Raw genomic sequence first — 72,089 nt, forward strand, 5'->3', positions numbered from 1 at the left:
ACAGTGGAGCACTTTAAAAAACTGATAAAAAACACCTTATTGTAACATGGCTTTCTCATAGCTACATTTTAATGTAATCCTGATATTCTGTATATGCATTGAATTATCATTTTTTCATGGATCCACACTCCATAATAACCCCTACTTTCTCTGCTGTTCTTTTTCCATTTTTTCTGTGCTGCTGATCTGCGCCACCACCACCTGATCAGAGCACCGTGATGTCCCTACCCTGATAGATTGAAGGCCAGGGGTCCACATGACCATCAGCATCTAATTTTTCCACATGAAGCCTGAAAACCCTGAGGACAGATTGAGATCACTGATGTTAGTTAGAATGCCTAGTGGGGGCTGGGTGGTCTCGTGGCCTTGGAACCCCTGCAGATTTTTTTTTCTCTAGCCCTCTGGAGTTTTTTTTTTTTTGTTCTGTCCTCCTGGCCATTGGATCTTACTTTATTCTTTGTTATTTAGTATTGCCTAATTTATTTTTGTTTTTATAAACTTTTCATCTATTAAAGCACTTTGAAATACATCATTTGTATTTTGGTCCCCGGCCGGGACGCCCAGGAGGACGAGAGGAGGGCTTGTGCCTCCTCCAGACCGCGAGGGGGCGTCCGTCCTGGTTATGTTGGGGGCCTCGGGTACAGGGCTTAGAAGCCCAACCCTGTAGGGACCGAGGTCACGCCAGGCGCCGATGCCGGTTTATCCCGTGTGGTCCCTGGCCGGGGATGGAGCCCGGCCGGGAAGCCCAGGAAGACCAAAGGAGGGCTTGTGCCTCCTCCAGACCGCAAGGGGGCGATCGCCCTGGTTGTATTGGGGGCCATGGGTAGAGGGCTTGGAAGCCCAATCCTGTAGGGGCCCGTGGCCACCGCCAGGCGGCGCCCTGGAGCCTAAGGAACCCTGGAGCCCAGCACTTCCGCCACACCAGGAAGTGCTGGGGGGAAGACTTATTGTGGCGCCCGGAGAGCTGCCGGGAGGACAGCCGGCACTTCCGCCACGCTGGGGCGTGGCCAAGGAGGGAATGCCAGAAACACCTGGTGCTCATCCGGGAGCAGTATATAAGGGGCCGCCTCCCTTCAGTCTAGAGCGGAAGTCGGGTGGAAGAGGACGGAGCTAGCGGGAGGACTGGAGGCGGCCAGAAGAGAGAGAGGCATTGTAAGGCCTGAGGAGAAAGAGAGGCATTGTAAGGCCTGGACTTGGGGAATCGGTGCAAGAGGCACTGGGGAGTTGAGCGCGGGACTGCTTGTAAATGGTGTAAATAAACAAGTGTGTGGTGAATTTAAGATGTCTGTCTGCTTGTGTCCGGGTTCAAGTTCACAGTATGAAAACATGCTCTAGGAATAAATGTTGTTGTTGTTGTAGCCTTTTTTGGATTACAGTTGCAGGATGCTCAAATTAACACTGCCGTTAAACTGTGATTTTGTGCATAAAATACAATACAATACAATTTAATTTTTGCATAGCCCAAAATCACACAAGAGGTGCCGCAATGGGCTTTAACAGGCCCTGCATTTTGACAGCCCCCCAGCCTTGACTCACTAAGAAGACAAGAAAAAACTCAAAAAAAAACTCTTGTAGGGAAAAAAATGGAAGAAACCTCAGGAAAGGCAGTTCAAAGAGAGACCCCATTTCCAGGTAGGTTGGGCACGCAGTGAGTGTCAAAGAGAATGCGGTAAATACAATACAATACACAGAACAGAACACAAGTAATCTTCAATACAATATAACAGTGCAATAGAAATATTACAAGTAAAGAGCAGAATTTAACAGTAGATGATATCACAGAATATGATTTGGATTTGTTCAGAGTCCTGGAGACCTCAGCCATCAAGCTGCCTCCCACTATTGGCCAATCCACAGCTGAGTCTGTGCTGGGGCAGCCAATCCAATAAAAGGACCCCTCTACCCCACAATTTCTGTGATCCTCCTTCAGAGATTACTTTTTCTTAGGCAGGTAAAACAACTTGGGAGGTGGGCAGTGGCACCAAGTGCCATATTTGAGTACCGAGAAGAGAAACAGAATAGGTTAGGGTTAGTGACAAATTATAACTATCATATTAATTATGTTTTAGTGCTAATGACTAACAACAGAGATGCAGCCTGTACAGTTAATCAGCAGCTCTAGTCAGGGTGTGCTAAACTGCAGTCGTGAGTCTTCAGCTGGGATTTGAAAGCTGAGACCGAAGGGGCATCTCTTATAGAAGCAGGCAGACCACTCCACAGTTTAGGGGCCCTTTAACTAAAACCTCGACCTCCCACTGTTATTTTATTAATCCTTAAAATCATAAGCAGATCAGCATCTTGAGATCTTAATGTACGTTCTGGTTTGTAAGTCATCATAAGTTCAGACGAGTAAGCCGGACCTCGGCCATTTAAGGTTTTATATGTTAAAAGGAGGATTTTGAAATCTGCCCTAAACTTAACCGGGAGCCAGTGTAAGGATTTAAGAACTGGAGTAATGTGGTCATATTTTCTTGTTCTTGTAATAATTCTTGCAGCAACATTTTGGATTAACTGGATTCTGTATAAAGAACAATTTGAACATGCTATGGACACCACATTGCAGGAGTCAATCCTACTAGAAATAAATCCATGAATTAAGTTCTCAGAATCCTGTTTATTTAGAAAGCGCCTTAATTTGCCAACATTTTTAAGATGGACACATTTACACACATAAAACATAAAACTACAATTCAGAAAGCACTAATAATTAGAATAGTAAACAAGTAATGGAGGTAATAAAACAACTAACAAACAAAGCACATGCAAAAGTCGCCCTTATGGAGATAATTATTTAACTAACACAAACACTAACGAAATTCAACAAAATGCTGAGCACAAAACAATTGATTAAAAAACACACAACAAAAGTCCACACACAGTCCAGTATTACAAATGCAGATGATTTGAGGATGAATCCTCTCAGTGAGTAGGCTGCTGAATGAAACATAATGTTTTGTTCTATTGGGATGCTGATGTAAGCAAAGATTTGTAGTGATTCAGAGTGCTACCCAGATGAAGGCGTTTTCCAATTCAGATGAAACCCCACATACAAACAGGCACAGGACAAGAGCTTACATCCAGATAAACTGCAGTCCTATGGGGTATAGTATTTATAATCTAGTTAAGGGTGAAGCTTTGTAACAACAAAGACATTGGACGATTGAGCTCCTACTGGCTTCTTCTGGCTCACTTTTAAAGTTGGTGCCATAACTCGTTTCTTCCAGCAGTTTCTGCAGTAACATCCAAAGCTGCCCAATGGTGAAAAACTCCCTGGGCTACTGGGATTTGTAGTCCATTTACTGTCAGTAACACTGCTAAGTGCTTTTGGATTTCCCTGCTGCTTTTTGGTACTTGCCTTTTCATTGTTATTTCTTAAATGTATTTATTATTCATTAGTGATTTTGTTATTTTTTTGTTTTTCTTATTGAATTCCTTTCTCTTTCTGACTTTTTATATTAAGCCATTTTCTTTGCTTAGTTCTTTTTTAATATCATTCCTCATTTTTCAGCTTAATTATCTTATTGTTTAATTAGTGCTTTTACTTTAGTGTGTTAGTTTCATTCATCAAATTATAATTAAATATATTAATCAAAAGTTTTTGGTGTCCTTTGGAGTTTTGGAAGTTTTTTTGATTTTGACCTACCAGTTTAAAGGAAATCAAAAACACATGTTTTAATGGGGGCGGCACGGTGGCACAGTGGTAGTGCTGCTGCCTCGCAGTTAGGAGACCCGGGTTCGCTTCCCGGGTCCTCCCTGCGATGGAGTTTGCATGTTCTCCCCATGTCTGCGTGGGTTTCCTCCAGGCGCTCCGGTTTCTTCCCACAATCCAAAGACATGCAGGTTAGGTGGATTGGTGATTCTAAATTGGCCCGTGGGTGTGTTTGTGTGTGTCCTGCGGTGGGTTGGCACCCTGCCCTGGATTGGTTCCTGCCTTGTGCCCTGTGTTGGCTGGGATTGGCTCCAGCAGACCTCCGTGACCCTGTATTCAGATTCAGCGGGTTAGAAAATGGATGGATGGATGTTTTAATGGCTAATCTCAGTTCAAGTGAAGAGAAGAAAGAGAAAGGGACAGGAAACATTGAATGTCCAGAGTGGTCAAAATTATCACCAAGAGTTTGAATACCCATATGGAACCATGGCCCACATGGCCTATAAATCTGGAGGGTCTGCCACAGTTCCTGGTGGTTCATTGTGAACGCACTTTTGCCTGCCACTGCAGGAAACAGATTTTTTTGAGTTTAATGAGGAGATGCGTACAAAATGCAAAACAAAACAAAAGAAAAACAAAGTGATCGAAACTCAGACAATAGTGAGAATCACAGTCAAAATTTAGGCACAAAGTTAAAAACCTGCCCATCTACCACAAAGAGAATTACTATCAGGGTTTTAAAGGATTCATCTGTGGATCGGTAAAAGCTTAGTGCAACTGCTGACCTTTTATTCAATTTGCTGATGAACTCGAGGTCACAACCGTGGAGAACACACCCATAGAAATGTCGGACGCATCCCTAACAACGGTTACACAAAATGGCTTTCATTATAGAAAAATACTATAAGATCCTAAAAATCAACCCTGATCATGACAGCGAGGGAGTCTGTGACTTTACTTTAATGTTCTTCTGTGATTTATTGCATTTTCAACTATCTGCTCTGTTTTTGATTTGCACCCTCCCCCAACATAGCCTATCGTCTATGAGGGAGGAGTGAAAGCTTTAGATTCGTCAAAACTTTTGACCTCCGGTTTTTGATGAATCTCGATGTTTTAGGGTCCCTTAATACAGAAAACATCGATATCTCAATGATGGGTGTGTATCTGTCTTACTCTGTGTGTGTATCACAGTTTCTTGTGGATGGTCGAGAGCTGAAACGACTGGATGGAAAAATGCAAAATATGAAACTTAAACCTGTTATGAGATGACGATTTGCTGAGTAGTTTTTGAGCCAAATTATGCAAGAGAAAGAGGAACCCTCAAATACCATAACTCTGCTATTAATTATGAATTTGTCTTGTCAATTGCTATCGTAATGACCTATTTTATGATCAGAAAGATCAGCATCAGAGTGATAAATAATTACTGAAATGTTATTGAATAGTTTGGGTAACTTGGTTCCTGCGGCACAAAGCCTACTGACACCCATGTCCAAATTTTTTAACCTTAGTTTTGGGACTGTTGGGACTTGTTTCATTTGGATTGCCTTCTTGTTACAGGCAATTTCACTTTGCCTTTGTGCTACATGGAGAATATATTGTAATTGGAAAACAGTTTTTGTGAAGAATACATCTTTTATTTTAATAAGGTTCCATGGACTACTTTTGTGTCTAGTCTGGGTTTTAGAGGGGATTTCCCCCTCTGGTGGACATTTTTAGGAGTGTTTTGGGTACTCTGTGAATCCTAGTTCACAACACAGAGAAAGGTTCTGAAGGAAGAACATCAAGGCATGGCAATTTACCTTCAACTATAAAGTCCAAAGCATTTTTAAGTTTAGTTATTGCAATGTGGGGTTTCTCCTCATTCAGCATCTTCAGGCCCAACTCTGAAAAGAGTTCAATTTAGTGAGAACAGAGTTAAAATGATCTACAAATAGTTCTGAATGAAATAAAATGAATTTGTTAATCTTAGCTGCATTGTTTTCAATTAGCAATGATTTAGTTTTATCTTCCAAAAAAGGTGCAAAAAAGCCACATCTTGAAAGACTTAGAGCCAACAATTTACAGTGTTTAGTCCACGACACAGCATATCGCAACAACTAATGTACAAAAGAAATTCAGCTCTTTGAAAAAACAGGTAGTATAATTCAGTTTGGTCCGAGTAATTAATCATTCATGATTCACAAATCATAACAAAACAGCAGAGTAATAAACAAGGGTAGGCACAGCAAACAGGAGGCCATAAACGTTTTCTGGCACCTGACTCTTGGAACTGAACTTGTTAGTACAGCAGTGTGTGCCCACCTACAGCACTGCAAGGAAAAAAATTACTAAAACCTTCCAAAATGTAGGGGCTTATTTATTTATTTTTTTTAACAGAGCAACGAGGCAGAGCAAAATGTTAATCCTGATTACAAGTAATGATAAACAAAAACAGTGAATACAGACAGTCAAGTCCACAATATGGGAGCATTGCAAAAATCGAGACTGGGACTGTGGTGAGTGTAACTTTGGCACTCAAAGGCAACATTTAGTTTAGTTTTAGACATTTGATGCCAATTTTTGGGCTTGTTCCTTTCACTGTTATGATGGTGGCATCACCATGATGCCATGATGAATTGTAATTTCACGTGGAGGATGTCATGTATCACACATTCTTCAGGTATTCTGGTAGGGATTACCTAGGCAACACGAATGATACAAAATGCAGGTGCACGTGAACAACGCAAAATGGTGTCATGGGATGGCAAAATAAAAATAATCGATACATTTTTCAGGAAGATAGACAGAGAAAACCCAGTGTCAAAATGAGTTTAAAAAATCCCAGTTCAGCTGTAAGGGTGTCCAAGAAACTTCCAAGAAAAGCCACAAAAAGAATGGAATACACCAATCATTATATAAATACAACAACAATAACAATATTTATTTATTTAGCACATTGTCATACAAATGATATAGCTCAAAGAGCTCTATAGGATGAATCAAGATAAAAAAGACAAAAAATAAAAATTAAAGTAAGCAATAGTAATTAACATAGAATAAAAGTAAGGTCTGATGGCCAGGGAGGACAGAAAATACAAGGGGTTCCAGGCCACGAGACCACCCAGCCCCCACTAGGCATTCTACCTAACATAAATGACCTCAATCAGTCCTCATGGTTTTCAAGCTTCACGTGGAAGAACTCGATGATGAAGGTCATCTGGACTTCTGGCCTTCAATCCATCAATGTAGAGACTGCATGGTGCCCTGATCAGGTGGTTGTGGTGGCACAGATCAGCACCACAGAAAAAAACAGAAAAAGAACAGCAGAGAAAGTAGGGGTTAGTACGGATTTTGGAGCCACCATGAATGATAATTCAATGCACATATCAATCAATCAATCAATCAACATTTATTTATATAGCACATATTCATACAAAAAAATGTAGCTCAAAGTGCTTTACAAAATGAATAGAGAAATAGAAGACACAATAAAAGATAAACATAAGTCAACATTAATTAACATAGAATAAGAGTAAGGTCCGATGGCCAGGGTGGACAGAAAAAACAAAAAAAACTCCAAAGGCTGGAGAAAAAAATAAAATCTGTAGGGGTTCCAGACCAAGAGACCGCCCAGTCCCCTCTGGGCAATCTACCTAACATAAGTCAAACAGTCCTCATTGTATTTAGCGTTTTCATCGAAGGACCTGATGATGATGGTCACGTAGACTTCTGGCTTTCAGTCCATCAATGTTGGTGCATCATGATGCTTTGAGTAGGTGGTGGTGGCGCAGGCCGCCACCACAAAAAACCGGAAAAAGAAACAGAAGAGAGAGTTGGGGTCAGTACGGATTTTAGAGCCACCATGAATAGTTATTATGAAGAACTGAACATACAGAGTATCAGGATTATGTTAAAGTGAAGTTATAAAAAGGCCATGTTAAAGTAATGTGTTTTCAGCAGTGTTTTAAAGTGCTCTACTTGTATTTGCCTGGCGAATTCCTATTGGCAGGCTATTCCAGATTTTAGGTGCACAACAGCAGAAGGCCTCACCACTTCTTTTAAGTTTAGCTTTTGGAATTATAAGGAGACACTCATTTGAAGATCTAAGGTTACGATTTGGAATATAACGTGTCAGGCATTCTGATATATAAGATGGAGCAAGATTATTTAAGGCTTTATAAACCATAAGCAGTATTTTAAAGTCAATCCTGAATGACACAGACAACCAGTGTAGTGACATCAAAACTGGAGACATGTGTTCGGATTTTCTTTTCCCAGTTAGGATTCTAGCAGCTGCATTCTGTACTCGTTGCAAATGATTTATGTCTTTTTTGGGTAGTCCTGAGAGGAGTGCGTTACAGTAATCTAGTCTACTGAAAACAAAAGCGTGAAAATAATTTCTCCGCATCTTTCAATGATATAAGAGGTCTAACTTTAGCTATGTTTCTTAAGTGAAAAAATGCTGTCCTAGTGGTCTGATGAATATGCGATTTAAAATTCAGATTACAGTCAACGGTTACCCCTAAATATTTTACTTCCGTCTTAACTTTGAATCCTAGTGCATTAAGTTTATTTCTGATAACCTCGCTGAATCCATTATTGCCAATTACCAAAATTTCAGTTTTCTCTTTATTTAGTTTGAGAAAATTACTATTCATCCATTCAGAAATACCAGTAAGACATTGTGTTAGTGTATCGAAAGAGTCGGAGTCATCAGGTGCTATAGATAAGTACAGCTGTGTGTCATCAGCATAGCTGTGGTAGCTCACGTTGTAACCTGAGATAATCTGACCTAACGGAAGCATGTAGATTGAGAAGAGCAGCGGACCCAGGATAGAGCCTTGTGGAACACCATATCGGATATCATGTGTCTTTGAGATTTGATTACCACAACTCACAAAGAATTTTCTCCCTGCCAGGTAGGATTCAAACCAATTTAAGACACTGCCAGAGAGGCCCACCCATTGACTAAGGCGATTTCTAAGAATATTATGAGCATGAAACATATAGAGTATCAGGATTAAACTAGAATGAAGCTATGAGAAAGCCATGTTAAAATGATGAGTTTTTAGCAGTTTATTAAAGTGCTCCACCATATTAACCGGCCGAACTTCTGTTGGTCAGCTATTCCAGATCTGAGGTGTATACAGCTCTGCTGAAGATGTTTTGGCTCATCTTTACCCTCATTCACACCATGATCAAGTGTGCCAAGATCTTTTAAAAGCTAAACTCTGTGGAGTTTCTAATAATAATTGTACTGCCCAAGGAACAGAGCAGAGGAGAGAGGTGGATCAGGAAATGAATAATGCAATCAAAAAAACGAAGGAAGAGTCAAAACCGTAAAGTCAAGATGAAGTCAAGATGTCATGTGGTGTGACTTCTAGGACACGCCCCCTAGTAACTGGTCATCATAATGTCGTAATTATAAAATGCCGGTGCCCACAAAACAAACAAAATGACATTGTGGGTTTTCCAAAACATAATGCAAAAATAAAACATGCTATTCATAGAAAATGAAAGTACAATTGGATTCCCCACGTATCAAAACCAAAATGAGAATTACATCAGATTAAAGAAAAATATATTCAGCCCACCCTCCTAAAAATGTTAAAGAAACCAAATATTACCTACCATCAACCAGTTGCTTAAAAAAAAACAAAAAACTTCTGTTTAGAAAATACAGCCATGATAGACTTTCTCACATCACCTTGAAGATCCCCTGGACTGGGCGGCTCATGATAGAAATGACTTGGCCATGTTGTTTGTTTTTTTTCACTAGAAGTCTTTATTGAAACACTGAATGGCAGGCCGATACATGATGAATTACCGTATATGCTCGTGGATAAGTCAGAGCTTGATTTGACTGTATAATTTCTGGTGTTTTATAATGTCACTCGTATATGTAGAATGCAGAAAACTCACGCTATTGGTCCAAGAGATTACGATATGCTAACACCCACCTGAGAGAGGAACCACGGAGCACACGGCCTTTTTGTTTTCTATGTATTGTGCCTACGTGACCACACGGTAATACCCAAACTATTCTGAAGCAACGTTTGCACTGATTTGTGTTTTTTGTATCTCACACCCTCATACACCTTTATCGTAAGAGCATCCCTTATCCATGATGGAGTGTTCGATTAGAAGAAAATATGAAGCTGGTCTTAAATTAAAAGTCATTGAAGTGGTGAAAGAAATTGGTAACTGTGCTGCTGCAACAAAATTTGATGCGTCCGAGAAACTGATGCAAGATTGGAGGAGGCAAAAAGTGTCACATTTTTGAGTTGGCGTATAAGTTGGGGTCTGATTTTATGATCGATTTTTCAGGTTTCAAGACCCGACTTATATGCGAGTATATACGGTAATTCATATAATCGCTTCCAGACAGAAAATAAATGGTTAGCTTCTTGTGTCAATGAGTTTGAATGGAATGGAAACATAATTTGTATTGGGAATCAAAACAATGAGTTTCGCTGTATATTCAAATTTGGCCAAATCATTTTGATACAAATTGAATTTTGCAGGAATCGCTTCACTGAGAAGTCAGCGTGTCAGAAATTTTTTAGCTGCGATTACAATTTTGCACAAATCACTTTGCTGATGATTTGGTTTCACTCACATTGTTTTGCTGCAAATGAAATTTTGTGTGAATCGTTTCATTACAAATTCAGCTTCAAGCAAATCGAATAGCTCCGAATTCAAATCCATACAACTTGCTTTGCATCATATTCAATTTTTACTCAAATCACTTCATTGCAAATTTAATTTTGCACAAATCTCCTGGCTGTGAATTCAGTTTCACACAAGTGGTTTTGCACAAATTGCTTAGCTGCAATTTCAGTTTTGCACAAATCACTTCGATGAGAATTTGATTTCACACAAATTGTTTTTCTGCAAACAAAATTTTGTGTGAATCGCTTCAATGCAAATTCAGTTTAATGCAAATTAATTAGCTGTGAATTCAATTTTGCACAAATCACTTTGCTGTAAAAATTTACTTTTACACAAATTTCTTTGCTGAGAATTCAGTTTCCCACAAATGGTGAATTCAATTTTACAAATTGCTTTGCTTAGAATTTGGTTTTGCATATATGGCTTTGTTACAAGTTCAGTTTTGGACTAATTGTTTAGCTGCAAATTAAATTTTTCATAAATCTCTTCGATAAGCATTTGGTTTTGCACTAAATATTTGCTACAAATTCAGCTTTGCACAAAATGTATATACACAGTTTCAATTTTGTGTGAATCATTTCATTGAGAAGTTGGTTTTGCACAAATTGTTTCGCTGCAAATTAAATTTTGTGTGAGTCATTTCACTGCAAATTCAGTTTCAAGCAAATTGATTAGCTGCAAATTCAATTTTGCGCAAATCACTTTGCTGTGAATTCAATTTTACACAAATGTCTTTGTTGAGAGTTCAGTTTTGCACAAATTGCTTTTCTGTGAATTCCATTTTACACAAATCGGTTCGCTTAGGATTCGGTTTCACACAAATTGTTTTGCTGCAAATGAATTTTGTCTGAATTGTTTCACTGCAAATTCAGTTTCAAGCAAATTGATTAGCTGCAAGTTCAATTTTGCAGAAATCGCTTTGTTGAGAATTCGATTTTGCGAAAATTCAATGTTGCGTAAATTGCTTTGTTGAGAATTTGGTTTTACGCAAATCGCAAATTCAGTTTTGATCAAATTGTTTCGTGGAGAATTAACTTTCACACAAATTTTTTGGCTGCAAATTCAGTTTTGTGTGAATCCTTTCACTGCTAATTCAGTTTTAAGCAAATTCGACGAGCTACATGTTGAAGTTTGTGTAAATTGCTTTGTTGAGAATTTGGTTTTGTACGAATCATTTTGTTTATATAATTATAAATTATTTTTTTTGTGAATCCTTTCACTGCTATTTCAGTTTTAAGCAAATTGATGAGGTACAAATTCATGTTTGCGTAAATCGATTCTTTTTTCTCTTATAAATACCTAACCTGCATGTCTTTGGGAAGTGGGAGAAACACACAGAGAGAATGCGCACACACCACACGACACAATGTCTGGATGCAGCATCTGAACTCGGGATGCTGGGAACTGGCATGTGACCAAAGTTTAGATGGCAAAATAAATTAACAGAAGTACAATGAATGATCAACTTAAGCAAATAATAAAAACAACAGAGATGAACCTAATAGGACCAATTTTAAATTTTAAGGGAAATAAAGTAGAAACCCTATAGAAAGTAAAACCTTGGCATTAACAGGTCCACTCCTTTGACTCCATTGAATGTGACACAATGTGGGTGACACCAGCACTTACATTGCATAGATTTTAACTTTAACTCCATTTATTTTTCTTTCCTAATGAGTTTTCTGAGTGTTCTAGTTCCAAAGGTTGCAAGGTAATATTTAAAATAACAGCATGCCCTCTTCCTGAGTTACAAAGATAATACTTCATAAAAAAAGGGGCAATCAGAGTAATTGTTTCCAAAGAAACAATTGTGCACAGGTTAGCACCTACAGCAAACAAAAAAGGGAAAATTAGATGAAATCCTTCAAACATTCAGATGCCTAATTATTTATGAAAAGCCGCACAGTAAATTACATGTTTAAAAGCTCTTATGCTCCGAGTACGGGGTTGCAAAAATAATTGCAACATGCATTACCTGTCAGGTGATTAAAGAAACGTTACAAAGCAGACTCTTTCAGTAAAGAACGCAATCCATAATTAAAACGCAGTGTCAATTAGCTCTGTGATTAATGGAGTCAGACGTAGCCGGTCTGATATACTAAGAAGAGCTACGATGACTCGAGAAAAGTCTTCAGACCCCTTCACTTTCTGTACAGTTTGTTACATTGTAGATTGGATTTGAAATGGAAATATTTGCCCCAATTCCCCATCAATTCATATTCAATAACACATAATGATAAAGAGAAAATGTGTTCAAAATTTATTAAAAATCAAAAACTGAAATTATTCATCCCTGGAAGTATTCGGGCCCTTATTTCAGTTCTTTTGTGAAGCCCCTTGGTCGGTTCCATCTTTGAGTCTTCTGGAAAAGTTTCCACAAGCTTTGTACATCTGGATTCAGGCAGTTGATAGCATTCTTCCTAGCAGATCTCCTCAGGCTCTGTTAGATTGGGTCAGAAACTTCTGTAAACTGGCATCTTCGGGTCTATGCATAGATCTTCTGGGCCTTGGTTGGGCCCCTCAAAGAGGGTTGACCTAAAGCCACTCCAGTGTTGTCTTGGTTGCATGCTTTGTGTCATTGTCATGCTAAAAACGTGAGCTGTCCCCGCCGCCCCCAGTCTGAGGTGGATATCATCATATCTTATCAAGCCACTGCCATATTCAGGTAAGAGTGGCATCATTAGCATCCTTAAGAATGTGGTCCATTGTTGGGTGGGCTCACCAACACTTGTTGTGAAGCCCCATCTTAAATAGGTTGTCCCTTGTTTTGTCCATCTTTGACCTAGCTCGGTTAAGCGCGACTCAGTCTGTCCTAGAGAGGGATGTTCCATTGGGTAGATGCTCTTGAGGTGTAGGTAGAGCTTTATTGGGAGGGCTACAGTCAGTCTCTCACCACCTCTCGAGCCTGTGTGTTGTGGACTGGTTTGGATTGAGGAGTTCCACTGTGGTGAAGCTCCGACAAGAAGGTAATTGGCGACTTACTTCCTGGTGGTGGTGGAGTGGGTGTCTGGAGTCCATCAGTTGCTTGAACCTTTCTACTCTTGAACTGGTTTCTCATCGTATATGGGGAGGTGTGATCCCGGCCAGCCTGTATAAAGCAGGAAGGCACGTTGTTTGCAATGATGATTCGGCATGCACTATTTAGCTCATGAGCAACCTTGTTGGCACGGGTTGACCTAGCCCACACTGGTGCGCAATATTCTGCAGCTGAATAACAGAATGCCATGGCTGTTGATTGCAGGGTCTTAGGGTCTGCTCCCCAGGATGTGTTTGCTAGTTTGCTAAGGAGATTATTCTTGCTGGATATCTTCTTTTTGGGTTTAAGAATATGTTCTTTAAAAGAGAGTGTCCTGTCCAGATTGATGCCTAAGTAAACAGGGTGTTTGGTGCTCTTCCATACTTTGTTGTTCCATCTGATCTCTAGAGTTGTGTTTGTTTGTCTGTTGTTAAGATGGAAGGTACAGACCTACGTCTTCCCAGGGCTGGCATTAAGGAGCCATTTAGTGTAATACTCCGAGAGGATGCTGAGGGTATTGGTAAGTCTCTTTTGGAATTATCTTGGAAGGAAACAGACTGGGAGGATAAGCAGAGATCATCTGCATAAAATGAACCTCCTAATGTTGGTGAATGCGGGCTGGTCATTGGTATTGATATTGAACAGACTGGGAGCCAGCACTGAACCTTGAGGAAGTCAGTTTTTCTGATTCCTCCAACGACTCTTTTTTACCTTCCATTTCTACATTGAACCTTCTGTTGACAAGTAGTGACTCGATTGTATGAACAAATGGAATGTTTTGTATGACTCTAGCACATTTCAGAAGTGTTCTCTGGTTCACTGCATCATGGACAGTGGAAAGGTCTACAAACACTGCCTCTGTGTATTATCGTGGTATTTCTCTCTACTTACCCTTTACCTAGAGGGTAAGTGTACTCATCAAATTTGTTACCGGGTTGGTCTAATGTTGCACCTTATGATTATCACACACACACTCATCGATATACACCAGCATTTCTCAACCTTTAAGTATTTGCTACCCGAGTTTTCATTGCGCCCCCCTAACATTTTTTTGAAATATAGATGCATATTTTAGATAGATAGATAGATACTTTATTTTATTATACCTACTTAACTTTTATCAGCATTTATCTAACTCTATATGTATTGTTCTAGTATCAGAATGTAGTTTAAGTTCATTTGTTTTGGTTTCAACAGATTTTTTTTTCATATTTTTGATTCTTGTTTTCTTTTTTTCCCATGAATGACAAACACTCCAGCACTTTAAAACACACAGGTGCTATTGGAAAAACACAACCTGTTACTCTCTCAGCACTTCAAGAGACTTACTTATTATCGGCACAAACAACATACAGTGTTTTAAAGATATCTAAGACCTTAACATTACTATTACTGATCTCCAACAACACATTTAAACATACAGAGGCTCAGCATCCTTGACTATAGGCCATTTATCAGCCAAGAATACTTTGCTTTATGTCCTGTTCCCTACTATAGGGTGGAGCTCACACCCTCAGCCTTAATAAACCTTGCAGCACAGAGCGTATGGCAAACCTCCTGCTGCAACAGGTGCTCAAAGAAATCTACCTTATTACTTCTATCACTCTAGACATGAAGACAAAGCATAGGAAGTTAAAAGCAGCATGGCATTTATTGCAGGAATAATAATACCAGTAGAGAAAAGCATTAAAGAAAATGTGGATAGCAAAGTCTGAATATATATAGTCTTTAGAAAAAGCTTACGAAAAATTAAAGGATGAATGTCGTAGGCTGCTTGTGATCTTGCACTCGGAGTTGTTCATAATATGCTTTTCTGACAATCAGATGGAAACGGCCAACCCCCTCTTCTGACGTCACTTTGTTTTCTTCTCCTGACGTCTTCGTCCCTTGTTCTTCCTCCCTCCTATGTTGCTCTTCAGATGAGGCATATCTATACTAATAAAAGGCAAAGCCCTCACTCACTCACTCACTGACTCACTCACTCATCACTAATTCTCCAACTTCCCGTGTAGGTAGAAGGCTGAAATTTGGCAGGCTCATTCCTTACAGCTTACTTACAAAAGTTGGGCAGGTTTCATTTCGAAATTCTACGCCTAATGGTCATAACTGGAAGGTATTTTTCTCCATTAACTGTAATGGAGTTGAGCTGGAAGGGCGGAGTTTCGTGTGACATCATCACGCCTCCCACGTAATCACGTGAACTGATTGTCAACGCAGTGCGTAGAAAACCAGGAAGACCTGCAAAAAGCGCTTAAGAAAATATGCATTATATAATTGAGAAGGCAGCGAAAAACAATAAGAAGCGAGCGAGTGACATATACTACCATATTCATGAGTGTTGCTGCCTCGGAAAGAAAGCACAGTGTAAACCTAAACTTTAAATTAAGTTCATAGACAGGCTACCGCTGGCGTTTCACATGCCCACAGGTAATGCGGGATACAAGTTTAATGAGAGGACGCAGGATATAAACGAGAGTTTTGATCACTTTATAACTAAGTTAAAATTGTAGGTGAAGGGCTGTGCTTATGCAAATTCCGAGAGACTGTGTTTGTGGGGATTGACAGTTAAGGCGGGTGGGGGAGTCACGTCATCATCTCCCCTCCCATTCATCTAATTTCGGTCTGAGCTGAGCTCAGCTAACGCCGTCTTCCGAAGCAACTTTGTCAGACTGCCACCAAATACTCACAGAAAAATCCACAAGTTAATACACACGCTGTCTCTATAGAGTTTCTCCACACTGAATCCTCCAGGCACTACTTACAAAAGGTCACATTGACAATCGTGTTACGTTATTTTTAAAATCTTTCCTTTTCTTAGCACAAGCACAGCTGAGAAGCTTCGATGCATGTGCTCCATAACGCGTTAAAAAATAATGCATTTAATCACACTTTGCATTACAAGCAAAGGGAGCTTTTGTCAATGCATGATTTCCTGGTACTGTACACGATTACATTGATCAGCATCCCGATTCATTTTACCCTCGCACCACCTTAGTTTGAGAAGAAGTCTGAAAAATATGAGGTTAACACAGAAAAACATCACCAATTCAAGCTTTATGAATAATCGATTCGCCATCAATAATTGTTTTGGTAAAGCCATCCTCCTTCCATTTTATAATTTTTCCGCCACTAGCCATGATTAAATGAACGGTAAATAAAGTAAGAGCAAAGCGAGGGTGACTTATTTAGGCAGGCATATATATGACAGCAACACTCATGACAATGTCAATCATGTTACGTTATTATTAAAATGTTTCCTTTTCTTTTCATTACTTCTTTAACACACTACTTCCGCTGTGAGCGGGATTTTGCTATATATATAATATATGAATGACCTCCAAAGAGCGCTGAGACTTTTGATATCATGAACGTGTCTGCAAAACTGTGGTCTCCTGCCCAGCAAAAGTCGAGCAGCCAGCGCGTGCATAGCTGTGCCGCCTTTGAGACGCTGACTGCGCTTCTGCCTTAAGTCAAAGTGAGCACTTTTAATTTTTTTCATCCTCCCCCTGCGCTATAGCCCAGACAAGTGCAAACACGGGACCCCTTTTCTACACCACGGCAAAATAATATTAAGGCGATTCACACTTTCTTTTGCACGATACGATTATGAGGTCCTCACCTCGGATTATGAAACACGCACACGAGTGGAGGACTGACAGTGCCATCACAGCCGATTAATGGCGGGACGTCTCACCAGTCTACACAAGGCGATCATAACGCCAGCGAACACATCTCTCTATACTATATAAAAGAAAAAGGCAACTTTCCTTTCTTTACACCTTTTTTCCTTTTATCCCAAACCAAAGCCTTTTCTCTTAACACTGCAGAGGACACAAAACTAATTTTCTTTAAATGCCGGTAAGGCACATTACCACAGGCACAAATTTGAATGTTCACATAGAAAATGTAATTTCTATACCACAGCCGTCGTGTAGCACCTTTCAAAAGGGATCTACTACCGAGAGATGATCCATATACATTTTAGCTGCTGTTAGTTACTTACCTGTTGTGTTACACAGTCTTTAAAATGTAGTTTACCTGAAACCACTCCAGTAGTGCTCAATGTACCTGTACTTCTTAAAACGTTAATGTTTTACTGTTTAATAACTTATAGACTATATTTTATTATTTTTCCCTTGCACTCAGTGACCAAAGCTATACACACACATATAGACACATACAAACATACACACAAGTATATGTATGTGTATATATATGTATGTATGTATATATATATATATATATATATAACACACACACACCCCTATCTACATATATATATATATATATATATATATATATATATATATATACACACACACACACACACACACACACACACACACACATACATACACACATATATATAATTTGTGTGTGTGTATGTATGTATGTATGTGTATATATGATGTAGATAGGTATGTATATATATATATACTGTATATGTGTATATGTAGATATGTATATAGATATGAAGATATGTATGTGTATATATATGTATGTATGTGTGTGTGTGTGTGTGTTTGTGTGTGTGTGTGTATATATATATGACAGCAGCAATCCAAGCTGTGAGAAAACACTAAAAAGGAGGCGTGTCAGACGTTGTGGTACATTTTCTGATGCAGCTAGACGAAAAAAACTTTGTGACGCTGCCGCCAAATACACAAAACAATTACTTTGACAATCATGTTACATTATTTTTAAAATGTTTCCTTTTCTTTTCATAACTTCTTTAACACATGACATCACAAGCTGGTATTTTGCTATATATATATATATATCACAGCGACACTCATAACAGTGACAAAACAATTACATTGACAATCATGTTACGTTATTTTCAAAATGTTTCCTTTTCTTTCTCTTTCCTTCTTTAACACACTACTTCTCCGCTGCCAAGCGCGGGTATATATATATATATATATATATATATATAGATAGATAGAGATATATATATATAGATAGATATGAAAACAACATATATATATATATATATAGATATATAGATAGATAGATAGATAGATATGAGAACAACACTCATATCAATGACAAAACAATTACATTAACAATCAAGTTACGTTGTTTTTCAAATTTTTCCTTTTCTTTTTCGTACCTTCTTTAACACACTACTTCTCCGCTGCGAAGCGCGGGTATTCTGCTAGTTTATTATAAAATTCTTTTGCAAGATGTGATTGTTAGGTATTCTGATTGGCTGGCTGTCAATATGATGAATGAATTCACTTGTCCGTTTTCCCAAACAATAAAACGTTTTTTTGATGTTGCTTAGTATCTACTGGCATGTCTTCCTGTCCCAGGCTGTAAACCCATTTAGCAACTTATTGTCCCAGATGTCCATCCTTTTTCAGGTTATAAAGTAATTGATAGCCTGTGGCACTGCCATATCTTCCTTTCTTTGTTGGAACAACTGCTTTAACACTAGAATTACCAAAACCTATGAAAAAACTTGTAATCCTGGCCCACCTTAAATCCATTACTCCTGGTGCAGCTGCGTTGTTCTTAAAAAAAAAAAAACATGTAATATTAAATTTAAAGGTCAGTAGATGAAGGGGCAATAGGCACCCATTGTTGGGACTGAGGTGATAAGTTGAAAGGCAAATTTCCTTGCTAATCCTGTTACTGATTATTGTAATGGCTGTCTACAGGATAAAGGTACTTCCAAAAGAGTCACCGCTTTGAAGTTTTAACTACTTAAATATACAAACAATTATAATGAAATAAATTCACTCCAGGAAGCATCACAAAGAGTTGGGGAATTGCCCCATACAATGTCCTGTGGACTAGGCGAAAAAACGGTTGAAAAATTATGAAAAAACCAAATCATTTGACATTGTACAGTGGTTACATGAGGATTTATATACAAAATAGTGGCAGGAAGTGATTTAATACAGGAAATTACGTCAATGCAGACAGACGGAAGTGATATGATCCGGGTGGAAGTGGATTGAGATCATCCATGGTAGCTGGAAGTCACATCATCGGGGTGGAAAATGGATTGAGATCCTCCATGGTAGCAGGAAGTGATGTCATTATTAGGCACCGGAAGTGACATCAGCATAGAGGAGCCGGAAAATGATGTCATTGTTAGGAGCCTGAAGTGACATCAGCACGGACGAGCCAAAAAAAGTGACGTCATTATTAGGAGCTGGAAGTGACATCATTAGAGCAGAAACAGATTGAGATCATCCATAGTAGCCGGAAGTGACGGCATTATTTGGCGCCGGAAGTGACATCAACATGGACGAGCCAAAAAAAAGTGACGTTGAAACGCGAGGTTGATGTTGATTTGCTACTCGGTGTTCATAAAAAAGCAAATAAAGGTATAAAAATAATGAACAAATAAACGTATTAAATGTGTATCACTTTCAACTAAAGAAAAATGGCATTAGGGTTGACCAAGTTTTATTTTTTGTCTTATACAATTGACTAAGGTAAAAGGCTATCGTTACGTCACAAATCAGACAATTTGCTTAGCTTTTGCTTATCCCAAAATTGTGAGACTTACAGCTCAGAGTTTGTAAAGCGTTCACGTAGAACATCTGACTCAGAATTTTGTACGAGGGACGTTCAAAAAATTTCCGCACTTTTTTTAATTCTACTTATTAAGATTTTCAAAAACAAATGACATCCCTTTTCTACATAGTCACCTTCGTTTGCGATGCAATTTTCCCAGCGTCGTACCAGCTTTTTAATGCCCAATTGCTACTCCTCCCGCCTTCACCACTTCCAACGAAAATATAAAATTGTGGAAACATTTTAAACGTCCCTTGTATTTACTGTCTGTGCAAAAGGACGTGAATGCATCATAAGGCTGACCCATGGCAAATTTCCCGGAACATTTTGGCAAACAAAGTCAGAGATGAACCCCACGTGTTCCCTGCATTAAACACTTTGGCTAATTTTGCTGATCAACACGTAATCCAAAAAGCAAACAAGTCCTGAAAGAAAATCCTTAATTGAAATACTTAAATGAGTTGGCAAAACCAATTAATCCAAACTAAACACAGCAATAGTCACAGAGAAGACCCACCATTCCACCAAAGCTCATTCAATGAACCGCAGGGACCCCTCTCTCCCAGCCTCCCTGTAAAGTCTGAGGGTGGTTCCTTGCTATATACAGTAATGTCAGTGGCATAGCTAAGGGTGGGCAGAGGTGGCGGTCCACCCCGGGAGGCATTATTAGACATAAGGCTCAGTACAGTTTGTGAGTAAGCAGCAGGATTCGGAAAAAAATATCCCTCATGAATGAAAAAAGTAAAATTCTCTAATTTTTATCCACAAATGCTTCAAAAATAATTTTCAGACTGTCCTTTTGTGACGGCATCAGACACAGCAGTTGAAATTTCTAAAGCAATCACAAAAATAAACATAAACATTACACCGATAATAATATCTAGCAAGATAAACAACGTTATTTACAATTTATAATTTCGTTTCGTTATCATTCCGAATTCGTTCTTGGTCTGCGCAGAAAACATCCCCACCTATCACTTGTACACTACGCTGGTTCTGGTTTTCGCAGCGTAATTATATTAAGCTAATAATCAGAATACGGCTTATCAGTGCACCTATGCCATATTCTTGTCTGGCTGATACTTATAAATAATTATATGTGAAAAATTATTGCTGTTTTTCTATATATGAATAAATCTATGCAAAATCTATCTTAATTTTTCTCTAAACGTCATTTTAATTTTCTATTTAAATAGATTAACATATTCAGATATGTTGGAGGGCAGCAAATTGAAGCCCCGAGCAGCACGAACTCGAGCTACACTACTGTGTAAAGTACTGATGGTCACACAAAATGTATTGAACATTGGAGTCCAAGATTACACAATCATAGAAATGAAATAAATAAATACGTATATGCAGTGGTTAGGTGTCTCTGGCTCTTCTTTGGACTGGTTCTCCTCTTATTTGTCAAATAGGAGTTTCTGTGTTGGGGTGGCTGGCTTTTCATCCGACTCTGCTCCTGTGACATGTGGAGTGCCACAAGGCTCTGTTCTTGGACCTGTACTTGTCTCTTTATATATTCTTCACTCTTTTAAAGATATCTTGTATCATCTCTATGCAGATGATTTACAGCTTTATTTTTCAGATTGTCTGTCTCAGGTTAACGGCTGGCTCAGTAGTAATTACCTGCAGTTGAATTCAGGAAAGACTGAGGTACAAATTGTTGCTCGCCTGTTCTTTATTCTGAGATTAGATTAAAATGATCTTCTGTCACTCCTGTTATTAAGTCGAGTTTGCGTAACCAACCAACCATCCGTTATGCAACCTGCCTACAGGGTCACGGGGGTCTGCTGGAGCCAATCCCTGCCAACACAGGGCACAAGGCAGGAAACAAATGCCCGGGCAGGGCGCCAGCCCACCACAGGGAGAGTTTGCGTAACCTTGATGTTATTTTTGACCAATGCCTGATGCTTGATTCGTATGTAAGATCAGTAATGGCACACTGCACGATAACGTGCAATGAATACACTTGACTTGAGCATTCATAGTTCCACTAACAGCTGTGTTTGGTGGGCACAGAGAGGGGCTTCAAGTGGAGAAAGACAAACAAACTGCAATTGCCTCTATTTAATTATTGGCATGTAGACTTATCTTGCACAACTTGAAGAAACCTAGCCCACCTCTGTTAAGTCAGCGGGTAACTGATCTTCTTATACAATACGCTGTCCGTTTGTCTGTCCAGGATTTTAAATCACTTGTAGCTTGCAAACCGTTGGAACTGTTGACTTGAAATTTGGTACACAGATACTTTGTGACGTCTGCTGTCCGCTTTTGGGGGTGATGATTGACCTCCAAGGTTATTCCTCTTTTTATTTTATTTTATTGTAGCATCAACTCTCAGCAGCGGGCAGCAGGCCGGCCGTGTGGCACATGCATATGGGCACCACTCTCATTCCCTACCACCTTCACCATCACTTCCCCTACCTCTTCATATCTTAAATCATTCTTGAGGCAGATTGAAGACTTAAGTGCCAGTTTAAGTGAAAAATTGAGGAAAACATACTAAGTAATTTCAACACAAACACTGACTTAATTAGTTTTAATGTAAAAAGATGCCAACGAAAGAAGAGAAGAAGCGGGCTGCTAGGGTGGAGAAAAGAGGAGCTGCTCAGGAGGCAGCAAGCGCATCAACCTCTGAGCAAACGAATGATAAACTACAGAGAAAGACGATGAAAACTAGGAGTGCTCAAGTCAAGTGTATTTGTGCAGTGCACTGTTACTGGTGTTATATACTGCTTGAAATTGGAAAAAAATGAAATACTCACTTAGAAGATCTGTGCAAAACATTTTCAAAACCTGGCAGGATCTAATTAATAACATTTTAGAATAAGCATTTAAATTCTCATCCCCTTTTCATTCTACTGATTTACGTCTCATTTCAGTATGGCTGTCATTTAATGAAGAAAAGAATCAATTCAGAGGACTGAATCCTTAAAAACATCCATCCATCCATTATCCAACCTGCTATATCCTAACTACAGGGTCACAGGGGTCTGCTGGAGCCAATCCCAGCCAACACAGGGCGCAAGGCAGGAAACAAAACCTGGGCGCCAGCCCATCGCGGGGCACACACACACACCAAGCACTCACCAGGGACAATTTAGGATCGTCAATGCACCTAACCTGCGTGTCTTTAGGCTATGGAAGGAAACCCACGCAGACACGGGGAGAACATGAAAATTCCACGCAGGGAGGACCCGGGTCTCCTAACTGTGAGGCAGCAGCGCTACCCACTGTGCCACCGTGCCGCCTCCTTAAAAACAGGGCAAGTAAAATGAAGGGAAAAGGAGTTAATTAGCAGTGAAAACTGGTCACTGATTAGGAAAAGAGTTGGAATGAAAGCCTGCAGCCACTGCGGCCCACCAGGCCCAGAGTTTGACACTCTTGATCTAGGCAGTACCAATAGGTGGCGCTACTGCAATTCAAGCTGTCTAACTCTGTGCCAATTATCCACTAAACCGCAATTTCAAGTTTAATATTTTTGCTTTCAGAAGACAAGCACAAGCCAGCCTGCTGCACACTACTGCCCCCTAGGACCTTGTAATGGTACTGCAGTTGTCAGTAGTGCTTGATCATTCTCCTTCTAGGAGTCACTCACCTCTCCTTAAAATAGTACGTTTTTTTACCAAGACAAATACATTACCTTAGCAAACGCTGGGACCCCCCAACCCAACCTCGGCACCCCAGTCCTCTTTAAAAGTGTCAGTACGTTTCTCTGCAAACACCTTCTGCAGTCGCTCACTAGTTGGGCTGTCAAAATTCCTTCCCGACGGCAAGCACATCTGGCAGTGACCCCCGCCAACTTGGCCACTGTGAAAAGTGTCCACCGCCTGAGAAAACTTGAGCTTCGCCTTTGCTGTGCCACCCTGCCGAGTGAAGCGGAACAGGAGCTGAGAAGCAGCATGCGTGGAAAAAGAGCAGGTGAACTTGGGGGGGTTAGTTGTGGGGGGAGAGGGGGGTTTGAGAAGCACTTTCCAAATAAAACACATGAACTGCTGCAGATGGAGTCACTAAAAAGAAAGAAAAGGAATAAAACTTTGTCTTGCGAGCAATTTTAACTGGCAAGGATTCAAGGGAGAATAGAAACCGTGAGATCACATTGGTCTGCTTGCCTGCAGTAAAGCTGGGGTGGGCATATGAGGGGCAGCAATGCCATGCCTTGGCAGCACATCCCTCTGGGGCAACTAAGCTCTCATTTATTTGACTTGGGCTCCATGTGCATCTCACAATCCAGAATCTGATAAAGTGGCCCAGCCAGTCTCTACCATTAAGCTCTCCAGTAAGTTCAAAGTCAGAGCTTTACTGGTAAACTAAAAAGTTTACAAATTGCATAATTCACTCATATACATATACAGATTTGGGAAGACATTCAAGAAACAAAAATCTAACAATTTATGCTCATTAATAATATTGTGGAGCTAAGGCCAGGTGACAATGGACGAGAGGAAAATGCAAAATCCACTCAGCTGGACCCCTGGACTGAATAAACCTCTGGGGGTTTTGGGAGTGGCTTGTTTGGGGACCTCGGCCAAGTGGTTGCCCACCTTGTCTACAGTATAAGTTATAATCTGTCTGGCTCTCAACACTCAATGTGAGGCTATGCCTCCCAAATCAAGCCTGAGGCTTCAAATTAGGCCTTATAGTCAAAAATCTGCCTTATCTTAAACCAGCGTTTCTCAACCTTTACGTATTTGCGACCCGAGTTTTCATAAGAGTTTTAATCACGCCCCCCTAACTTTTTTTGAAAGGAGCCCACTAATACCAATTTGTTCTTTTATCAACATTTATCTAACTCTATATTTATTTTTCTAGTATCAGAATGTAGTTTAAGTTAATTTTGTTTTGGTTTCAATAGATGTATTTTTCATATTTTCGATTCTTGCTTTCTTTTTTTCATATCTTCGTGCCCCCCTTTTTGTTACTTCGCACTCCCCAGTTTGAGAACCACAGTCCTAAACTCAAGAAGCAGGCTTTTAGGGCCTATAATGTTATGGTTTCACCATTAAATTATTATCTATTTTGCTGTTTCAGTGTGTTTGTATATAGGGGTGGGACAAAGAGCCTGACTTCAGGGCATACTGACTTCAACAGGAGGTCATAATATTGTTGCTGATTCTTCTGTGGGTTAAGTGTATGTCATAAATCATCCATCATCTAATGAACTTCACCTTATTCCAATGGTCTGTGAGGCCTCCAGATCCGAAAGTAATACCAAGGGCAGAAGAAGTTACAGGGAGGTTCGTTGCCAAAGAAATCTTCAGAAATTGTGTGATCCCATCAAATCAGTATGGACTAAAATGTTTCCAGCACTTTGTTCAATCCATGAAGAAGAAGAAGAAAAAGAAGGATTCAGGCTGTTCTGGAGATATTAGGAGGTCCTACCTGGACCTCATTAGGTTTTCCCTACATAGTTTTCAGGTCTGTCACACATGTGGATCGGAGGATCTCCTCCCAGGCTTGAACGAGGTATATGAGAGGGGACGCTGTCACTAATATTCTCTTTTCTTTCACTCCCCACGGGACTGATAAACCGCCTAGTGAGGGAACTTAACTCAGCCCCTTTGGACTCGCGTGATATAAGAGGTCCGAGTGCCTGGAAGGAGGCATCTTTTGCACTCAAAACTCCAGTAATTGATCTTCTATTTGGCGATCAGCAACCGAATACTTTGTGGTTTTTCCCAAGACGCTGTCCATAGTCATGCCAAGAGGTGAGACGTTTTGTTGGACTGCTTTAATTAAGTGGAACGACTTTTCATACTATCTGTGACCTGCCATTCCTGCACCTGGCCACAAGTCATTTTCTGAATGCGCTGAATAAAGTCAAGCTGTTTTCTCAAAACTATATAGTCAAGTGAGAAATATATGGAGTCTCAACTGTATCCATTGTGACAGATAGGGGGCGCTATCGCTCCCTTGAACCCTTGTCCAAGACACCAGACAGCAGATAAAAGTCCAAAAGATGACTTTATTCTCATGCAACAGTGCACAAAGCACCCACCTCTCCACTATACTCATTAATAAACACAATACTCTATAATAAACAATCCTCCACACTCCCAGACGCGTTGCCACCCTTCCAACCAGCTCAGCTTGCCGTCTGGGAGCTCCCACAATCTTTTTATAGTCCCTGACCCGGAAGTGTTCCAAACCTTCAGTCCATGATTCCTTATCACTTCCGGGTCAGATAAAAAGTCCTTCTTCACCCCGGAAGTACGTCACTCCTACTGTCGCTTTGCCTATGACGCACTTCCGGGTTATAGGGCACCTTTGACTCTCTGGTCCTTCCTGCAGCGTTCTCTGTTGGCCCCTGGGGTATCTAGCAGGTTTGTAGGGGAAAACTCCATAGTCCATGATTCCCTGATGGTATCCGGGGCACCTCCATGCTGCAGGGAGAGCACCATCTGCTGGTATTGGCCGTGATGACAAGCCGGCCATAGACCACACCATCCAAAAATTAATTGCACATAATCATTCCAATTCTAGGTAACAGGGCAGCATTGGGTTACACGCATGCCATCCATAGGCAGACGCATGCACAGAGCCACACAGAGAAGACATCTTGTTTTAAAATAACATAATCCACGTGTCTTTGGTAGGATAACACAAATGGCCCAAGCGAGAACATTCAAACTTGACACAGACTGTGGCCAGCTTGGAATTTGAATCCATTGTTCTGCAACGGTGAGGCGGCATCGCTAACCACTGCAACACCAGCGTATGAAATTAGGAGCAAATATTTCCACGGAATGTCATGTAAATATCATTTAAAAAGCAATATTTCTAATGAGTCAAACTGCTGCTTTAATTCATCTCCAAAGTTGCCTTCCCCAGCAACATTGCACTTAAGCAACTGGGAATAACGACGCATATGTTTAATTATACCGAGACGTTCTGTATGGTCCTGATTATGCAGCTTCATTATAATCTGCTCGATTCTGCTTATTATCCATCTGCTAATGAAGACCCACCACCCATAGCCCCCATATCATTAGGCAGGGCCACATTTTCTTTTTTTTTTTGTAATAACAAGAAGAAGAAATGAATATTGTTTCACTTCAGGAGAATCTTTTAGTGTTCTAATATTCATTTTAAGAAATAACAAGAGAGAGATAAGGTGGAGCTGGGGTGCCGTAAAGGCGAACCCTGAATATGTTTGATGACAACACAAAAAAGTAGCGATCAGCAACAAGCGTCTTTTTAGATGAGCGTCAACAGCTAGAACTGACTCAGGATACCAAAGTAACCCCTTAATAGGGACTCAGGTGGGATGAGGGGAGCTCAGGGGTTTGTGACCTGCAAGTAATGTCACTGGTGCTGCCAGTCATCAGATCTGTCAAGACGAGAGGAGGAGACGCATTAGGCAACATTGCCAACCCTTGACTCAGGTGGAATTACTACAGTATTTGATGAGCCCACAAGCTGTCTACCAAGTGAACACGTGTGACATAATAATACACCGTATGGCCAAAAATATGTTGACACCTCACCAAAAGATTGAGTTTGTGCTGTTTCAGTGTTAACAGGTGCATCAAATCAATCACAGAGCAATGCAATCTCCAATGGCAGTAGAATGGCTCATACCAAAGAGATAAGTGACTTAAACATGGCACTGTCTTTTGATGACACCTTTGTCACATGTCAGTGTGTGACATTTCTGCTTTGCTTTAAGGTAAGGTGGAAGCATTGTGGAGCAACAACAGCTCAGCCATGAAGTGGTAGACCATCTCAGGAGTGTTGAAATGGGTAAAAATGGCCTCTCCTTTGTGGCATCACTCACAACAATGCCACTAGAAGCCACATCAGCACAAGACCTGTGTTGTCAGGAGCTTCATGAAATGGATTTCCATGGATGAGCAGCTGCACACAAGCCTAAGGTCACTATGTGTAATGTCAAGCAACACCACTGGACCCAGAAGCAGTGGAAACATATTCTCTGGAGTGATGAATCACGCAGCACTGTCTTGAAGTCTGATGGACCAGTCTGGGTTTAGAGGATGGAAGGAGAATGCGGGACTGCATAGTACCTAGAGTGATAATAGCAGGGTTTGGGCTATAATACGTGGTGCCAGTGAATGGTCCTGCTAATGTCACAGCAGACAAAGACATTTTAATTTTATTGTGCGCTTCCAACTTTGAGGAAACCATTTTTGTTTCAGCATGACAGTGTCCCCAAAGTCAGGCCCATAAAGACACAGGTGAACACTGAGGTCTGAAGTCAACCCTGCTGAATATCTTAGGGACGAATGGGAACAGTGCTTGTCAGTAGCAAGGATCTCATTGGAGTGACAATTTTGAGTAATTTGCAAAAACCCATGTTCACATTCACTTGATGAAACTGGAGTACAACTAAGGGCATGTAATAGAGGCTGCAGTTTTTCGAACTGTTTAACGATGAGGTTCCGAATTGCGTCTCTTTTGGATAACTGTAGACTAGTTGTGGCAGCTGAGGTTCCAGTATGCTGGACTGGTACATACAGTCACAAAAATAAAAGCCCTGGACGAAAGTAACATACAGTATGATAAAAATAAGTTTGGGTGGCGCATTCATTTAATAAATAAATTTAATAATTCACTGTAATTTACTTAAACCATAAAGGAAAAGCTCTCAGCAACACTATCCGAAATACTACAGTAATCCCTCAAATATCGAGGGAGATAAAGGCCGGCCGCAATAACTGAATTTCCGCGAAGTAGGGACACCATATTTATTTAATTATTTAACGTGTATTTGGATGTTTTTAAACCCGCTAGGGGGAGCTGCATGGAGTCAGCAGTCCGGCTGGACAAATCTTCAGCCCCACCCGGAAGTGCAAATAGGACTAGGTGGTCAAGCACCTGGAACGCTTCTGGGTGGGCTATAAAAAGGGCCAGCCACAACCACTCAGGGGCCAGAGTCGCCAGGAGGAGAAGGACTACGCTTGATGAGGAGTGGGGGTAAAAGGGAGAAAACTGTTGGTGTGTTGGAATTGTGCTTTATGGACTGTGTATTGCCTGTGGGTCACGGGGAAGACGTGCTCATGGGCGAAGAGAATAAAAGTCTTCTGTTGTTTCATACGGGCCTCTGTGTCTATCTGTGTCGGGTCAGGCGCCTATATAGTGCCTTTGTTACACTATCTATCTATCTATCTATCTATCTATCTATCTATCTATCAATCATATAGTGCCTTTCATTATCTATCTATCTATCTATCTATCTATCTATCTATCTATCTATCTATCTATCTATCTATCTATCTATCAATCATATAGTGCCTTTCATTATCTATCTATCTATCTAACTATCTATCTATCTATCTATCTATCTATCTATCTATCATATAGTGCCTTTCATTATCTATCTATCTATCTATCTATCTATCTATCTATCTATCTATCTATCTATCTATCTATCTATCTATCTATCATATAATGCCTTTCATTATCTATCTATCTATCTATCTATCTATCAATCATATAGTGCCTTTCATTATCTATCTATCTATCTATCTATCTATCTATCTATCTATCTATCTATCTATCTATCTATCTATCTATCTATCTATCATATAGTGCCTTTCATTATCTATCTATCTAACTATCTATCTATCAATCATATAGTGCCTTTCATTATCTATCTATCTATCTATCTATCTATCTATCTATCTATCTATCTATCTATCTATCTTTTCTTTAGTCTTTGTGGATCTAGTAGATTCTGGTTTGGCAGTTCAGTGTTCTGTTAGCTTTCCCTGAGCTCAAATTCCATTAGGTACCTGTCAAAATCCTTATATCTACTTGGAAGGGAAGCTGACCCCCCTTTTTATTAGCTCTAACATAACAAGGGGCAACACGACCTTGGCATCCAGGCACATTGACACTCCTCTGACCTCTCGAAAGCTATGAGATTGCACTTGAACTGTCGTCTCCATTTAACCAGCGCCTTTTACGGCTCACTTTAGCATTTTGATAACTGGGCTTGTAAGAGTCCACTGCAATGTTCTGTGCATACACCATACTGCTATTGTTTGCACAATATATAACTTGTGTTCTCAAGATATTACTTCTGCTCATAAAATCTCATTGGCGTAAGATTAAAAAATACACGGCTTTTGGGGACTTTTGGGGCTTCACAGAAGTTAAGAAGGGGAAAAAGTCTTACCTCCTCATGCTTGTTTAAATTAGAAGGTGAATTATTGAAAGCAGAGATGTATTTAGGGGCTGTTGTCAAATACAACCATAGGCAAAGCGCACATTCAGTTTCTATATTTTAACAGTGAGCTGGAAGCATGGGAACGGCCTACCAGATGACCAGTGGGAGATGCTCTATTGCATTTTTATTTTTGAATGATGTACAACACTCAAGTGTCTGGGCAACTCTGAACAATCACCTAAGTTGACGAGTACCTGATAGATGTATTTTATTTATGATGAATTTATAATAGTTTGGTCTGTGTAATGACTAATGAGGACTTCCTGCAAAATGTAATGAAGTAAAAACTCTTAAATGCTGTTTGACCGAAAAATGTAGAGGGGTAAAAGTAAAAGTATTTCTAGAAGAAATTTTACCAAGTAGAATACAAATAGTTGAAAAATGCACTTAAGTAAAAAGTAGTTGTGCTTTGTTACTTTACACCTCTGTTTTTTGTCAACAAATGAAGAAGTCAGTTCACCATGAGATGGCCAGATAGTAAGCATGCAGCAACAGTGTCTACTTTTTTCCCCTGTAAAGTGGGTCTGGAAATAGAGACGTAGAGACTATATTATGGAAGAGGTATAGTGGTCTGCATTCATGTGGAAATCAGGTGGAATCCATGGGACCAGATCAATTCATTGTGGCACAGGACTAAAATTTTTCCTCTCAGAAAATTCTTGAAAAATGAAAAAAAACTATGAAATATGTAATCCTTGGTCCAAAAATGTCAGTGCATTGATAAACAAATGTAAACAAAAATACAAATTCTAACCTAAAAACTGAATCATTCAAAACAACAGGTCAGGTCAGGTTGAGGAGCATGCATTGGTACAGCTCATTGCCGCACCCACCATACTATGAAATAGCTTGGGATCCTGTTTGGCAACCCCCCAGGAAGACATGCGGTCCAGTCCCACCCTCCAGAAATGACCCTCTATCTGCCGGAACCAGGTGTTACATGGGCGACCCCTTGGCCTGATCCGGCTATTTAGGTCCTCAGCAATGAGCATTCTGTGAGCTGGATCACCGTCGGGGAATCGTGCCACATGGCCGTAGTGACGTAACTGACAATCCCTCACAATGCAGGCCATGTGCCTCATTCGGGACTCCATGAGCAACACAAAGTTAAGCCAACAGTACCCAAGGACTCTCTGAAGAAAGATAGTACTGAAGGAGTCCAGTTTTTGTCTCAAGTCACTGGATAGCATCCATGTCTTGCAACCATATAGCAAGATAGGAAGCACCAGGACTCTAAAGACTTGGATATTTGTCCTTTAGCAGAGATATCGGGAACGCCACACACCCCTTTCCAGCAACCTCATGGTTGGTACCTGCTATACCCCAATGATGGCAGGATGGGAAGAAACTCGATATAAGGTCAAACAGGTTACACAGCTTTAGTAGATCTCTTAAGAGTATCCTAGTGAACAGACAGATATGACATGAATGAATCAGGATGTTGCAGTGGTGTGTAGCATGACTATGCTGGCATCCCATTCAAACTAAAATGATTGGTCCCCACCTTGCCCCAAAAGGATGTGATTCACTCTCTCTAAGGCCAAAAGGCTTAAGTTATTTTAGAAGAGTCGAAGTAGAAGAATGGTGTCACAAACATGCATTATTCTAGCATCCCATCCTGGGCTGTTAACGACTTTAACCCAATGGTGTCAGGATAGGAACAAACTCTATGTGAAATCAAGCAGGTTAAGCAGCTTCAGAAGATGTCATAAAAGAGCCAGAGTAAAAGGACAGATATGATAAAAATTAATCAGGATACTGCAGTGGTAAGTAATATGACTATGCTGGCATCCCACCTGAACAAAAGTGGTCAGTTCCCCATTTTTCCCCGATGGGATGCAATTATCTTTAATGACTAATAGATTAAGCAGCTTCAGAAGCTGACTTTAGGAGAATCAAAGTGCATGAGTGGAGTCACACAAACTGTATGGAGAGTTCCACAAGATTTCTTGAAGGGAACTCAACTGGAAAAATAAAGGCATTTCACAGCCACTAACTTGTTTTCTGTCTCCATGTTTAGAAGGCAGGAGAATTCCAATCACTACCCATGCAAGACCAGGGGCATAAAAAAATGTCTTACAGTGGGTATACAAGAATTTTTTTTTGTCTCATAGTAATGTTCATCCTGTTTGGGTTTGGGGTTCCCCCTTGATAATACATCTCTTGTGGTCAGGGTTGGCCTTGAACACAATAATTATCATAAATAAAGCTGTTAACATATACAAAAGAACCAAAATTGAGCAAAAAGGAACATAGCAAAGGAATTTAAACCCCTGGGTGAAGCATAACACACTAAAGGTCATTTTTTAGTAGATCCATGAATCTCTCTTCACCAACAGATGCCCCGCAGCCGCTGGACCCCAAGGCCCTGCCCAACACCCAGTCCATGCAAGCATTGCAGAGAGTAATAGCAGAACAGACCCCTGACGAACCCCACAAGTAAAACAGAAAACAAAAGTAGACCAAAAAAATGTTGAAACTATTACACTACATTAAAAAATAAGGAGTTAATTATGAATACAAAAGCAATGGGTCAAATAAAATTGAAAAATTCAATAATTAATCCAAAACACAAAGGAGCAAAAAAAGGGAGCTTAACAACAAAAGTGGATACCGTGGATTGAGAGAGTATTCAGAACCCTTCACTTTCTGCACAGTTTATCGTGGAGATTGAATTTCAAGTTGGTAAATTTGCCATTTGTGCTCATCAATCTACACTCAATAACCCATAATAACAAAGTGAAAACGTGTTTAAAGAGAAGGTGTGTACATTTCTTAAAAATCAAATGCTGAAATGGAGGCCAACGACAAAAAAAAAAGGTTCTGTTTGCTTGGGAGCTCCATCCGGTGGGTCGCTTTTGCCAAAAAAGACATCTCCTTTCAGGCAACTGGGGTTCTTTTGATTGGGGAGCCAGAAGGAACGGAGCTAAGTGTCCTCACTAGGTGGTTTGTCGGTGCTGCGGGGAGAGAAGGAGAAGACACTATTAGTGACAGCGCCCCTATGGTCTCGGCAGGTTGTTACATACCTGAATCCATAGACATATACAGATAGATGCCACATTCACTGTGTTGCCCAGTCGACATGATACGTCAGCGCATATGCCATATTGCGAGTGGCAAAAGTGCCATTTAAACTAATACAGGTAGACATGGAAACCGCGTTTTCTGATGAAAAAACAATAACGTTTAAAACAATATCGTTCACATACAAGAGATTTTGGCAAATTGTTTAAATGCAATTATTTATATCCATTTATATACTAATAATGACAATTATTAAATAATAATAATAATAATTATTATTATTATCATTATTAAATAATTCCTCCCATATAAGTAACATTTCCCGGACTGCCTTCTTCCATCTCCGAAACATTTCTAGACTTCGTCCTGTTCTTACACAACACAGCACTGAAGTATCGGTTAATGGCCGAGTCACCTCACGTATAGATTACTGTAATGCTATTCTGTCTGGCATCCCACAAAAACGTATCCATCGCTTACACCTTCTTCAAAATTCTGCTGCCAGGATAATAACCTGCTGTTCTAAATCCACTGAACATATTACAGCGATTCTCTCTCAACTTCACCGGCTCCCTGTTCACTACTGAATACAATACACAATCCCGCTCTGAACATTTAAAGCTCTCCATACCTCGCTGATCTCCTCCAGACTTACACTCCTCTCGCTCACTCAGATCCTGTAATTTGAGAGTATTCACTCTGGCAATACGGTGCAGCCTTAGTTTGTGGAAGAGAGACACAACTAAAGACATGAGCGTGAAATAATGGTTGTCAATTTCAAACTGTGTTTCCTCAATGTGCTCCTTGAGAAAAAACACATCATGTGAACCAATCTCAGCCCGAACAAACCGATCGATCAAAGATACACTGACAGCTTGCCCAAATGTCGACTGTCGGATAACACGCTCAGCTACTTTGACCGCCTTGACTGGACCCTCAGAAGGAATCATCAAACCTCCTTTGTTTTCTAATGTGAGCAGGTGGTAGCTTTGATCATATGATGCCGGTATAGCGTCTGTTACCAAACTAGCACGGCACACATCGCAGGACAGCTTTCTCCAAATCCCGTCTAAGGGCTACCTGACCTCCCACTGCTTCCTGAGGTGGATTTCTTTGGGAAACCTTCAGAGTTTGAGAAATGTTAACAGCTAGTTAGCGACTAAATACATTTAACCAAAACGTTGTATGGAGACTCACTTCAACACATAAATACATAGCTTTGCTAGCTTAGCCTGGCATAGCTAAAGTTAAGATTATAAAACAGGATTTTCTAATGGCCAAATATAACCAAAACAATTGTTCAGCCTTACCTATGAAATATAATCCCCTGGGATCTGGTTTAGAGTGTACAACGGTTTGTACAATCATAAGCAGCACATGCGTGAGGCATCTTTATCCATTACTTCATTCCACAGCAGTGCCCCTCGCAATATGGTGGCGACGTTGACATATGATGTTGCTGGTCATGCGGTGTCTAGTAATTCTATGTCTATGCCTGAATTGAGCCCATGAGGAGATCCTCTGATGCACATCTGTCTGAGTTGGGTTGAGCCTGTTCTGCTACAGACATAATTTAATTCTTTAAATAAACAAGGATCGGCAGAAGAAACATAAAAAGCTGAGCAAAATAGATTTGCTGTCAAGCCTAAAAGTAGTTCCAAATATCAAAGCCAAAAGAATCAAAGTGCCTGGTCTCAACCAGGAAAGTGGTAAACAAAAATGAACTTGTAGCAATTAAGGTTTCTATCTGCAAACTTGTATAATTAGGAAGTTATTGAGCTGACCTACGTACTCTGTGACCGATGACGTCAGGGTCACTACCTGGGGTTATCCTGCATGATAACAGGACTAGCAACAGTGCAAGCTCAAAAGGATATGGCCCTTAGAAAAACCAAATGTCACTGTGTAAAACATCTTTAAATATCTGAAGGCTTTAATCTCCTCGACGTTAACTCATGAGCGTCTCTCAGGTTAAGCTGTTATAATCCGATGTAAAGTGTTAAGCCTGAATAATTCTTAGGACAGTTTTCTGCTCCCATTATCAACAACAACAACAGCATTTATTTCTAAAGCACATTTTCATACAAAGAATGCAGCTCAAAGTGCTTTACAAGATGTCAAAGACAGAGTTACAAGAATGGAAAAAACAAATAAGATCAGGTAAGAATACTAATGAATAAGTAACAAAGAAAAAACAAATCTATATGATCTTATTAAACAGATACGTATATAACTAGTAGAGGAGTAGCATCCTTATTTACAATACCGTGATGTAAGTCTCTAAAGATCAGTCCGATGATGAGGTCAAATGGCCAGAAGGACAGAAAAACAGTCAAACTCCAGATAAGCTGGAGAAAAAACAAAACAAAATCTGCAGGGGTTCCAAAGTCAAAAGACCACCCAGCCACAACTACCAGACATAAGTGGTCTTAAGTCATTCCTCATTGTTTCCAGGCTTCGTCTGAGAGGTTTCGATGCACTGGGTCTCGTGGACAGCTGAGACACCCACCTTCGTTCGAGCATCACAGGTACCAGCACAGGTCTTTGATCAGGTGTTGGTGACACAAAACGCCACCACAGGAGAAGACAGCAGAGAAAAGTAGAGATTAGCAAAGACTACAAATCCCTGAAGAATATGATCATTCTAGGCCTATCTTATATATAAATGTCTTCGCTTGGAAGTGTGTATGCCTGTCCGGCCCGGAAGTGAGTGGTGGAGTTGGGGTAAGGGCTTCACCTCCAAGGAAACAGAAACTTGCTTAGCTGCTAATAACACAAGGGAGGCCAGTACAGTGGAACCTCAGGTCATGACCGTAATTCGTTCCAAAACTCTGGTCGTAACCCGATTTGGCCGTGACCCGAAGTAATTTCCCCCATAGGATTGTATGTACAGTGCATCTGGAAAGTATTCACAGCGCATCACTTTTTCCACATTTAGTTATGTTACAGCCTTATTGCAAAATGGATTAGATTCATTTCTTTCCTCAGAATTCTACACACAACACCCCATAATGGCAACGTGAAAAAAGTTAACTTGAGGTTTTTGCAAATTTATTAAAAGTAAAAAAACTGAGAAATCACATGTACATAAGTATTCACAGTCTTTGCTCAATACTTTGGCGATGCACCTTTGGCAGCAATTACAGCCTCAAGTCTTTTTGAATGTGATGCCATAAGCTTGGCATACCTATCCTTGGCCAGTTTTGCCCATTCCTCTTTGCAGCACCTCTCAAACTCCATCAGGTTGGATGGGAAGCGTCGGTGCACAGCCATTTTAAGATCTCTACAGAGATGTTCAATCAGATTCAAGTCTGGGCTCTAGCTGAGCCACTCAAGGACATTCACAGAGTTGTCCTGAAGCCACTCCTTTGATATCTTGGCTGTGTGCTTAGGGTCGTTGTCCTGCTGAAAGATGAACCGTCGCCCCCAGTCTGAGGTCAAGAGCCCTCTGGAGCAGGTTTTCATCCAGGATGTCTCTGTACGTTGCTGCAGTCACCTTTCCTTTTATCCTGACTAGTCTTCCAGCTCCTGCCGCTGAAAACCATCCCCACAGCATGATGCTGCCATCACCATGCTTCACTGTAGGGATGGTATTGGCCTGGTGATGAGCGGTGCCTGGTTTCCTCCAAACGTGACGCCTGGCATTCACACCAAAGAGTTCAATCTTTGTCTCATCAGACCAGAGAATTTTGTTTCTCATGGTCTGAGAGTCCTTTGGCAAACTCCAGGCAAGCTGCCATGTGCCTTTTACTAAGGAGTGGCTTCCGTCTGGCCACTCTACCATACAGGTCTGATTGGTCCTTCTGGAAGGTTCTCCTCTCTCCACAGAGGACCTCTGGAGCTCTGACAGAGTGACCATCGGGTTCTTGGTCACCTCCCTGACTAAGGCCCTTCTCCCCCGATTGCTCAGTTTAGATGGCCGGCCAGCTCTAGGAAGAGCCCTGGTGGTTTCGAACTTCTTCAACTTAAGGATAATGGAGGCCACTGTGCTCATTGGGACCTACAAAGCAACAGAAATGTTTCTGTAACCTTCCCCAGATTTGTGCCTCGAGACAATCCTGCCTCTGAGGTCTACAGACAATTCCTTTGACTTCATGCTTGGTTTGTGCTCTGACATGAACTGTCAACTGTGGGACCTTCTATAGACAGGTGTGTGCCTTTACAAATCATGTCACATCAACTGAATTTACCACAGGTGGACTCCAATGAAGCTGCAGAAACATCTCAAGGATGATCAGGGGAAACAGGATGCACCTGAGTTCAATTTGGAGCTTCATGGCAAAGGCTGTGAATACTTTTGTACGTGTGATTTCTCAATTTTTAATAAATTTGCAAAAATCTCAAGTAAACTTTTTTCATGTTGTCATTATGGGGTGTTGTGTGTAGAATTCTGAGGAAAAAAACGAATTTAATCCATTTTGGAATAAGGCTGTAACAAAATGTGGAAAAAGTGATGCACTGTGAATACTTTCCGGATGCACAGTAAATACAATTAATCCATTTCAGACCATACAAACTGTATGTAAATATATTTTGTTAAAGATTTTTAATTATACCATAGAATGCACAGCGTAATAGTAAACTAAATGTAAAAACATTGAATAACACTGAGAAAACCTTGAACAGAGAAAAGTAACATTGCAGGAATTCACGCTACAGCCTTACGAACTGCTCGCTGTTTTTTAAGCACAGGGAAAAAAATTAACATTTGAAAAATCCGTAATTTAACAAACCACCAAGAAAGGTAACATTGCAACAATGCACGCTATGAACCGATCGCTGTAAACAGAAGTGAAGTGTAGGTTAAAACTCAATAGAAAAAACTCTTCATTAAATACAACTCTCAAATCAGTCTCTTTAAAAACAAGCCTGGTGCATTTTTTTTATTATTATTAATTTTATTACAATCCATACAAAGCAATCAAGTTTTTACAAAAAGAAAAATTGAGTTAAGAACAAATCGATCCCCACCCCTGAGAGAGAGAGCAAGTCAAACGGCGTAAAATGTAAGGCTTTTAAACATACCTAAATTAATAAATTCTCTGTGCTTCATGAACTTATTTTAAAATATTACTGATTAGATCCTGCCATGTTTTGAAAAAAGTCTGTACGGATCCTCTAACTGAGTATTTGATTTTTCCAATTTTAAATAATATAACACATCGGTTTCCCACTGACTTAAAAGAGGAGAGTTTGGGTTCTTCCAGTTTATCAGAATAAGTCTGCGTGCCAAGAGTGTAGTGAATGCAATCACAATTTGTTTGTCCTTCTCCACTTTAAGCCCCTCTGGAAGAACCCCAAACACAGCTGTTAATGGGTTAGGAGGGACTGTGAGTCCAAGGCTGTCTGAAAGGTAATTAAAAATTTTGTCCAGAATAATGTTAATTTGGTTCAGGCCCAGAACATGTGACCCAGTGAGGCTGGCACTAGTTTGCAGCGTTCGCAGGTTGGATCACGTCCTGGAAACATTTTGGAGAGTTTTAGTCGAGACAGATGTGCTCGATATATAATTTTGAGTTGTATAATTGTATGCTTTGCGCATATGGAGCTCGAGTGAATTCCCTGCATTGCTACTTTCCACTCCTTTTCTGATATATTAATTGAGAGATCTTTTTTCCCAGTGTCCTCTTGGATCTTTGAAGGGAAGGGATTGTAAAATGATTTTATATATTGTAGAGATGGAGTCTAATTCTTTGAGATTGAGCAATATTTTTTCCAGCATGGATGAGGGTGCAAGATGAGGAAAATCTGGAAGGTTCTGTTTAACAAAGTTCCTGATATGAAGACAGTGAAAGAAATGTGCAGCTGGAATGTTAAATTTGGAATGTAATTGTTCATAGGATGCAAAGACGTTGTCTATATAAAGATCTCTAAGCAAGTTAATTCCCAATTTTTTCCAGATATTAAAAACTGCATATGTTTGTGAAGGTTGAAAGAGGTGGTTCTCTTGCAGGGGAGTAGCCTGGTGCATTTTTTAACTGCCTTCTTGGCCTTACGCGGCCAGCCCTCTCTCTCTCTCTCTATCTCTCTCTCTCGCTGCACAGGGAGAGACTGAACACGTGCGGAAATCATCGGCGCGTATGAACCGGAAAGGAAACTGGCTTGTTTGTCACCCGAGTGTGTGGCCATGAACAGATGCAAAAGTTTGGCTAACTTTTTGGTCGTCACCTGATTTGTACGTGGTCCAATTAATCCATTCACGAGACGTTCGTGACGCGATGTTCCACTCTATGTTGGCAAAATGAAACCTCAGAAGAAAGTGTAAGACGCTAGAGGTCGCTGTTGCCTCTTTCAACCCAACAGACAGACACACTACACACAGGGTAGATATTTAATATTTTTTCTTCTTATTATAGTGCCCTGAAGCACCTCCGCCACCATATACAGGCAATACAATAATTACAAAATATAACTAATACACAAATCTCTCCTTCACTCCTCCCAGGAAGCTCTGTCCTCTACCTCCCAACTCCGGCTCGCTTGCTGGGTCTCCAACAGTTCTTTATATAGTCCTTGACCCCGGAAGTGCTTCTGTCCCATTGCACACGTGACTGGCTCGCACGTCCAGGTCAGATGGAGAAGTGGAGTGTTCTCTTGGTCCGGAAGTACTTCAGAACTTCTGTCTCTGTGATTCGATAGTACTTCCAGGCTATAGAAAAGATACAAGTCTCCAAGTCCCCCTGCAGCATCTCTGGGTGGCACCCAAATCCCAACCTGAAGTACCGCTATGCTGCAGGGACATTGCCATCTGGCGTCTTGGGGGAGGCAGTTTCCCTCCATAGCTGCTTTCCCCCATCTTTCTCCTCTCTGGGCGTCCTGGCTGGGTTGAGCAGGCGGCCGTCCTCCATAAACGACAAAATCGCTTAGCAGCTAACATCGTCAAAATACTTTTCCTCCCGCCGCTAATACACAAGCGAGGCAAGCATGTCGGCAAAATGAATCCCCCTAAGAGAGAGATACCCTGAGTAGTTCCTTTCAATTACCTGACATTTCAGCTTTTTTTCCTGACAATTTCAATAGTTTCTAGGACCCCAGGCTTTTTACAGCATGGGCTTACATGGCTAGTATAGTCTATTAGGAGTACAACTAAAATATGTCGACCAAAAAGCTAAATTAAAATAATGGGTTTACTAGTTTTTTGTAAAATGTTCCACAGTATTAGCTTGGCATATCTCTATCAGTAAAGTATTCCAGATTTTAGGTGCATAACAGCACTTCTGTTAAGCTTGGCTCTTGGAATTATAAGCAGACCACCTTTAGGAGATCTAAGGCTACGACTTGGAGTTTGGGGGGACAGACACTAGGGTAAAGATTATTTAAAGCTTGATACACCGTTAGTAGGGTTTTTAAAGTCAGTTCTAAATGACATGGGTAGCTAATGTAAGGACGCTAAGACTGGTGTGATGTCCTCAGATTATCTTTTGCTGGTTTAGATTCTGGCTGCTGCATTCTGCACTAACTGTAGATGATTGATGCCTGTTTTAGGTAGTATGGTTAGGAGTGCATTACAGCAATCTAGGTGACTAAAAACAAAAGCGTGAATTCATTTTTCAATGCATAAATTAACTTTTCAGTGCATAAAGTAACATCATGCTGCAAATAAACCTTGAATATTTCTATACTTTTTGCCACTGTGTGGCATGAGTAGAGAGGAGCCTTCAACAAAACCACACAATAGCATTGCAATAAAAAACACAATCACAGGTAAAGGGGTTGGGGCACTGTATGGTGAAGTTTGTCCAAAAAATAAAAATATACATCTTTACAGATGGGAGTCTCCTACCAGACTAAGGAGAGACAGTGATGGTGCTGGTTATGAAGTTGGTGCAGGGACAGGTTCAGAATCCCCAAACTCAAAAATAACATAATGTGCTGTCCCAATGATTCTCTGGTTCTGCACCGAAGAGGAAAGCTGAGACTTTAGGAGGCAGCACCACCCTACGACTTGGGGTGAAACTGCAAGTTGACAAACCCTAAGGTTGCCTCTCAGTGTGATTCTATGTGACATCTGTAAATCCAGTTTTAGAACAAAAAACCGAAACTATCCCATTAGTGGAATCAAGTGATAATGTTGGCAATGTGAACTGGTCATTAGACGTTGGCACGGAGAGTGTAACTGATGTATATCGCACTGTATGACTAAATCACCGTGACACGCTTGGTGAACGTCGGTGAAAGTCAAAATGATTGTGAACAAGTAGAAGGACAAGAAAGACGTCTGATCCCTAAGCACTGTTCACAATGTAGCAACTGTTAATGCACATGTCAAGGGAAATATGAAACTTCCTAAGCCTTGCATTGTGTTTGTCTATAATAACCCAACAGGTGCATCGATCGTACAGATCGGGGTTAGACTGTGTAGTCAGTGCATGTGTGTGAGTCTGTTTGACCTTGTTGTGATGCACCTGTAGCGCCTCCCTGAGGGCAACAGGTCAAACAGATCAGAGCCAGGGTGAGAGCTGTCCTTGATGATGTTGTTTGCTCTGCTGAGGCAGCGGGAGGTGTAAATGTCCATCAAGGAGGGGAGAGGGCAGCCGATGTTCTTCTGTGCTGCCTTTTCTACTCTCTGAAGCCTCTCCCTGTCTGCCATGGTGCAGCTGCCGTACCATACTGTGATACAGTACGTCAGCAGGCTCTCGATGGACGAGCGGTAGAAGGTCAGTAGCAGGATGGAGTCCAGGTTGTACTTTCTGAGGACCCTGTTGTCTGTCCAGGAGATGTCAGCGGAGATAAGGATGCCAAGAAACTGGAAGGTATGGACCCTCTCCTACACAGTCGCCGTTGATGTAAAGGGGGGCTAAGTCGGTGCTGTGGATCCTGAAGTCGACAATGATCTCATTGGTTTTCCTTGTGTTTGGAGCCAGATTGTTCTTTGAACACCAGGCTACCAACTTCAGGACCTCCTGTATGAGGAACCATGTGTTGTTTTTTTTTTTTGCTTTCTGACTCCCATTTTCCCTTTGGCTTCCGAGTGATGTTTTGAATGAACTGATCTGAAAGGAAAACTGTATTACAGGAATGACCCTAACTTACTGGAGACACAGGCAGAAAGGATGGCGGTGGTGACAAAAGGAACAGTCATGAACCGCCTTATTCACTGACTCATTCCACCGCCGTATAGTAGGAGGGACTGGGACACTGCAGCCATCAGACTGTATAACAAATCCTCCCTTCATGCCTACACATAGTGATGTCATAGTAATGTGATTGCTTAAGGAATGTCATACTTTAAATTCATATGGCAATAGTGTTATATGGGCTGGAGACGGTGGCACTGACTAAGATACAGGAGACAGAGCTGGAGGTGGCAGAGTTAAAGATGCTAAGATTTGCATTGGGTGTGACAAGAATGGACAGGATTAGAAATGAGGACATTAGAGGGTCAGTTCATGTTGGATGGGTGGAAGACAAAGTCAGAGAGGCGAGATTGCATTGGTTTGGACATGTGCAGAGGAGAGAGGCTGGGTATATTGGGAGATGGTAGGGATGGAGCTACCAGGTAAGAGAAAAAGAGGAAGGCCTAAGAGAAGACTTTGAACCTTGCTATGTGGTTGCAAGACATGGACACTATCTAGTGACCTGAGATGAAGACTGGACTTCTCTGGTAGGCTACTGTGTCTCTGTGGAGAATCCTTGTGTACCGCTGGTTTGACTTTGTGTTGCTCATGGAGTCCTGAATGAGGCACATGACCTGCACTGTGAATGAGCGTCGGCACGATTACCTAAGGGTGATCCGGCTCACTGTTGAGGACCTGAGCAGCTGGACCAGGCCAAGGGGATGCCCATGTAACACCTGACTGCGGCAGATAGAGGGTCATTTCCAGAGGGTGGGACTGGACCGCTTGTCTGCCTGGGGGGTTGCTAACCAGGATCCTGAGCTGTTTCCTTGTGTGGTGGGTGCGTCAAAGTGCTGTACCGGTGCCTGCTCCTTATCCTGACCTGACCTAAGAGGATGTTTATGGATGTGGAGAGAGAGGTCATGCAGGTGCTGGGGGTAACAGAGCAAGATGCAGAGGACAGGAAGAGTTAAAAAAAGATGATCTGCTGTGGCTAACCCCAATAGGAATAGCTGAATGAAGGCGAAGAAGAAGAAGAAGTGGCTCTTGTGCATAGCTCTGAGTCATGAACTTGAGTTTGATTTTGAGTAAAGAATCACAAGTTCCAAACAAAGAAATGCTGGAAAGTCTACTGAGTCGTCCCCATTTAATTCTCAATAAATAATGAAAATATAAGCACCAAAGGTGCAAAGGTGATGAAATACATTTAATAAAAAAGTTAGGTATCATGTCGTTGTTGTCTCTTCTTTTAGTTCAATTGCACAGGAGCTCTGCCCGCTGTTGTGCTCTGTTTACATAGTGACACTCCCCTCTGTTAACCCTGTGACGTACAGGTGGGCAGTCAGAAGGGGTGGAGTTAGGTGACCTCATTGGGTGTCTTGTCACTGCTGTGAGAGGAATAAGAGAGGACATGGAGAGAGGGGTGGAATCACATACCTTAGAGGAGCCCTGGAGGTGATCCGCAGACACTACGGGGTCCTTTATACCAACAGCAATACACCAGTATAGCACCTCATTGAGATCTGGGACTGCCAAGTCAAAAGTGTTCTGTTTATTTTGATTTTATTTCTTTTTAGTTATTTGGCCATGTGTTCACACTACAGTGTGTGTTTGCCGACTGGTAGACCAACCACATGTGTTACCTGGTAGGTAACCACTCATACAATCAGATCGGCATGCAGAACACGGATGCTATAAATATATATATATACTATCAAAATACCCGTGCTATCTATCTATCTATCTATCTATCTATCTATCTATCTATCTATCTATCTATCTATCTATCTATCGATCATTATATAGTGTCTTTCACCTTATCTATCTATCTATCTATCTATCTATCTATCTATCTATCTATCTATCTATCTATCTATCTATCTATCTATCTATCATTATATAGTGTTTTTCTATCTATCTATCTATCTATCTATCTATCTATCTATCTATCTATCTATCTATCTATCTATCTATCTATCATTATATAGTGTCTTTCACCTTTATCTATCTATCTATCTATCTATCTATCTATCTATCTATCTATCTATCTATCTATCTATCTATCTATCATTATTTAGTGTTTTTCTATCTATCTATCTATCTATCTATCTATCTATCTATCATTATATAGTGTCTTTCACCTTATCTATCTATCTATCTATCTATCTATCATTATATAGTGTCTTTCACCTTATCTATCTCTCTATCTATCTGTCTATCATTATATAGTGTCTTTCACCTTATCTATCTATCTATCTATCTATCTATCTATCTATCTATCTATCTATCTATCTATCTATCATTTTATAGTGTCTTTCACCTTATCTATCTATCTATCTATCTATCTATCATTATATAGTGTCTTTCACCTTTATCTATCTATCTATCTATCTATCTATCTATCCATCTATCTATCATTATATTGTGTTTTTCTATCTATCTATCTATCTATCTATCTATCTATCTATCTATCTATCTATCTATCTATCTATCTATCTATCTATCTCTCTTGCTGTCTGTGTGTTGCTCGATTAGTGCTGTCTGGGGTGGGCGTGTTTGAGTCGGTGGAAGCCGACGGGCGTCGACGTCTCTGTGTAAGCCTCATTTTTTTTTTCTCTTTTCTCTTATTTGTTTTTTTTTCTTTTCTTTGAGATTTGTTTTGGAGTTATTGGTGTTTTTTTTATAAGTTTTTTTTTTACTGTTAAGACGCGGCCTTGGCGGTTATCGCCATGGCCGTGTCCAAAGGGCGGGCACCTGGTTTGTTTCCAAAGGCGTTTGAAAGTCTTTCACGCCGCCATGGCGCTAAGGTCCTGGTGGACCCTCAGGTTTCTGCCGAAGCTTGTGTGATGGGAGTAGGGAAAATAGTTGGTTATAAAAATGTTCTATCAGCAAGCAGAATGAATAAGGCTGTAGTCGTCTTTTTAAACGACGAGTCCTCGTAAATAAACTTGTTGAAGAAGGGGTTGTTATAAATGGCGCATTAGTTCCTGTCCTGCCGTTATCGGCGCCTGCGAAGAAAGTTATTGTCTCTAATGTTCCACCCTTCTTAAAAAACGATATTTTACTAAGGGAATTGAGACGTTATGGGCAGATTATGTCTGATATAGTGCTAATCCCCCTTGGCTGCAAAATGCAGGAGTTAAAACATGTGGTCTCCTTTCGGAGACAAGTTTATATGATTTTAAATAATATAAATGAAGATCTAAACGTGGCCCTCAGGTTTAAGGTGGAAGGCGATGATTATGTAGTATTTGTAACTTCTGATTCAATGCGTTGCTTTAACTGTGGCAGAGCTGGACACAAAGCGGCACAGTGCAAACATGAGCCCGTAGTGTTGCCGGGCGGCTCCGCTCCGATTAAGGAGAACACTGACAGGGTTAACGATGAAAACAGCGAGTCTGAGTATGAAAGTGAGGTGGAGAATATGGAGAAGGATGGGTCTGAGTGTAATGAGCGGTTGGATGGAGCGGGTGTTGTGTGTGATCGGCCCGAAAATATTCTGTCTAAAGACGCTCCAGAGAAGAGCGCGCTTCTTGTTGCCGAGGATATGGCGGCTGAAACTGAAAGTGCAGCGAGTAAAGTGAGCACAGAGCCTGAGACCAGTAGCAGTGAGGGGACGACATTGAACACTCTTTCCGAGGGAGTTGCGCCAGTTGCCTCCGCTGTGAACGAGTCTCAGGCATCCGATGAAGCTGCACAAGTGCAGGCTGCTGAAGACGCGGTGCTGATAAAGCCTATCCCAGAGCAAGCCGTGGAAAGGCAGATGAATGAGAGGCCGATGGATGAGGTGTGTGAAGTGGAGAGTGGGAGTGCAAGTGTGAGCGAGAGGGATGAGATTTTCAAAGTGCCCGTCACAAACGAAAGATTAAATCAGAGAATACTAAGTCGGCAAAGAAAAGCCTTGTGTCCAGCGAGCCATCCAGTGAACGCAGCAACTTGTTCAAGAGTTACAGTGACTGTGACGTGGGCGACAGAGAGGATGAGGGTAGTGACACTGACACCTCCGTGAGAAGCGAGTCCTCTTCAAGATATACACTGGGAGGCGGATACAGCACCGCAAGTATACGGTATTTCTTAGAATTTATTGAGGGTAAGAGAGGGGTTAAAGTGGAGGAACACTTCCCAGACGTTCAGCTCTTCCTGGTGTCAGCACAGAGGGTGATGCGCAATGCCGTGCAGCTTGGCATGGACCAGAAAGAGTCAGTGAGACTAAAGAATTTGATCAGTAGGGTTAGGAAATCACTGCTTTAATCATGATGGATTTAGTCCTACGTTTCTTTTATTTATTTGTGTTATGTATTTTATTGGTTACTCCCTTATGTCTTGAATTAATGGAATCTTTTCATATTGGGAGTCTGAATGTGAACGGGTGTAGGGGAGACACAAAAGGGCTGCAGTTTTTGAGTATTTAGAGCAAAAGGCCTTCACATTGCACTACTTCAGGAAACACACACTGATATTAAGAATGAACAGGACTGGTTACGTGAATGGGGGGGTCAGGCTGTGCTTAGTCACGGATCTCATGTCAGTGCTGGGGTAGCTGTGATGATTTCTAAAACTGTGAATTTAAAATCACTAATATTAGTGAGGTGGTGGCTGGCGCCTGCTGGTGGTGCAGATTAAAGATGGGGAACAAGACCTCGTGTTAATTAATTCATATGCACCAACAAATGGTCGAGAGAGGATCTGTTTCTTTGATTCTTTGAGAAGAGTGGTGGAATCTTTTATTAATGGGGAAATTCTTCTACTGGGAGGGGATTTTAATTGTACTGATAACGCTCAGCTTGATCGAAATGGTACTGAGCCACATCCAGCTTCTGTCAGAGTATTAAATACTTTGTTACAGCAGTCAGATCTGGTAGATGTATGGCGGATTAAATTCCTACAGATAGACAATACACCTGGGTCAAAGGGGTGGCGCATTTCTATGGCACGGTTAGACCGGTTTTACTGTTCAAGGCATCTTTTAAATTCAGTCACTACTACTTATATCTGTCCTTTCGGTCTTTCTGATCACTCTCTGGTGGCTTTAAAGCTCACCTTTTCAAAAAAACCTTTCTTTAAGTCTTTCTGGCAATTCAATGTTTCCCTGTTGGATGATTCAAACTTCCTTCAGTGCTTTGAGTTTTCTGGCAGCAATGGACCCTCACTAAATCCAAATTCACTTCCCTCAGACAATGGTGGGATGTCTCAAAAGTTCAGATTAAAGCTTTCTGCCAACAATACACCCAGCAAGTGACGAAGAGGAGTGTGGATCATATGAAAAGCCTGGAGGAGGACATCACTGAACTACACGCCACTCTTCAGAACAGTTTTGATAAAGACAATTTTGAGATTTTAACAGCTAAGAAACATTCACTGTCTCAGCTTCTGGAGTTGCAGGCTAAGGGAGCTTTAGTGAGGTCTCGCTTCCAGAATCTCAATCACCTGGACGCACCCACAAGGTTTTTTTTTAGTCTAGAAAAGAAGGAAGCACAGAGTAAGACAATTCATATGCTCCGTGACACCGACGGCCAAGAACTGTGCACTACAGGGGAGATAAGAGACTTTGCTGTCTCTTTTTACACAAATTTGTTTAAGGATGAAAGCATTGATGAAGCTGCCATGTCCGAGTTTTTGGAAGGTTTGCCAACAATTTCAGAAAAGTTCCGATTACATCTGGATACCGAGATCAGTCTTCAAGAACTCTCTGACTCACTTTCTAATCTGAATGTTGGAAAGACTCCGGGGATTGATGGGATTCCAACAGAATTTTATAAGCAGTTCTGGCATTTGCTGGGACCGGACATGCTTTCAGTTTTTCTGGAGAGTGTAAAGGTTGGTGAACTACCACTGAGCTGCAGGAGGGCAGTCATTGTTCTGCTACCGAAAAAAGGGGACTTGTGCCAAATCAAAACTGGCCCTGTGAGCCTATTGTGCACGGATTACAAAATCTTTTCAAGGGCCTTGGCCAACCGCCTGAGGAATGTGATGGACTCCATAATTCACCCGTTCAATCGTACTGTGTGCCTGACCGCTCAATCCATGATAATATATTTGTATTGAGGGATGTTATCTCAGCCTGTAATCTGTGCGGGGTTGATTTGGGGATTCTGTCTCTAGACCAGGAAAAGGCTTTTGATCGAGTAGATCATCGATACTTGTTTTATACACTGAAAAGCTTTGGATTTGGGGAATATTTTATAAATATGATCAGGCTCTTATATACTAATATATTTGGTGTCCTAAAAGTCAATGGTTCTTTGAGTGCCCCGTTCTCAGTAAAGAGAGGAATACGACAGGGCTGTGCCTTATCTGGAATGCTCTACGCTTTGTCAATCGAACCGTTTTTACGTCAGATAAGTCACAAACTGCAGGGCGTGAGTTTTCCTATGTGCCCAAATGTTACTTTTAAATATTTGGCTTACGCTGATGATGTCGTCATTTTTGTCACGTCAAACGATGACATTAAAATGTTAATCTCATGTCAACAGATATTTGAGAGAATATCTTCAGCAAAAATCAACTGGGCCAAAAGTACGCTTTTTACTTGGATCCTGGACTGCAAGTTCACCACCAGATCTGCCCTTAGAAATTAAGTGGGACAGAAAGTGTTTTAGATATCTCGGGTGGTGATGGGTGCTGAGGGGGTGGACAAAAGTAATTGGGAAGGATTTTTAGATAAAGTAACAATGCGACTGAACAAATGGAGGTGGATTGTGACCAAGCTGTCTTACAGGGGACGAGTGATTGTTTGTAACAATTTGATAGCTTCTATGCTTTGGCACAAACTTGTGAGTGGGGACCCTCCTCCTGGACTTTTACACAGAATCCAGAAACTTCTGGTTGATTTTTTTTGGGTTGGCCTGCACTGGATAAAACAAAGTGTAATCTTTTACCTTTGGAAGAGGGGGTCAGGGGCTCATTGACGTTGTCTCTAAAGTTGCACAATTTAGACTTCAGGCTCTGCAGAAAGTTTTTTTTGTTTCTCACCCTCTGAGTTGGAGAGAGCTGGCATTGGGTTTCTTCAGACGAGTGGGAGGTTTACGTTTTGATAGACAACTTCTAGTGATGAACATTCACAAAATGGACCTGTCCAGCCTACCCCATTTTTACAAGGGAGTCCTATTAACATGGCACTTTGTTTTTAAAAGAAACTTTGTTACATCTGGTTGGTTGGCTGATGAGCCGTTAGTTTACAACTCTGTTTTCTCATGTCCTCTGTTGTTCAGCGATAGTTTTGTTAAAATACTCATCACAAATCAAATACTTACACTGTCCCAAATTTACGATGAGAGCAAGAAGTCTTTTATTGACCCAGCAGAGCTATCTTCAATACTGGGGGTCAAGTCGGTCAGAATAGTTCAGAGTTTTTTATCATTCATGGCCAAAGATTATCATCGGCTGAACAACTCGATCAGAGCAACAAACACGGAGATGGAGGTCTGCCCTGCTGTTGATCTGTCCTCACTCACCGACAATACGATCGTGACATTCCATAAAGGGGAAGTCGTGAGTTTTAAGTCTTTGTCAAAGGGGGACCTTTATAAATATTGTATTAAAATTATACACTTTACAGAACTAAAAACAGTATGTGACACACCATGGAGAGACAATCTGGGGGTGGATGGTGGGAGTGCACCCGCTTGGAGGGAGCTATATAAGCCCCCAAGTAAAAAAAAGAACGGCTGACCTGCAATGGAGAATTCTGCATGGGATTGTCGCTACAAATTCTTTTTTAAAAGTAATTGAGCAGAAAGGGGATGATAATTGTATATTTTGTGGACAAAAAGAAACTATATTCCATTTATTCTTGCAATGTATGAGACTCAGTTTTTTTTCAGTTTTTTTAGTGAATTATGTAAAAAGTTAATGGGGAAATTTAATAATATCATGTTCATTTATGGTACAAAATACAACAAAAAATATCGGCAAAAGCTCAGTTATTAAATTATCTATTGGGTGAAGCCAAACTAGCAATTTTAAAGAGTCGAAATAATAAACAATCTGGGACAGGGGCCACTGATGCTGTCTTGATTTTAAAGATAAATGTACGATCTAGAATAATAATGGAATATACGTATCATAGATTGATGAATACATTAGAGTTATTTAAAAATGTGTGGGGAATTAAAGGGGTGCTTTGCTCAATTGAGGATGGAGAACTAAAAATGAATGTATGAGACATTAGTTAAGTTTTCTGTATTTGTATTTTGTTTTCTTAGGATGATGTTATTATCTAATCAGGTATTGTGTGCTGTGGAGGGGGGAGAACTGGTGCTCAACTGGGAATGAAAAAGTGGTGGGCATCAACAATATGCTTTTATTAGTGTGTGGAGTAGGAGGAGTGTAAAGGGGGAGTAGTGGTGGTCTTTGTGTTATAATGAAATATTAACTTTTTGATTTTCTTATTAATGTACGGAGTAGGAGGAGTGTAAAGGGGTAGTAGTGGTTGTCTGATATTTTTGGCTCTTTTTGTTATATTTCTGAAAATTGGGCTTGTTTTGTTTTTGACTGTGTATTATTATTTTCAATTTTTATGTTCACAATAAAGGTCTTTTTTAAAAATAAAAAAAAATATCTATCTATCTATCTATCTATCTATCTATCTATCTATCTATCTATCTATCTATCTATCAGCACCATTCACACTTGTCTATTAAAAAGTGCTTTTCAAATCAGTCTATTAACGTGTTCCTTTTTAATCTGTCTGTCTCTTTATCTAATATAGTGTCTTTTCTGTCTATTTTTTCTATTGTCCAGCACCATTCAGATCTCCCACACATGTCACACAGCCACAGAGGCCTGTACTTTGTTACACTGCATATGTAAAGGCGGCACGCTTAACAGTTGTATTGTTGTGCCGACCTTTTCTAATTCCCTTTCAGTTCTGGATTCGTGCAGCTCCACTGGTTTATCATCTGGCCCCGTCCCTACTCTTCCTTTTCTCTCTTCGTCACCTCCAGCTCTTATTTCTGAGCAGCTCTCTCCTTGCTGATATTTGGAACAAAATACTGCAGCCCATTTGAGGTATGATAATCAGCTGATTAGCTGTGAAGTCGTTTTCCCTGAGGCTCTTTTGTGTGCAAAATCCTCGCACTCAATTGACATGTGGACATCATCAAGCTGATGAAATGCAATTGTAATGAACAAGTGGAGAAGCGCATCTGCAGCAGCCCAAATGAAGGACCCTTCCCTCCCGACATGCTAATTCAGAAAGCTGCTCTCAGCATGTACTCCCAGCGGATCACGAATGGAGATGAGGCTCCACAAATGCATATTCAAACAGCGCGTTAGTGAGCTAGCAGGGTGAAATTCCTGTGTGGACTGGCCAATGCTAATTTCAAGACAGATTATATTGCATCAAGTGCAGTAATGATCTGACAGTTCATTTGTGAGGAGAGTTCACAAACCGAGGTTTAATGCTTGGCTAGACGCAGGTGTGCAGTCAGCACCAATGAATTTCCGCTGCCCGGCTGAGGGCTGCTGTCAAATTATCAGAGTTAAAAAGGCTGAGGCGTGGGGGAAATGTGAAAGACATTTAAGAAATTAATGCATTCGTATTCAACACATATTGTAACAATGGTTCATTAGGAGCACACTAGTCATATTAAAACTGACATATGACCTTTCACATTTCCACAGTCACTCAGAAGTACCCTTATTACATACACGCTTAAGTCAAAGAGGAGGTAAATGTAATAACTACTTATAATTAAACCAAAGGACAATAGCAAGATCCGCTCTCAAAGACTGCCAGCTTTTTCTCTGTTCATATAACGTCCACGGCGAATGGTGGAATATCGGACCGGCAGGACACAGGTGCAATCAATTGCGATGAACAACGTGTAAAACGGACAATAACAAAAGCAGAATTCTTCAATGGCTTCCAACCCAATAAAGCTAAACTGTGCTATAAAAGTGAATCAAATGAAAGAATGGTTTTAGAGCAAAAGAAAAAAGAAAGTCAATCATCCACAACATCCGTAAAGGAAAATGACAACATTTTTCCTCTGTCAATTCCCCTCTAACCTCTGAGTGTCTAATTTACTAGCAGTTGACCAATGCTGTCGATAGCGGGAAGCGGAAGCTCTGCGGGGAATCTTATTAGAGATAGCAAAACCGAACCTAGCAGACCAAACTTTTAGTGTGCGCAGCATCATGTCGCTTTTTTTATACTCTTTCGTTAATTTTGTTTTGACAATTGTTTCAAATTTCACCTGCCCAGTTGGACCTGACAATACTGAAAAGGAAATATTTTTCCATTACATCTGTTGTGAAAGAGGACCACTGTATGCATTATGCAGCATGGCAGTTGGGCCATAAGATGTCCTGGCTGGTAGTCCACTGACACTGGCGATGCTAGTAGTGACCATGCTATTAGAGCTGCCATACCACTACCAGAGCATGTTATACCCCATAATTACCTATGGCACCATCGAGAGGTGGTACAGGAATGGATAAAAATAAAAGGGGGAAGTACAGTGGATTCAGAAATTATTCAAACACATCACTTTCTGCAGTATTGTAGATTTCACATTTTGATGTCTAAATTTGTCATTTTTGCCAATCTACACTCAACAACCCATAATGAGTTTATTCAAAATCAAAAACTGAAATTGTTCATTCATAAAAGTATTCAGACCCTTAATTCGGTACTTTGTAGAAGAAGCAATTCCAGCTGCAAGGCTCCTTGAGGAAAGTCTCTACAAGGTTTGTACGAATGGATTTGTGCAGTTTATCCCATTTCTCCTGGCAGATCTTCTCAAGCTCTGTTAGATTGGATAAGTAGCGTCTATAAACCGCCATCTTCAGGTCTCTCCACACATGTTCTGTGGTGTTTATCTCTGGGCTTTGACTGCAGACCTTAAGGACCACTCATTGGCTTGGCAAGTCTTCTCAAACTTCATTAGATTGGATGAGTAGTGTCTGTAAACCTCCATCTTCCGGTCTCTCCACATGTTTTGTGGGGTTTATCTCTGAGCTTTGACTGGACCACTTAAGGACCACTCATTGGCTTGCTAGATCTTCTTCTACTTCTTTCTTCTTCCTTCTTGCCCAGTTTGCTCAAGTTGGCAATCCAAGTCTAGAAAGTGTCCAGGTGGTTCCAAGGGAAAAGTATTGTAATCATCCAAAAATTAGATTTCAAGATTTTAATGAACGTTGACGTTTTAGACCTCCCTGAGTCCAATTTACTTTCTCGTAGGGAAAGTATTGTAATCGTCCAAAAATATGATTTCGAGATTTTGATGAAATCTCGATGTCTTAGACCTTCCTGAGTCCGAAAATACCATTTTTGGAATTATGTCTGTGTGCCTGTCTGTGTGTGTGTGTCTGTGTGTGTGTGTGTGTGTGTGTGTGTGCGTGTGTTTGTAAACATGATAACCTGAGTACGCTTTCACGTAGGTCAACCAAATTTTGCATATAAGTATTAGGTACATAACGTAGATTTCTATTAACTTTTGGGCTATTTCCGCTAACCGGAAGTGGTACTTTACCTTTTATTCATGTAGCTGCACAGTCTGATTTGTTCAACTTTACTTTTATAATAATTGTTCAATGTATTATTAATTTGATTTGATTTGTTGTTGATGGTTCTTTAATATACATAATATAAAAATATAATCATTGTCTTGTGGTTTAATACTGAAATATCCATCCCCATATCTGACTATACGAGAAAATCGAGGGAAGACCACTCCCAATATTTTCTCTTGACATTCAGTGTGAATCGTGGGATCTTCTTCCACGTAGGCCCTTCTTAATGATGTCCCATCAATTCAGTTTTCCGAAGGTGGACTTCCGTGAAGTTCTCGAAACATCTCAAGGGAAATGAATGCAAACAGAATGCACCTGAGTACAATCTGGGGTGCCACAGCAAAGGGTCTGAATACATTTAAGATTTCAAGTGTTTAGCTTTCAATAAATTTGCAAACCTTTCTCAAAAGCATGTTTTCATTTTGTCATTAGTGGTGGTCGAATGTAGACTGGTGGGTGAAAATGGCAAATTTTTCTGATTAAAATTAAATTTACAACACATCTGCAGTGGGCTGGTGCCCTGCCTGGGGTTTGTTTCCTACCTTGCGCCCTGTGTTGGCTGGGATTCTCTCCAGCAGACCCCCGTGACCCTGTAGTTAGGATATAGCGGGTTGGATGATGGATGGATGGATGGATTTACAACACATTAAAGTGCACTTAAAATGAAGGGCTCACAATATTTTCTTAATCTACTATATGTATTTGTGGAGGTCACAAAGAAATTTAGATTTTTTTAATAGAAATTGAAATCTTTTATTATCAAGATACCATCAAATTGATTTAAAAATATAGCTAAGACATTGCTATTGTTTATTATGGCCATTCCTGCTTGAAATGACTAATTTTTAATTCAGTATTCACATATGACTGCAAAGCCCCATTCTCAGCAGCAATTCCTTCAGTGTCCTAAAGTTCAACTCCCTTATGTTCTCCCTAATTAGTCAGGTGTTAATATTAATTGGTTATTAGAGAAGCCTTTCTAATTGCATTAACATCTCTGAAGCCTGTGTCACACTCGTGCAAAAGGAAAACAACTAATTATTATGTGATTCCACCCCAAGTCAAGACTGGACGCCATCTCTTAATGTCTCTTCTTGTTCTTCATCCTCAAACGTTTGACTTCTTCTTCCTTGACTCTCCTAATGTGTCTTCTTGTTCTTCATCCTCATATTCACAGGTCCACAGCAGGAAGAACAATAACATCACAACATGACTCGGACCTACCCCTTCTTCTTGGGACTGATCTAAATAGGATGTCACCAGCCACAACTCAGTGCCTGAAAAGACCTCGACTGGAGAAGACACAATACCACACCACTCACTGACAATTTAGATATTTTTGTTGCAGTTGACATTGCCATTTGTTCCATAATTTATATGAGGTTCACCCTTGGTGCCCCTACTCTTTATGCTTGCCTTGCTTTTACATTACACCTATTATTCTGTTCACTTGGGTTGCAAGGTAATGAGATTCCTAAAGTTCAGTTTGGGGTTCAGAAATGGCCAAAATGAAACAGGTACCTCAAGAAACATGTCAGTCTATGGTTTTCTTGCAGAATGAAGGCGATTCGATTTGACATGCTGCCAAGTTCCTGCAGATTTCACACAAAGGTGTCTTTTACTGTCTTGAGAAAAGACAGTGAAGTGGATCTATCCAGGATCAAAAAAGATAGGGAACTCCCTGATGGACAACTGTATTATACATATAGTAGAAAAGCACAAAGGCACAAAAAAAATACCTACTAAACAATCATTGCTGCCAACGATTTTTGTCAGCTTCAAGTTATTTCAGAGAATACAATACAATTTATTTTTGTATAGTCCAAAATGACACAAAAAGTGCCACAATGGGCTTTAACAGGTCCTGCATTTTGACAGCCCACCAGCCTCGACGGTCTAAGAAGACAAGGAAAAACTCCCAAAAAAAGCCCTTGTAGGGAAAAAAATGGAAAATCCTTGGGAAAGGCAGTTCAAAGAGAGAGACCCCTTTCCAGGTACGTTGGGTGTGCAGTGAGTGTCAAAAAGGAGGGAGTCAATACAATACACTACACAGAACAGGACACACGTCATCCTCAATACAATATAACAGTGCAATAGAAATATTACAAGTACAGAGCAGAATTCAACAGTAGATGATATCACATAATAGGATTTGGATTTATTTGGAGTCCTGGGGCCTCATACATAAATGGTGCGTACGCACAAAAATGTTGCGTAAGAACTTTTCCACGTTCAAATCGTGATGTATAAAACCTACACTTGGCGTAAAGCCACGCACTTTTCCACGGTACCTCATGCCTTGTCGTACGCAAGTTCTCCACTCGGTTTTGCAGACTGGCGGCACCCAGCGTCAAAGCAGTGCTACTGTTCCTGTGTGGTTACACCTTATTTATCTGACGCGGCTTTATTAATACAGTGAAACTAACCGCATATTGTTTATTAGTGTAATGCATCTGATTGTAATTAACTTGTAACAATATAATGGTCCAGGGAACAGCCATAGTATCCCAAATACCATAACTGCTTTAGCATTGCTACTCTCACTGTACCTTCTTCTTCTTTCAGCTCCTCCCGTTAGGAGTTGCCTCAGCGGATCATCTTTTTCCTTATTACTCTCACTGCACCACTCTGAGTATTTATATCACTGTATCTGAGTGTGAATCACAGAAGCAGCTGATCGGAAAGAGAATTATCGGTATACGGCATCAAGCACACGCTGTCTTAGCCACTGCAAAACGTTTTAAAGCCTTTCCTGTATGAACCTCGCGGTTCAGAAACAGTTTCATCCCAAGAACTTTAAATGCACTCAATCAAGTGCTCCTTGTAGAACTGTCTGAACTTATAAGTACAATCACCTCACTGTAAACTTGCACTACAGTTATAATTTTACACAACCTGAGCCACTTTATAAAGCGCGTATTTACATATGATGACGATATCATTTTTAAGATGAAATGCAGCAAAATATGTTTATTAAATTATACACATAAAACTTTAACTTCATTTAAGTAATCTATATTCTTCACTGGGACTGTCGTGAAGGATAGAATAATTAAACATGTACTACGAAGATATTTCAATGTTCTTTAAACGTTTTGAAGAATCGGCTCTCTAAGCTTACAGATGGCTTAAAGTCTATTACAGAGCTGATTGTGTGGCGATCGGTTACTTGGAGAAAGAAAAGCAAGGACTGCAGGGGCGGCTACGCCAATATATATTGAATATAAAACAGAAAGAGAAAATAACGACACAGCTAAAAACGCAGCGGCAAATTTCGACAAAAGTTAAACGTTTGTGTCATGAGCACGAGGCGGCTATGCAGTGTTCGCAACAGACGTGGCCATCCACCGTGATAAGCTACCTTACTGACATTGGCGGGCGAAGGGGTCACCGATTCTTTCTCTGCCCAGGGCCGCCACAAGCCTAGAGCCGCCCCTGAGTAGGCCTACTGCTGCAATAAATTATTTCATCGAAGTGAAACTCATGTTTAATAACGTGCTTTAACTCCTATCATCATGAAAATGACATCACGTATACATCTCAGTATTTTAGTTATTCAGAGAGCTGTAATATCATGAATGTAATGGATTCTGTGTCCAGTCGGAGGAGTAAGCAAGTAGTGATTCACACACATAGAGCAACAAAGCAAACAAAGCATTTAACGTGCTACTTTAATTACGATGTGATTTGAGAAACTGGTTAATTAAACGATTTTAAGATGACGTTTATGATGTTCTACTTTAATGACAAAATAAACAACATGATTAAAGTGGAAACTTCGAGATTGAAGTTGACATTTCGTGCTTTTTTCTCACTGTGTGCCTTTTTTTTCTCTGTACCCTAATAAGCTTTCATACGACATTTAGACGGTGGGCTATGACTCGCCTTTTCACGGTGACTTTGATATCTGACAACTTCTTTTTTATTTCTGGCACTGTGCGACTTTGTGAATGTGAGCTTTCAAGTTTCTCCAACATGCTATGTCAATCGATCAACTTCCTTTTGTTGATTATACCGCTGTTTAAATAAACAAATAGTATGTTTTTCCTTTGCCTGCACTTGGTATTTGCTGAAATTCTTATATTTTCCCCCGTGGTTTCCCATTGTCTTTTCACAGAAGGCTGAGCTTAAGGGCGATTTATATTGATTTGCATATTCAAAGAGGCATAATTCTGGGAGGAGTTGGGGCGGGACAGAGAACGCGTGCACGAGGGTTACTTTTCACGCTGACCAGAATTTATGGAGAGGCAGTTGGAGTTCGCACAGATTGCTGCATCTGGATTTTTCTGTGCGTAAGCACATTTCAGCTTTTGTGCTTACATTATGTTATAGTGCGAATTCTACGCACGGCGTTATGCATGATGCCCCTGGAGGCCTTGTCCATAAAGCTGCCTCCCCCTATATGCCATTCTATAACCGAGTCAGTGCTGGGCCAGCGAATATGATGAAAGGACCCCTCTATGATACAATTCCTGCGATCCTCTGTCCTTAGGCAGGCAAAAAAACTTGCCAGGTAAGCAGTGGCACCAAGTGCCACATTTGAGTACTGAGAAGAGAAACAGAATAGGTGAGGGTTAGATGTTACTTATGTTTTAGTGCTAATGACCAACAACAGAGATGCAGTCTGTACAGTTAATCAGCAGCTCTAGTCAGGGTGTGCTAAACTGATGTCGTGAGTCTCAGCTGGGATTTGAAAGCTGAGACTGAAGGGGCATCTCTTATAGTAACAGACAGACTACTCCACAGTTTAGGGGCCCCCTGTAACTAAAAGCTCGACCTCCCACTGTTATTTTATTAATCCTTGGAATTATAAGCAGACCGGTATCTTGAGATCTTAATGTGCGCTCTGGTTTGTAAGTCATGGTAAGTTCAGACAAGTAAGCCATTTAAGGACCTTGGCCATTTAAGGCTTTATATGTTAAAAGTAGGATTTTGAAATCTGCCCTAAACTTAACCGGGAGCCAGTGTAAAGATTTAAGAACTGTGGTTATGGGTTTCTATTTTCTTGTTCTTGTAATAATTCTTGCAGCAGCATTATGGATTAACTGGAAGCTGTATAAAGAAAAGTTTGAACATCCAGTGAACACCGCATTGCAGTAGTCAATCCTACTAGAAATAAATGCATGAATTAATTTCTCAGGATCCCGCTATGAGGAAAGTATGACTCCCCAGGTCCTTCTACAGCACCCACTTGGCGGTACCCATGGTATCCAACAGGGCTGAGATACCGAACTCCAAGTTCCAGGATGCCCTGCGGGAATCCGGGGCACTGCTACCGTCCAGGGGAGGCAGTGTCGTAAAAAAGCTACCTTCCTGCATTCATTCATAGCAGGGGTGTCCCGGGTGGGTTGAGCTGCTGGCCGGCTCTTACAGTATACCGTATATACTCGCTTATAAGTCGGGTCTTGAAACCCAAAAAATTGATCATAAAATCAGACCCCGACTTATACGCCTGTTCAAAAATACAACACATATTTTTACATCTTCTTGCCTCCTCCAGTCTCGCACCAGTTTCTCAGACACATCGAATTTTGTTTCATCAGCACAGTTACCAATTTCTTTCCCCACTTCAACGACTTTTAATTTAAAACCAGCCTCATATATTCTTCTGATCGCACACTCCATCGTAGATAAGGGATGCTCTTACGATAAAGGTGTAAAAGGTTGTGAGACATGAAAAACAAAGGCAGTGTGCTTCGTGGTTACTCTCTCAGGTGGGCGTCACCTGAGAGATCGTAATCCATTGTATTAATAGTGTGAGTTTTCCGCATTCAAATTATACGACCGACATTATAAAATACTAGAAATTATATCCGGGGGAGAACTTAAACATGAGTATATACGGTATATGTCTGGGTGGTCTGCTTAGTGTTTGTTTGCTCATAATCAGAGACACACTGACAACTAAGAAGGTGCCACTGTGCATTCCCCGACATTTAAAGGAACAGAACCCAGTAATAAAAGATTAATTTTTTCCAGCCTTATGAAATGTACTTGGATGCACAACACTAAATCATATCACAATGCTCAATAGAAATCTCACTTCTCAAGATGATTACAAGTTGCCTGCACAAAGATATACAACAAGCAAATAATGAGATTTTTAAAGGATATTCTGGAAGAGACTGGGCAAAGGTGTTCATGTCCATCTATCTAAAAAGGGCTAGAAAACCATTTTTTGGCTCAGGGACCCCATTGAATCACAGTGAGATCTTTCCAGTGAGTGGTCCATAACACCAAGGGATCTGCATAAAATCATTCTGGAAGTCCAAAAGGAGCCTAAAAATCCTTCAAAGAGCATCAGGTTTTTCTTGATGAGATCTCTGCTGAAACCCCAGAGGGATCACCGGTGAAGATACTGGGAGATTTTTTTTTCCTCAGGACAAGCATGTGAGGATAAGGAGGCAAAAGAAAGTGTCTCCATTTTATTTCTTTCTGTTTTCATTGCCGTCTAGGAGCAACCAAAAATACGTTCTGATTTTTCATTCCTATAGGATGCTTCCATCTCACCTTACTAGATGACGGCGTAGCAACCGTCAACCACAATCCAACAAACGGGCTTGATGGACTGAATGGCCTCCTCTCTTTTGTCAAATTTCTTATGTTTTTTATATCACAAAAATGTCCCACAATAGCAGTGCCCATAAAAACTATACGATTAGTGCCATTGGATAATACATAAAATTACAAACAAGTAAAAAAACATTTAAACAAAATATAAATGCAACCATTGAATTTCAAAGTCTCAAAAATCCCCAAAACAATGGAAGATCATTTTTAGAGCCCCAGAAACCATTTAGAAAAATCTAAAATGAGACTCAAAACTTGAACAGATGTTCTCATAGTACTTACATACAAGGATTACAGAATGGAAGCAACTCACAGCATCTTTCAGTACCCTGTCCCAGACGTGTGAATGGGAGGCAGCTAAAGGGCTCGAATAAAGACAGTTCAACGCCAGTCTTGATCGTTTGCAGACCATTCATGGGAAATCCCATAGGGTTTTGGTGTCCCTGAAGACGTCACTTCTGGTTCCACCTTTATAATGACGTCACTTCCAGTTCTGACGCCACTGAAGACGTCACTTCTGGTTCCGCCTTGATGATGACGTCACTTCTGGGTTCCAACGCCATTGAAGATGTCACTTCCGGTTCCTCATTCACAAATGATGTCACATCTGGTTCTGGCATCCCTGAAGGCATCACTTCTGGTTCCGTCTTTACGATGATGTCACTTCTGGGTTCCAGTGCCCGTGAAGATGTCAGTTCCGGCTCTGCCTTCACAGTGATGTCCCTTCCGGTGTCACTGAAGATGACACTTCCGGTGCTGCCTTTATGATGAAGTCACTTTCGGGTCCTGACGCGACTGAAGATGCCACTTCTGGCTTCCCCATTCACAATAATGCCACTTCTGGTTCTGCCTTTACGATGAAGTCACTTCCAGTTCAGGCACGAGTGAAGACATCACTTCATGGTTTCCGCCTTTACAATGAAGTCACTTCTAGTTCAGGCACGAATGAAGACATCACTTCCGGTTCTGCCTTTACGATGACATCACTTCCGGTTCCGGCACCACTTAAGATGTCACTTCAGGTTTCCGCCTTTACAATGATGTCACTTCCAGTTCTGGCGCGACTGAAGATGTCACTTCTGGGTTCCAGCTCCCAATGAAGACATTACTTCCGGTTTCGCCCTCACAAATGATGTCACTTCCGAGTTATGCCGTCCCTGAAGACGTCACTTCCAGTTTACGCCTTTACGATGATGTCACTTCCGGGTTCTGGCGCCCATGAAGATGTCACTTTCGGTCTCGACCCTTAAAGCCGCCATCTTTGCGCATTTGAATCAGTTCTGTTTTGAACTTGAACATGAACACAACTCAACAAAACAAACCCATTTTGCAGCCAGGGCATATTATACAGGGAGCTGCCCCAAACCTTTTTGATGTCTCATGTCAATTCTTGTTACAACCCACTTCTCCAGCAGCTCGGCCAATACTGAAGAATAAATAAATCTTTTTTTCATGAAATATTAAATTTTGCGTGCATCACTTATTGTTTTAGATGGCACTTAGTTTAATTTGATCGATGAGCATACTTTATGTCAGTCCAAATCAGGGCAAACGCCTTATATGTTTTATGATTTCCATTTTTTGTAATGGTTCAATATTTAGCTATTTACATAAATGTGTTTTGCTAAATCATCTGTAACATGTGTGTGCTGTAAACATATCAGAAAAGACAAAAACAGAAGGATTGATGGTTCCAGGGGTGAAAATAAGTTGAGATCACAGAAAAGTTTTAGGATCAGAGTTTTACTGGAGAAAAAGAACAATTCACAAAAAAGGTTTTGGAATCTGACAACTCGATAGAAAACAAGCCTTCTGATGACCTTTCATGCCTGTTACGATGTTAACAAAGGTTACGACCTTAAACAAGACACGCCTCTAACAATGGTCACACAAGTGCGCATTGGAGGGAGCTGAATGGACCAAATGAAGGTAATTCCATGCCAGGCCAAGGGGTGGTGGGCTGCACTAAACCTTCCTCTGATATCTCTGCAGACCAAATGCAGGAAGTTCTGCCTGATTCAGACCCGGCGACATCACTTCCAGCTCCGGTCCCAGGAAAGACGTCACTTCCGGTTTCCAGACCTCAATGACATCACTTCCAGCTCACTGCTTTAAATAGCAGACAACTTTTCATGTACCTCAGTTCTGTTTTGGACTCCATTCTATAAAGATCATTGCTGCTCATTTGCCTGTTTCAAGTATGCGGTTGAGTGTGTGTCGAGGCTGGATATTTCACACAACACATTAAGCAAAAATGGCGAAAATTATAACACAATAAAAATGGGAACAAAAACAGTTCAAATAAATTTATACAATTACAACAAAACTACTAATTTTCAAACTAATGGTAAAACCAGACTCTCGGGTATAAAGAAAAAGAACCCAGCATTTCCTTGCAACAGGTTATGTTGATTTTTTAACATGCTGTGTGCTCTCCACACACATGACACACATTTACATTTTTCATTAGCGGCCTTCATAGGAGACTTTTCGGCCATAGACAGTTCATCGTATTTAAAATATTGCTCTCGATGAGGTTAAGAAGCCCTCCATCACTCTTTGTAGCTGCAAATTACCGACCCTATGATAACATACATGGAACCCAGTTTTGTTAAACACCCCGGATAACTTGGAGAAGCTTAAGGAGATCCTCTTGTAGTCTGCAGGATTGTAATATCCATCCATCCATCCTCTTCTGCTTATCTGAGGTCGGGTCGCGGGGGCAGCAGCTTGAGCCGAGATGCCCAGACTTCCCTCTCCCCGGCCACTTCTTCCAGCTCTTCCAGGAGAATCCCAAGCCCAAGACATAGTCCCTCCAGCATGTCCTGTGTCTTCCCCGGGGCCTTCTCCTGGTTGGATGTGCCCGGAACACCTCACCAGGGAGGCGTCCAGGAGGAATCCTGATCAGATGCCCGAGCCACCTCATTTGACTCCTCTCGATGCGGACGAGCAGCAGCTCTTCTCTGAGCTTCTCACCCTATCTTTAAGGGAAAGAAAGCCCAGACACCCTGCGGAGGAAACTCATTTCAGCCGATTGTATTTGCGATCTTGTTCTTTCGGTCACTACCCATAGCTCATGACCATAGGTGAGGGAAGGAAAGTAGATCAACTGGTAAATTGAGAACTTTGCCTTACGGCTCAGCTCCTTTTTCACCACGACAGGCCGATGCAGAGCCCGCATCACTGTGGATGCCGCACCGATCAGCCTGTCGATCTCACGCACCATTCTTCCCTCACTCGTGAACAAGACACCGAGATACTTGAACTCCTCCACTTGGGGCAGGATCTCTCCCCCAACCCTGAGAGGGCACTCCACCCTTTTCCGGCTGAGGAACATGGTCTCGGATTTGGAGGTGCTGATTCTCATCCCAGCCGCTTCACACTCAGCTGCGAACCGTTCCAGAGAGAGCTGAAGATCACAGCATGATGAAGCAATCAGGACATCATCTGCAAAAAGCAGTGACCCAATCCTGAGTCCACCAAACCGGACCCCCTCAACACCCTGGCTGCGCCTAGAGATTCTGTCCATAAAACAAAGGGCAGCCCTGGCGGAGTCCAACTCTCACTGGAAATGGGCTCGAGTTACTGCCGGCAATGCGGACCAGGCTCTGACACCAGTTGTGCAGGGTCTGAACAGCTGTTATCAGGGGGTCCGGTACCCCATACTCCCGGAGCACCCCCCACAGGATTCCCCAAGGGACACGGTCGAACGCCTTTTCCAAGTCCACAAAACACATGTAGACTGGTTGGGCAAACTCCCATGCACCCTCCAGGACTCTGCTAAGGGTATAGAGCTGGTCCACTGTTCTGCGACCAGGACGAAAACCACACTGTTCCTCCTGAATCCGAGGTTCGACTATCCGACGGACCCTTCTCTCCAGAACCCCCGAATAGACTTTTCCAGGGAGGCTGAGGAGTGTGATCCCTCTGTAGTTGGAACACACCCTCCGGTCCCCCATTTTAAAGAGGGGGACCACCACCCTGGTCTGCCAATCCAGAGGCACTGTCCCCAATGTCCATGCGATGTTGCAGAGACGTGTCAACCAAGACAGTCCTACAACATCCACAGCCTTGAGGAACTCTGGCCGTATCTCATCCACCCCTGGGGCCCTGCCACCAAGGAGTTTTTTGACCACCTCGGTGACCTCAGTCCCAGAGATGGGAGTGCCCACCTCGGAGTCTCCAGGCTCTGCTTCCTCATTGGAAGGCATGATTAGCGGGATTGAGGAGGTCTTCGAAGTTTTCCCACACCGACCCACAACGTCCCGAGTCGAGGTCAGCACCGCACCATCCCCACCATATGCGGTGTTGACACTGCACTGCTTCCCCCTCCTGAGATGCCGGACGGTGGACCAGAATCTCCTCGAAGCCGTCCGAAAGTTGTTCTCCATGGCCTCCCCAAACTCCTCCCATGCCCGAGTTTTTGCCTTAGCTCTCACCGAAGCCGCATTCCGCTTGGCCTGTCAGTACCTATTAGCCGCCTCCAGAGTCCCACAGGACAAAAGGGTCCAGTAGGACTCCTTCTTCAGCTTGACGGCATCCCTCACCGCCGGTGTCCAGCAACGGGTTCGGGGATTGCCGCCATGACAGGCACTGACCACCTTAAGGCCACAGCTCCCGTCAGCCACCTCAACAATAGAGGCACGGAACATCGCCCATTCGGACTCAATGTCCCCCACCTCCCTCGAGACGTGGTCGAAGTTCTGTCAGAGGTGGAGTTGAAGCTTCTTTTGACAGGGGACTCTGCCAGCCGTTCACAGCAGACCCTCACAACACATCTTCCCCCACCATCGAAGCCAACTCACCACCAGGTGGTGATCAGTTGACAGCTCCGCCCCTCTCTTTACCCGAGTGTCCAAGACATGTGGCCGCAAGTCCGATGACACGACCACAAAGTCGATCAACAAACTGAGGCCTAGGGTGTCCTGGTGCCAAGTGCACATATGAACACCCTTATGCTTGAACATGGTGTTCGTTATGGACAATCTGTGACGAGCACAGAAGTCCAATAACAAAGCAACGCTCGGGTTCACATCGGGGGGGCCATTCTTCCCAATCACGCCCTTCCAGGTCTCACTGTCATTGCCCATGTGAGCATTGAGGTCTTCCAGCAGAACGAGGGAATCCCCAGAAGGTATACCCTCTAGCACCCTCTCCAGGGACTCCAAAAAGGGTGAATACTCCAAACTGCTGTTCGGCGCATACGCACAAACAACAGTAAAGACCCTTCCCCCCACCCGAAGGTGGAGGGAGGCTACGCTCTTGTCCACCGGGGTAAACCCCAATGTACAGGCTTCAAGTTGTGGGGCAATAAATATGCCCACACCCGCTCGTCACCTCTCACCAGTGGCAACTCCAGAGTGATAGAGAGTCCAGCCCTCTCAAGGAGATTGGTTCCAGAGTCCAAGCTGTGCGTCGAGGTTAGTCCGACTATATCTAGCTGGAACCTCTTGACCTCGTGCACTAGCGCAGGCTCCTTTCCCCTTCAGAGAGTTGCCAAGAGCCATCTTCTGTAGCCGAGCTCAGACCGCCAAGGTCCCCGCCTTCGGCCACCACCCAACTCACACTGCACCCAACCTCCTTGGCCCCTCCCATAGGTGGTGAGCCCATTAGAAGGGGGACCCACGTTGCCTCTTCAGGCTGTGCCCGACTGAGTCCCATGGATGCAGGCCCGGCCACCAGGCGATTGCCATTGAGCCCCACCTCCAGGCCTGGCTCCAGAGGGGGGCCCAGGTGACCCACGTCCGGGCGAGGGAAAACGTCGTCCAAATTTTTTATTCATCATAGAAGGTCTGTTGAACTTCTCTTTGTCTCATCCCTCACCTAGGACCGGTTTGCCTTGGGTGACCCTACCAGGGGCTTAAAGCCCCGGACAACAGAGCTCCTAGGACCATTGGGACATGCAAACCCCTCCAATACGATAAGGTGGCAGGATTGTAATATTTTAATTGAAATTCTGCACTGAATTTCATTTTGCAATTTAGGGCCAAATTATCTGTTGAAACCTGAATATGACAGACTGATAGAAAGACATACATACATTGAATAGATAGATAGATAGATAGATAGATAGATAGATAGATAGATAGATAGATAGATTGTATCATGCATGAGCCAATAGGAAACATCTTCAGGGCTCTGGACAGGTAAGTCCAGTGATACCACCCCAGGATGAGAGGGGGCGCTCTTGCTAATGAGACAATTTTTTCCATCAGCAGTTCAAAGGAATATCGACCATATAGATGGAGGCAAGTGAAGGTTCTTCTTGGTTTCCACAACCAAGTCGCTCCTCTTCTGTGAACCAACTCTTTAAATCTACCCAGCACTGGAAAGAGGCACTCATTGTTTAGACTCCCAGTGATCAAAACAGACAATTCAGAAGCTCTTCTATGTTTTGTGCATTAAAGCACCCTGTGTGCTATTTATTTTGACCTTTATCCATCTTCACTGTGCATTATATGGAGATCTGCTGGGTCCTCAAACCTTTTCCGCCTTCCTTGGCTCAAAATTTCTTAACAATAGATAGATAGATAGATAGATAGACTGTATCTACTGTACACTATTTTTATAGATAGATTTCATGTATGTACATTGTGGAAGCATTAAACTATTATCAGGCTATTTAAGTGTGTAATATTTATAAACACTCTGAATGGCCTGCGGACACTTACTTGTTTTATGTTCTTTTTACACAAATCCTACCCCATTCTGTCCCAGGCCCTGTGCTCAGATTCATCTAACTGAACAGTACGCACAGCACAAAGACACCAGATCATCGAGAGGTGCTCCTCATTATTCCTCGCCTGAGCTCAAAGTGTCCCTTTGAGACCAAAGGAGTAGATGCCAAATGTCTTTTGTCTTCCCTTATTAATGCACAATTATTACAAAGCCATGTCTAATCAAATGACTACGAATTTATAAATCCTTCATAACAAAGTGTTCTGCCAAAGCCTCCTGCCCAAACAGCTTCTGCTTTGTGCCATTCCATCTCATCTTTCTTGTCTGATATACTGCAACTTTTAAGGAGTTGTATCATTAATAGCCTTGCTGTCTTTTTAGTAAGCGGTGCTTTTTTATTGATGTCTGCGTTGTATAACCCACCCTGCTGTGCAACACCACCTTCACTGTTCAAGCCATCAAGAAGCCCCTCAAGTCTATGCTTTCACCTTAGTAAAACAACCCTGCATTAACTCCCCCATCCCTCCCCCCTTAGCACAGTGCTTACCATATTGTAAAACTGAATTGACGGATTTCCATTTCATTTCTACAAATCTCACTTCATAAGCAGCAAAGGGGGCCTCACATGATAGGTTGCTATAGAAATTGACAGATATACAGACCGGCCAACAACTGAGTAAAGGCTTGTTATCGCCTCCAATTAGAAATGTCAAAACATTTTATTTGAAGGTCTGTATTCTTAGAATTCTTAAAGGGAAAAAGAGGTCCTGCCTTCATTAGTATGCCTTTCCTTCTTTAAGCCTCTCAGCTTTACAGGCCATTAGCTGGTCTTAGTGCCATTAAGGTTTAACATTAATGATGTGTAATTAGCATATGATGACAAATAATAACAAGGCAGTGCTTCTGGTGCAGTAAGTAAGAAAAGAAAAACCAAACGTTTATGTATTCTTTGGAGTATTAGATAGATAGATAGATAGATAAATAGATAGATAGATAGATAGATAGATAGATAGATAGATAGATATGAAAGGCACTATATAACATTTGATAGATAGATAGATAGATAGATAGATAGATAGATAGATAGATAGATAGATAGATAGATATTACTGTTTTAATGTTAGTATAGTAAGCAGGATAACACAAATAGATAGATAGATAGATAGATATTATTTATGGTATAGTCTGCAAGATAGATAGATAGATAGATAGATATGAAAGGCACTATATAAAATTTGATAGATAGATAGATAGATAGATAGATAGATAGATAGATAGATAGATAGATATTACTGTTTTAATGTTAGTATAGTAGGCAGGATAACACAAATAGATAGATAGATAGATAGATAGATAGTGTCACACACCCCAGGATGAGAGAGACATGGTCAGTAAGCACATCTTCTTTTTTATCTATGCAGTGCTCAGAAACTGCTCCTTGAGGGTCACTGAACTCTCCCACCAGTGTCCCGGAAGCCCCACCCATGTGGACTGGCATGCTATGAACCTGAAATATCCCCAGAGGAGGTTATCTCACTTCAGGAAGGGCCTCCACATGGTGGAACTCCCAGTGACTGACATGTTCAGATGAGCCACTTTTACTACACAGCTTGGTTAACTAAGATGGCACTTTGGAAGTGTGATTTCTGTTGCTTGTTTGTGTTTAGTTTCTTGGACAATTACACTAAACTGGGTGGTCTGGGTGCCACCCCAACGTTTCCTTGGTACTCCACTTATCCTTACATTTATCACAATAGACTTATCTATTATTTAGTATTGCCTACTCTTAGTTTAATTTTTAGATTTTTATTTTTCTTCATCTTGTAAAGCACTTTGAGCTTCATCATTTGTATGAAAATGTGCTATAGAAATAAATGGTGTTGTTCTTCTTGTATCTATTGATCCGTTAACAGACTAACATAGATTGAATAACAGAACTTTTATAGCCCTAATAGATGTTACTGACATTATGGTAGCACAAAGCTCACCATGGCTGCTTTACTGATACAACATATTGAGTTTGAACCTCATGCTAGATGTTGTCCATGAAGAATTTGCATGTTCCCCTCCATGTCTGCATACAGTTGTCATTAAAAGTAAGTGAACCCTTTGGAATCTCCTGGATTTCTGCATAGATTGCTAATAAACAGTGGACTGTTCTTCATCTATGTTGCAATTCTAAATAAACCCAATCTGACTAAACTAATAACACACAAACCTGTTGGACTATTCATGTCATTATTGAGTACATTGAGTCACCATTCACAGTGCAGGCCAGAAGTATGTGAATTGTTGATTTTAATATCTTGCACATCCTCCTTTCACAGGTACAATCTCCATCACTGGTTCCAGCAGCTGTTTAAAAAACTTGCACAAAGCTGCACCCTGCAACCATGAACCGAACTAAGTGGGTGTGATAATGTTATGCAAATTATACAGTTTTTTTATATTTTTATAATGCATTTGAGTATAGTACAATTAGATGTGTACAGAAGTTGGACATAGGGCTATCAAAGACAAGGTGGTGTTAATTTATCTGTGGTCATATTCAAACCTAGTAATTGCTTACTGTCATAAAATTAAGAAAATTATAAACATATTCCAAGTTGTCTTGACAAGATTTGGACATGGATTCAAATATATCTTTTTCTTACCCTAACCCTAACCCTACCTTGTATACTCCTCCCAATTATTGGCTGTCTGTATGGAGTTTGCATGTTCTCCCTATGCCTGCATGACTTCTTCACCAGCTTCTCCCATCTTTCTCCTCCTTTTGGTGTATGTTGCTAGGATACTCTAATTATGCAGGGGTCACATGATTCCAGGGGCAAGGAAAACAAAGAGGTGGAGCTTGGAGATGGCTTTGCTTTAGCAGTGAGTGCCTTTGCCTTTGGAGCTCCCCTAAGGTTCTTGTACATCAGTTGTTTTTCTGGACCTGCCTTTGGGATTTGTATATTTTATTTTATGCTTTTGTTATAAAATGGTGACACAGGCCTGGTGAAAAGGATGTAGGCATCAAAAACATACCATAAGAGCCCCGCCTGGGCTTTCATCAATTAACCTCAGAAATAGGCCTCACCCCAGGCAGCCATACCCCAAACTCATAAGGTAGGCTTTCAAACACAAGATGCTATAAAACTGCTTTAAACATTCAAAGTACTCAAAAATGACCTTTAGTGTGTTACGCTTCACCCAGGGGTTTAAATTCCTTTGCTATGTTCCTTTTTGCTCAATTTTGGTTCTTTTGTATATGTTAACAGCTTTATTTATGATAATTATTGTGTTCAAGGCCAACCCTGACCACAAGAGATGTATTATCAAGGGGGAACCCCAAACCCAAACAGGATGAACATTACTATGAGACAAAAAAAAATCCTTGTATACCCACTGTAAGACATTTTTTTATGCCCCTGGTCATGCATGGGTAGTGATTGGAATTCTCCTGCCTTCTAAACATGGAGACAGAAAACAAGTTAGTGGCTGTGAAATGCCTTTATTTTTCCAGTTGAGTTCCCTTCAAGAAATCTTGTGAAACTCTCCATACAGTTTGTGTGACTCCACTCGTGCACTTTGATTCTCCTAAAGTCAGCTTCTGAAGCTGCTTAATCTATTTGTCATTACAGATAATTGCATCCCATCGGGGAAAAATGGGGAACTGACCACTTTGGTTCAGGTGGGATGCCAGCATAGTCATATTACTTACCACTGCAGTATCCTGATTAATTTTTATCATATCTGTCCTTTCACTCTGGCTCTTTTATGGCATCTTCTGAAGCTGCTTAACCTGCTTGATTTCACATAGAGTTTGTTCCTATCCTGACACCATTGGGTTAAAGTCGTTAACAGCCCAGGATGGGATGCTAGAATAATGCATGTTTGTGACACCATTCTTCTACTTCGACTCTTCTAAAATAACTTAAGCCTTTTGGCCTTAGAGAGAGTGAATCACATCCTTTTGGGGCAAGGTGGGGACCAATCATTTTAGTTTGAATGGGATGCCAGCATAGTCATGCTACACACCACTGCAACATCCTGATTCATTCATGTCATATCTGTCTGTTCACTAGGATACTCTTAAGAGATCTACTAAAGCTGTGTAACCTGTTTGACCTTATATCGAGTTTCTTCCCATCCTGCCATCATTGGGGTATAGCAGGTACCAACCATGAGGTTGCTGGAAAGGGGTGTGTGGCGTTCCCGATATCTCTGCTAAAGGACAAATATCCAAGTCTTTAGAGTCCTGGTGTTTCCTATCTTGCTATATGGTTGCAAGACATGGATGCTATCCAGTGACTTGAGACAAAAACTGGACTCATTCAGTACTATCTTTCTTCAGAGAGTCATTGGGTACCGTTGGCTTAACTTTGTGTTGCTCATGGAGTCCCGAATGAGGCACATTACCTGCATTGTGAGGGAGCATCAGTTACGGCACTACAGCCATATGGCGTAATTTCCCGAGGGTGATCCTCATTGTTGAGGACCCGAATGGCTGGACCAGGCTAAGGGAATGCCCATGTAACACCTGGCTGAGGCAGATAGAGGGTTATTTCCAGAGGTGGGACTGAACTGACCGTGTCTGCCTTGGGGGTTTCCAACCAGGATCCAAAGCTGTTTCGTCATGTGGTGGGTGTAGCAAGGCACTGTACCAGTGCATGCTCCCCAACCTGACCTGACCTGAGGGGCTAAGTGGGAACCAGCTACTTGGATTGGGATGGGATGTCATATGTGTGACACAATCTATTTACTCCGGTTCTCCTAAACAACCTTAGCTATTTGACCTTAGAGAGATTTGCATCCTATTGGAGTCAGGTGGTAATCAATCAGTTTGGTTCAAGTAGAATGCCAGCGTAGCAATATTACTTACCACTGCAACATCTTGATTCATTCTTATCATATTTGTCCATTCACTTCGGTTCTTGTAAAACAACCGTAGCTATTTGACCTTAGAGAGAGTCACATCCTATTGGGGCAAGGCGGTAATCAATCAGTTTGGTTCAGGTAGAATGCCAGCGTAGCAATATTACTTACCACTGCAACATCCTGATTCCTTCTTATCATATCTGTCCATTCACTCTAATTCTCCTAAAACAGTTGCTTAATCTGTTTGAATTTACATAGAGTTGCTTCCCATCCTTGGAACCAATAGGTTATAGCGGGTACCACACTAGGGTAGGTTGCCATTATAGTACGTGTATGACACCA

The sequence above is a fragment of the Polypterus senegalus genome, chromosome 6 (genome assembly GCF_016835505.1).
Source record: "Polypterus senegalus isolate Bchr_013 chromosome 6, ASM1683550v1, whole genome shotgun sequence".
NCBI lineage: Eukaryota > Metazoa > Chordata > Cladistia > Polypteriformes > Polypteridae > Polypterus > Polypterus senegalus.